Source organism: Salarias fasciatus, unplaced genomic scaffold (genome assembly GCF_902148845.1).
Source record: "Salarias fasciatus unplaced genomic scaffold, fSalaFa1.1, whole genome shotgun sequence".
Lineage (NCBI taxonomy): Eukaryota > Metazoa > Chordata > Actinopteri > Blenniiformes > Blenniidae > Salarias > Salarias fasciatus.
This window is the reverse complement of record NW_021941374.1, coordinates 1,460,091-1,528,925: the sequence shown is the minus strand read 5'-3', so window position 1 is coordinate 1,528,925 and position 68,835 is coordinate 1,460,091. Positions and strand designations below refer to the sequence as shown.

At 49.9% G+C, this 68,835-nt stretch overlaps 3 protein-coding genes and 10 non-coding genes across 17 annotated transcripts in view; 4 read left to right on the top strand and 9 right to left on the bottom strand.

Annotated features, from left to right (window-relative positions):
- Positions 1-7,984: 7,984 nt before the first annotated feature.
- trnad-guc (transfer RNA aspartic acid (anticodon GUC)) lies at positions 7,985-8,056 on the bottom strand. Its single transcript has one exon. It is a non-coding gene; the product is annotated as a tRNA-Asp (tRNA).
- Positions 8,057-8,180: 124 nt separating this feature from the next.
- Positions 8,181-8,251, top strand: trnag-gcc (transfer RNA glycine (anticodon GCC)). The gene has a single exon. It is a non-coding gene; the product is annotated as a tRNA-Gly (tRNA).
- A 12,890-nt stretch (positions 8,252-21,141) lies between these two features.
- Positions 21,142-21,212, bottom strand: trnag-gcc (transfer RNA glycine (anticodon GCC)). Its single transcript has one exon. It is a non-coding gene; the product is annotated as a tRNA-Gly (tRNA).
- A 124-nt stretch (positions 21,213-21,336) lies between these two features.
- trnad-guc (transfer RNA aspartic acid (anticodon GUC)) lies at positions 21,337-21,408 on the top strand. The gene has a single exon. It is a non-coding gene; the product is annotated as a tRNA-Asp (tRNA).
- A 246-nt stretch (positions 21,409-21,654) lies between these two features.
- On the bottom strand, positions 21,655-21,725 carry trnag-gcc (transfer RNA glycine (anticodon GCC)). The gene has a single exon. It is a non-coding gene; the product is annotated as a tRNA-Gly (tRNA).
- Positions 21,726-21,995: 270 nt separating this feature from the next.
- Positions 21,996-22,067, top strand: trnad-guc (transfer RNA aspartic acid (anticodon GUC)). The gene has a single exon. It is a non-coding gene; the product is annotated as a tRNA-Asp (tRNA).
- Positions 22,068-27,654: 5,587 nt separating this feature from the next.
- On the bottom strand, positions 27,655-27,727 carry trnam-cau (transfer RNA methionine (anticodon CAU)). The gene has a single exon. It is a non-coding gene; the product is annotated as a tRNA-Met (tRNA).
- Positions 27,728-27,891: 164 nt separating this feature from the next.
- trnag-gcc (transfer RNA glycine (anticodon GCC)) lies at positions 27,892-27,962 on the bottom strand. Its single transcript has one exon. It is a non-coding gene; the product is annotated as a tRNA-Gly (tRNA).
- Positions 27,963-28,198: 236 nt separating this feature from the next.
- Positions 28,199-28,271, bottom strand: trnak-cuu (transfer RNA lysine (anticodon CUU)). The gene has a single exon. It is a non-coding gene; the product is annotated as a tRNA-Lys (tRNA).
- A 2,185-nt stretch (positions 28,272-30,456) lies between these two features.
- trnam-cau (transfer RNA methionine (anticodon CAU)) lies at positions 30,457-30,529 on the bottom strand. The gene has a single exon. It is a non-coding gene; the product is annotated as a tRNA-Met (tRNA).
- A 7,973-nt stretch (positions 30,530-38,502) lies between these two features.
- On the bottom strand, positions 38,503-46,436 carry LOC115385053 (N-chimaerin-like). Of its 2 annotated transcripts, XM_030087134.1 has the most exons (16): positions 46,382-46,436; positions 46,010-46,084; positions 44,726-44,764; positions 44,590-44,645; positions 44,078-44,109; positions 43,887-44,000; positions 43,618-43,744; positions 43,389-43,547; positions 43,171-43,248; positions 42,849-42,933; positions 40,613-40,786; positions 40,450-40,527; positions 39,723-39,860; positions 39,539-39,644; positions 39,231-39,450; positions 38,503-39,197 (listed from the first exon to the last, which is right to left on the bottom strand). In XM_030087134.1, exons 2-15 carry the CDS (start codon positions 46,026-46,028, stop codon positions 39,279-39,281), a joined length of 1,377 nt encoding a protein of 458 aa, XP_029942994.1. In that variant the 5' UTR covers positions 46,029-46,084; positions 46,382-46,436; the 3' UTR covers positions 38,503-39,197; positions 39,231-39,278. The 2 variants fall into 2 exon arrangements, with proteins under 2 accessions (XP_029942994.1, XP_029942993.1); XM_030087133.1 differs by having other exon boundaries at positions 38,503-39,450.
- A 3,947-nt stretch (positions 46,437-50,383) lies between these two features.
- Positions 50,384-62,396, top strand: LOC115385056 (vascular endothelial growth factor C-like). The gene is made up of 8 exons (XM_030087136.1): positions 50,384-51,091; positions 56,783-57,014; positions 57,086-57,276; positions 57,377-57,504; positions 57,579-57,670; positions 57,750-57,926; positions 58,243-58,444; positions 60,866-62,396. The coding sequence occupies exons 1-8, from the start codon at positions 50,990-50,992 to the stop codon at positions 60,975-60,977; spliced, it is 1,236 nt and encodes a 411-aa protein (XP_029942996.1). The 5' UTR covers positions 50,384-50,989; the 3' UTR covers positions 60,978-62,396.
- Positions 62,397-62,542: 146 nt separating this feature from the next.
- Positions 62,543-68,835, bottom strand: part of LOC115385048 (uncharacterized) — a 13,000-nt gene continuing 6,707 nt past the window's right edge. The window contains exons 9-11 of one of the 4 annotated variants that reach the window (XM_030087124.1): positions 66,058-68,835; positions 64,458-65,994; positions 62,543-63,150 (exon numbers count right to left, since the gene is read on the bottom strand). The exon at positions 66,058-68,835 is cut by the window's right edge and continues 1,161 nt beyond it. In XM_030087124.1, coding sequence (XP_029942984.1) covers positions 63,146-63,150; positions 64,458-65,994; positions 66,058-68,835 — 4,320 coding nt within the window. In that variant the 3' untranslated portion in view covers positions 62,543-63,145. Of the gene's footprint in view, positions 63,151-64,457 lie in introns of all 4 variants that reach the window. The other 3 variants (XM_030087125.1, XM_030087126.1, XM_030087123.1) reach the window with 3 other exon arrangements.

The following is a 68,835-nucleotide window of genomic DNA, read 5'->3' as shown; positions in this document are numbered from 1 at the left end:
GTAATCTAACCCTAGTTTGCTGACTATTAGGGTTACGGTGATGAAAAATTGATATGTGTCTCCCTGGGGGGTGCCTGACAGGTGTGTTGTGGTGTCATTTCTCTAACCCTAGCAGAAAAATTTGACCTCGTGTATCAGCGTATAATCTACATGGTTGGATTGGGAGGCTGATGCCCCACTGAGTCTGGGGGATTTGCAAGCTCTCCCAGGGGTCAAAATTTAAACGTTGACCGATCGACACGAGGCTCACGTATGTTCATCGGGGGAGCCAGGGTATCCAGTGTGAGAAGTTTCAGCCCTGTGCGACCCTCCTGACCCTATCGGTCAAAGGTCAACGGGGTGACCTTTCCCATAAGGCCTTGAGCCAGGGAGCTCAAATTCGCTGTCATGCATCGGGGCTGGCAGCACATCCACGGTGTGCGATCTCAGCCCTCTAGGCCACCCGGAAGTCTTTCAGGAGAGCTGAAGGCACTCGTTTTCAAAAACGCCTTAACCGAACATATTTTGTGCGCCATTTTTGAAATACTTGAGCAAACGAGCTCAAAGTGGCATCAAAATGACCGTCTCTACACCCCGCTGATGTGTGCCGACAGTGGTGGTTGTAGCTGAAACGGAAATACCCGAAAAAAGCACGTTTCTGTATTTCGCCATTTCACGTTTTTATTTTTTAAAAATCAACGGTGATAGCCAGGGGGCTGAGACTTTCAGGGTGTCCTCGGGGTCCCATCCCACACCTGTGATAAAATTTTCAGCCCTCCGGGACATGTAGAAGTATGTGAAATAGGCAAATGCTAACGTTTTGTAGCTAAAATAGGAGCTAATTTCGCTATTTACATTAATAGCTCCCAAACGATGACAGCTAGCCGGCTCAAACTCGCACACAAGGTGTGTGGTGACCTTAGGCACCCATCGATATGGGGCAGCCCCGCCCACCGCGTGGAATTACTGCACAAAGTGGGCGGGAGCTGAAATTAGCCGTTAGCTGCTAACTCTAACTTCCAGCTTGAATAACTCCTAAACGATTAGGGTTAGGAGGATGGGGGTTGGAGGCATGACTCCCGGGGGGGTCCCTGACAGTTGTGTGGAAGGGGATCCCTCCAGCGCATAAGGAAGCCGCGTGGTTGTTGCATTTAGCATTAGCCGCCGCTAACGACTTCGGAGTTGAATAACTCTGGAAGGGGAGGGGCTAGGAGGGTGTGGCTTTAACAGCTGACTCCCTGGGGGGTCCCTGACCTGTCTGTGGGACCTCATCCCTCTGCTGCCCTCCTAGCCCCGCCCAATGACCTTTAACCACAGGAGCGCGTTTAATTGAATAACTCAGGAAGGGGAGGGGCTAGGAGGGTGTGGCTTGAACAGTTGACTTCCAGTGGGGTCCCCGACAGTTGTGTGCGATGGCATCCCGATCGGACCTTTGGATCTCCTTCAAATCATGTTTTTTCACTTTTTTCAGCGAAATCTCATTTCAGAGAGGATTGGGAGGCTGATGGCATAGTAACCCTAGAGGATCTGTAGTCTGTCATAGGGGGTGAAAATTAACGCTTTGCCCGATTGGCACGAAACGCGGGGAGGTTCATCGGGGGTGCTGGGAGAGCCGCTGTGTTGATTTTCAGCCCTCTGGGACCCTCCTAACCCTAGGGGTCAAAGGTCATCCAACCCTAGTTCGCCGACGATTAGGGTTACGGTTATGAAAATTTGATATGTGTCTCCCTGGGGGGTGCCTGACAGGTGTGTTGTGGTGTCATTTCTGTAACCCTAGCAGAAAAATTTGACCTCATGAATCAGCACATAATCTATATGGTGGGATCCGTGGGGATGAGCCTTGGGTGTCCTGAGGGTCGGTTGGGTCAATTTCCACCATGAAATTTGGGACCCTCGGGGACCGGCAGGACCCCCGCACACATACCTCATGTGAGGTCAGGGATCCCCTCATCACTCTAAGGGATTCCCCCAGAGGGTGAAAACAACGCATTGAGCTAGAGACAAAAAAACGCTAGATCCTGCATCGGGGCTTCCAGGGCATCCATCCTGTGAAGTTTCAGCTCTCTAGAATACTTTTTTCAAAAAAAATCCATCCGTTTTCACTTGCCCTGCAGAAGGCCCGAAATAAAGCATGAATCATAGCAAAATCCCTCAACGCTTTGACCGATCGGCACGAAACTCGGGAACCTGCATCAGGGGAGCCAGGGTATCCATTGTGAGAAGTTTCAGCCCTGAGCGACCTTCCTGACCCTATCGGTCAAAGGTCAACGGGGTGACCTTTCCCATAAGGCCTTGAGCCAGGGAGCTCAAATTCGGGGTCATGCATCGGGGCTGGCAGCACATCCAATCTGTGCGATTTCAGCCCTCTAGGCCACCCGGAAGTCTTTCGGGAGAGCTGAAGGCACTCGTTTTCAAAAACGCCTTAACCGAACATATTTTGTGCGCCATTTTTGAAATACTGGAGCAAACGAGCTCAAAGTGGCATCAAAATGACCGTCTCTACACCCCGCTGATGTGTGCCGGCTGCGGTGGTTGTAGCTGAAACGGAAATACCCGAAAAAAGCTACTTTCTGCATTTCGCGTTTTCACGTTTTTATTTTTTAAAAATCAACGGTAATAGCTGGAGGGCTGAGACTTTCAGGGTTGCCTCGGGGTCCCCTTCTGCACCTGTGGTAAAATTTTCAGCCTCCCGGGACATGTAGAAGTATGTTAAATAGGCAAATGCTAACGTTTTGCGGCTAAAAAACGAGCTAATTTAGCTATTTTCGTTAATAGCTCCCAAACGGTGATAGCTAGCCGGCTCAAACTCGCACACAGGGTGCGTGGTGACCTTAGGCACCCTTTGATATGGGGCAGCCCCGCCCACCGCGTAGAATTACTGCGCAAATTGAGAAGGAGCTTAAATTAGCCGTTAGCTGCTAACCCTAACTTTGAGCTTTAATAACTCCTAAACGATTAGGGTTAGGAGGATGGGATTTGGATGCATGACTCCCGGGAGGGTCCCTGATGGGTGTGTAAAAGGATATCCCTCCAGCGCGTGCACAAGCCGCGTGGTTAACGCGTTTGGCATTAGCCGGCGCTAACGACTTCGGAGTTGAATAACTCTGGAAGGGGAGGGGCTAGGAGGGTGTGGCTTTGTCAGGTGACCCCCAGGGGGGTCCCTGACCTGTTTGTGGAAGGTCATCCCTCTGCTGCCCTCCTAGCCCCGCCCAGTGACCTTTAACCTCCAGAGCGCGTTTAATTGAATAACTCTGGAGGGGGAGGGGCTAGGAGGGTGTGGCTTTGACAGGTGAGGCCCAGGGGGGTCCCCGACACCTGTGTGGAATGGCATCCCGATCGGACCTTTGGATCTCCTTCAAATCGTGTTTTTTCACTTTTTTCAGCGAAATCTCATTTCAGAGAGGATTGGGAGGCTGATGCCATAGTAACCCTAGAGGATCTGTAGTCTGTCATAGGGGGTGAAAATTAACGAATTGACCGATTGGCACCAAACTCGGGGAGGTTGATCGGGGGGGCCAGGCCTTCCGCTGTGTGAAGTTTCAGCCCTCTGGGACCAACTTGACCCTAGGGGTCAAAGGTCATCGAGCCCTAGTTCGCAAACGATTAGGGTTAGGGTTATGCAAATTTGATATGCGTCTCCCCGGGGGGTCCCTGACAGGTCTGTTGAGGTTTCATATCTCTAACCCTAGCGTAAAAATTTGACCTCACGAATCAGCGCATAGTCTATATGGATGGATTGGGAGGCTGATGAGGAGCATTTTCAGCCCTCTGGGAACCTCGTAACCCTAGCGGTCAACGGTAATCTAACCCTAATTCCATCAACATTAGGGTTAGGGTTATGGGAGTTGGATATGTGTTGATACGCGATGAGCCTTGGGTGTCCTGAGGGTCGGTTCGGTCAATTTCCACCGTGAAATTTCGGACCTCTCGGGGACCGGCAACAACCCCATACACGTATTTCTTGGGCTGCTGACTGTCTGTTTTGGGTGTTTTTGGGCTCATCCTAGCATGTGGAGCTAACATGGCTAAGGATTCCAGATTCGGTCAACCAATGACCGCTTCTGGAATCAGCTATAACTCAGCTCAGGAAGGAGCTACAGTGGTAAGATTGGTGTCAAATTAAAGCTTAGGACCTCAGCAATGCAATGGTGGTGGTTTCAAGTGTCTAAATGCAACTTTTTAAAAAACGATGTCACATTCTGGAAGGCAATTCCAGATTTCGTCAACCAATGACCAAATCTGGAATCAGCTATAACTTTGCCCGGGAAGGAGCTAGAGGGCTGGGATTGACTTCAGATGATAGCTGAGAGCCTCAGCAGTGCAATGGTGGTGGTTTCAAGTGTTTAACTCCACATTTAAGGGTCAAGGACTTATTCTGGAAGGGGATTCCAGATTTGGTCAACCAATGACCGCTTCTGGAATCTGCTCTAACTCGGCCCAGGAAAGAGCTGGAGGGCTGGGAGTGACATCAGATGACAGCTGGAGGGTCCCTGACAGGTGTGTTGTGATGTCATCTCTCTACACCATGAATAAAAATTTGACCTCATGAATCAGCCCATAGTCTATGTGGTTGATCGGTGGGGATGAGCCTTGGGTGTCCTGAGGGTCAGTTTTGTCAATTTCCACCATGAAATTTTTGACCTCTCGGGGACCGGCAACAACCCCATACACGTATTTCTTGGGCTGGTGACTGTCTGTTTTGGGTGTTTTTGGGCTGATCCAGGCACTCAGAGCTTCCGAGACGCAATCTGGAAGGGGATTCCAGATTCCAGATTGGGATTCCAGATTCCAGATTCCAGATTCCAGATTCGGTCAAGCAATGATAACTCCGCCCAGGAAGGAGCTAGAGGACTGGGCTGGGCTTCAGATGACAGCTGAGGGCCTCAGCAGTGCAATGGTGGTGGTTTCACGTGTCTACCTGCAATCTTAAGGGTCAAAAACGCAATCTGGAAGGGGATTCCAGATTCGGTCAAGCAATGATAACTCCTCTCAGGAAGGAGCTAGAGGGCTGAGATTGGCATCAAATGAAAGCTTAGGGCCTCAGCAGTGCAATGGTTGTAGTTTCAAGTGTCTACCTGCACTTTTTAAAAATCGATGTCACATTCTGGAAGGGGATTCCAGATTAGGTCAACCAATGACCAAATCTGGAATCTGCTCTAACTCTGCCCAGGAAGTAGCTAGAGGACTGGGATTGGCTTCTACTGACAGCTGGGGAGGTCCCTGACAGGTGTGGTGGGGTATCATCTCTCTACCCCCTGGATAAAAATTTGACCTCATGAATCAGCCCATAGTCTATGTGGTTGGATCGGTGGGGATGAGCCTTGGGTGTCCTGAGGGTCAGTCGGGTCAATTTCCACCATGAAATTTGGGACCCCTCGGGGACTGGCAACGACCCCGCACACGTGTCTCTCGGGGCGGTGACTGTCTGTTTTGGGTGTTTTTGGGCTGATCCAAACACTTTGAGCTTCAAAGACGCAATCTGGAAGGGGATTCCAGATTCCAGATTGGGATTCCAGATTCCAGATTCCAGATTCCAGATTCCAGGTTGGGATTCCAGATTCCAGATTCCAGATTCCAGATTCCAGGTTGGGATTCCAGATTCCAGATTCCAGATTCCAGATTGGAATGGGATTCCAGATGCGGTCAAGCAATGATAACTCCGCCCAGGAAGTAGCTAGAGGACTGGGATTGGCTTCCACTGACAGCTGGGGAGGTCCCTGACAGGTGTGGTGGGGTGTCATCTCTCCAGGACCTCTAGAAATGTTTGACTTCACCAATCGGCCCCCGCTCTCTAGCGTTGATCCGGGCTGATGAGCTTTCTTTGTCCTCAGGGTCGGTCGGGTCAATTTCCAACGTGAAATTTTGGACCCCTCGGGGACCGGCGGGACCCCCACCCACGCGTTTGTGGGGGTGTGACTGTCTGTTTTGTGTGTTTTGGGGCTCGTCCCAACATTTTTGGCATTTCGGGTGAAAATCCCACATGGCCGGGTTCTCTGATTTATTTAGAGTCATTTTGGTGAAAAACATGGGTTAGCCACTTGAAAACTGAATTTTAAAATGGTTTTCTAACTTTTGATGGCTCTCTAGCGCTCAAAACATAGTGGTCAAAATCCGGAATTGAGATTCCGGAATTGAAAAAACCGGAAACGGAATTTTCAGTTCTGGATTCCAGATTCCAGATTCCAGATTCCAGAATTGCAAATTCCGGATCCGGATTCTTCCGTTCTGGAATTCCAGATTCCTATCAAATCGACGGTGTCCCCTAACCCTAACCCTTGGGAAGGGGTTTCAGTCTATCATGTGCAAACATCCACACATCCAAACAGTGAACTCTCATCCATTCAGCTCTGTGTAACTCTGTGTGTATATCATTTTGTTTCTCACATTTCTCTGTTATATATTAGTGTTAGTGGGTGTTCACTGACATCTATCTTCTTAGCAATCCCCTCAAGGCTGACGATTGAAAAGATTTGGTTGCCACTGCTAAAGGATCTTGTGAGCTTGGAAGAGGAGGGTTTGCATGTCCCAGCATTAGGGGATTAGTCAAAGGAGTAGTGTTCTGTGTTGTGGCAGATCACCTTGGGCCCACTCCATGGGGGATCTGTTGAAAACTTCTCCGGCTCTAATGTGTGCAGATTCTGTCTCGGTGAGCGCTCAGGTGGTTTCAGGTGGTAGAAGAGAGAACAGGTGCATTTCAAGCCAGAAGCAAAGAAGAAGATGAAACGCATGACTGTACAGGAGAATCCTGTTCCAACACATGCCTAAGGAGTACAGAAACAGTGTGTGCTTCCAGAAAACCTGAAGCATTTCAGTGTTTTGTCAGACTATCCACCTGATAAGTCACATGATCTATTTGAGGGCACAGTCCCACGGGAACTGAAGAGGGAAGGGAAAAAATAAAACAATTGTTTTAAAGAGAACCTATTCATTTTATTGCTTTGTCACAGATTTTAAAGGGCCTGCTTAACTTTTCTTATTTGCTAAAACCTTTTTTTAAAGGTCTGATATGTTCAAATGCTCAAGTGCTCTTGCAAATTAAAAAAGAGAATTCCACAAAAGCAGATGCTGAATTGTCTTTCTTGAAAAGCAATACATGAACCAAAGCAAAAAAATATATATTAAATGAGGGGGTAAAAATACAAAGAGAAAGTCTAATTGCAGCAACATATTATTTTAAATGATTTTGACTTAAAAAGATTATGTGCATTAGTAATAAAATTCATTAGACAACATGTCTAGTTAACACTTGTCTCTAAGTGTTTTCGTATACCAGAGAATATGATTGTTTCACACCGTGATCGGAAAACTACAAATAAAGTGGTTGACCCAAGGTCCAACAGTCCACATCATGGAGCATGGAGCAACACGAGAGCAGAACCCAGAAAGGAACTGGCAACAACAGCAGAGGAGCCAAGAACCAGGTACTGGTCCACAGGGCGACTGAACAAGACTGTAAGAGCAGAAACACCAACCTGAGCTCTGCCTGGACTGATTACAGAAAGCCTCTGACTCAGTGCTGCACACGGATACTGGAATGCCTTAAACTGTTCTGAAACTGTAGACCAAGCCGAGCAACAGTCAGCCCCAGCTTCTGACTGACACCCGGGCCCCAGATCCACTCCCCCAGCCCCGGATCCGCTCCCCCAGCCCCGGATCCGCTCCCCCAGCCCCGGATCCGCTCCTCCAGCCCACGACAAGGACACTCAGAGGTGTACTTTGAACTGTATTGTGTCTAGAACAAATGGAGGAGGAGTGAACTCTGGCAAGAGCCTTGTCCCATTCTTCATCGGACAGCAGGAATCCCAAGCCGTTTTCTCACTTTTCTCTAACATGTGAGAGAGAGCAACTACAGCTATGAGAACAAATGACAGATATTCTGCTCTTATCCTGCATACTAACTTTTAATAGGGATTTTTTTCCATTTGATTATTAAAATGAAAACTTTAGTAAATACAAATCTGAGAAGTTCCTCTGTGTGAAAACACAAACAGCAGAAAAAGATTTCCTCCCCGTCGGGGAATCGAACCCCGGTCTCCCGCGTGACAGGCGGGGATACTCACCACTATACTAACGAGGAGATGCTGTGCCAGGCCCTCATTGGCTGGCTTCTGAACCAGGAAGTGCTCCACAGCCGTGCGGCCTGTTGGCTGCTCTGAGTCGTAGTGGAGCCGCCCTCCTGGTGGGAACCTGCCCCTCACACAGCATTGGTGGTTCAGTGGTAGAATTCTCGCCTGCCACGCGGGAGGCCCGGGTTCGATTCCCGGCCAATGCAAACATCCTTTTCTTGACCGTGTGAGTGGAGGCTAAGACAGTGGTGAGGTGTGACAGAGGAGCTCATCAGGGATCCGCTCTGAGCCCCTTCTTGTTCGCTACGGTGATGGACGGGGTGATCCTTTTCCTCCTGATCAGCTAGAAGCTTGATTCCATTTGAAGGACGCCACTCCTCCATCATGTTATCGTTGGACTGAAGACATTCTGTCAAACTTAAAGCTGGAAAAGATCAGATCTACTCTCAAAGATCACATCGAAACCAGTGGCAGAGGAGACATGGACTCCCTGATCCACCTCACCAGGACATCCAGCAGGGACATGGGGACGTCTCTGGGACTAGATCAGTGTGGACGGATGGTATCAAGCAGAGGGACGATGATCACTACTGAAGGGTTGAACTACCTGAAGACAACATCAGAGATGTGGAAGTATGGAGTGAAATTAATGCCAAAACCTCTCCAACACAAAAAACGTGTTTTATTCACAGCCGATGATTCACACACAAACTCAGTGTGTTTTGCAAAAGCAAAATGTCATTCACAACTAATGCACTTAGGTTTGTCCATCAAAAAAACGTTCCACAAATTAAAAAAAATATATATATCTGCACTTACATTAAAATATTCTTTAAGTGCAAAATAAAATCTTTCAAGATTAATTTTTTTTTCCGAGTACAAAAAACAATTCTGAGGGTTGGAGAAAAAAATCTGCAGGTTGGAGAAAAAATTCCGCGGGTTGGAGAAACTTTTCTGCGGGTTGGAGAAACTATTGGCTCCCCAGCGTCACGTGACTTTTGGCAGTGATTTTGCACCTTCCTGATTCGCATCCGCAGGACTTAGGATTTATTCACAACTGCCAGTGTTGTGTAATTTGCATGCCACAACAGGAGGTGGCGCTGTTGATGCCGTTTAACGCATAGCACCACACCATCGCCAGGACCACAACCGAGTGAGTCAGTCGCCCCAGAACAACGCGCCCTGAGCAGCCAAAAGGTGAGTTTGTGGTCATTGTTGATGAAAAATTAAATTATCTTCGTGGGTACATGTCATTTTTGTCACTGCCGGAGCTCACCCATGTTGTGGTGTCCGTGGTGTTAGCTGGTTGCTGGCGTTAGCCACGCTAGCTCAGGGCAGTAGTGGCAAAGCAAACACTCTTTCCTCCACTTCCACTTCCCTCTACTGTTGAATTTATATCATAATTGTCCTCACTCATAGGAGATTGACTTTGAGAGTACATTGTAACTGACCTCATGTTAAAAGTCATAATGGGCAAGTGTGTCTTTCAAGAGAGCTGCTGATGAAGTGAATGAACCTCATCCAGACTGAAGCTGTCATCACATCTCAACACACGGAGGTGAAAGCTGCGGAAAGATTCCAACGGAGAAAAAGGCTACACCTGAACCTCACACACCTGATGTGTATCAAGCTCCACAACAGAGCGACATGGTGGAGAGTGAGCAGTGTGTCAGTTGTAAACGAATGAATGGTGAAATTAAGTCCATGTGTGCTGAGATGAACCGCTTGTTTTGTTTATCTTGATTATATGTGGCCAACTTCTGTTTTTCTGTAAATAAAATTGATGGCTAACAGTCTTCCTCTGCTTCATTCTAATATTTATCCTGAACATTTCATTCTGTCAGGACAGGTAAACCTCCTCAGCTGTTACTGCTCATATGGTGACAAAAACCAGCCTCTGCTTTAATAAGTTAATAAGACTATGGTGAAATTAAATATTGTAGCTCAGTAGCTATTTATGAAACTGCATTTTAATGGGAAATCCTCTGTGAGACTGTGCCATTTACCCATGCTGCAATAATGTCACCATTTCTGGTTTCAAAGTCTTCTGTTTATTACCAACCTTCTTGTGTAGTGCAACACACTGTTAGTTACAGTTACAGTTCAAATAAGATGCAAAAGTCTTTGTGCAAACAAATATCACTGCAACTGTATAAAGTACGATTAGATTGTGCATAAACAAATAACACTGCAAATAAAATGAAGGAAAACATTGTGCACCTTGCAGTCCACCGGGTCCACACAACTAAGTCACAAAACTTAGCAGCTGTCACAAAGATGTGAGTCTGTCTGGCTGTAGTGTTTCTGTGTCTGGCTGTAGTATTACTGTCTTCTTCAAGACAAAAAGCCATCACTGAATCCAGACAAAAGTTTGTGCCCTGACAACCTGTAGCGCCGCTCTGCTGCGATGCTTTGATGGACATTTCACTTCCAGGCAGCCTTTTCCACAACAGGAGCGGTAAGTGAGCCCAACCGGGTCTGAACCGGGTCCAGCTGGTCTCCATACAGTCCGTCGCCTTTCTGTTTTGGTCCATTTCTCCTTGTGTTTAATTCTGTCTGAAGCACAGTACACGATCATTTACTGTAAACACTGTAAACGTGAACGCGCACAGCGCCACCTCCTGTTGTGGCATGCAAATTACACAACACTGGCAGTTGTGAATAAATCCTAAATCCTGCGGATGCGAATCAGGAAGGTGCAAAATCACTGCCAAAAGTCACGTGACGCTGGGGAGCCAATAGTTTCTCCAACCCGCAGAAAAGTTTCTCCAACCCGCGGAATTTTTTCTCCAACCCGCGGATTTTTTTCTCCAACCTGCAGAATTGTTTTTTGCACTCGGAAAAAAAAATTAATCTTGAAAGATTTTATTTTGCATTTAAAGAATATTTTAATGTAAGTGCAGATATATATTTTTTTAATTTGTGGAACGTTTTTTTGATGGACAAACCTAAGTGCATTAGTTGTGAATGACATTTTGCTTTTGCAAAACACACTGTGTTTGTGTGTGAATCATCGGCTGTGAATAAAACACGTTTTTTGTGTTGGAGAGGTTTTGGCATTAATTTCACTCCATATGGAAGAAGCTACAGATACCTGGGACACCACAGGATGAAGCCGCCCGGAGGTCAGGAGGTCACCGTGCCGCTCTGACGAGTGATGCCGGCTCATGTGGCTCATCATGGAGCTGGTGGCGCCGCCGCAGTATTTGAGCCTGGCGTCGCAACTTGTGCAGCGGACAAAGTTACCCGCCTGCTGGAAGCAGTCCCACACGGAGCTACGTCTGCGGCTGGTGTGCGCCGTCTCCTCCTGTTTAATTAACTAATAATGACCCCCAGGCGTTCAAACGAAGCTGGCGTTTATTTGAGACAGGCTTATATTTGACAAAATGAGTTGGACCGGAGGCAGGTTGACACCCGGCTACTTATCGGTCATTTACTGCGAAATAGAGGTGCAACAACGCTAATGATAATAATAATGATGATGATAAACCATTCAGTTTATAAATAAACTAAAGACAGCAGGAATCACACGTTCTAAGTCTATTTTATTTTTCCCCTTTAGAAAGTGCAGTGAAAAACAATGACAAGATCGACCGTGCTGCAGGTGGAAGCTGGTGGGTCACTTCTCGCACAGCTGGAAGGCCAGGGCTGCTCTTGAAGATGCCCAAAAGGACCTCAATCTGCCTTCACATTCCCTCATAACAGAATGCCAAACAAGATGGGGCTCCAGACAGATGATGATCAGCAGGATCCTAGAGCAACAGAAGGCTTTAGCTCCGGTCCTGTGTGAGGATAAGAAGGCGCGACATCTGACACAGATGTCCTGGAATCTGTCAGTAAGTCACTGGGCCCACGGCTTGACTTCACTGATGCCCTTTCAGGTGAAGACTACGTCAGTGTCTCCTGTGTCAAGACAGTTCTTCACCTCTTCAACACAGAACTGCTGCAAGGGCAAGATGAAGACACGGATCTGACCAAGATGTTGAAAAAAGAGATGTTGGACTACATCAATGAGAAATATGAAGATGAAGCGACTCAGGAGCTGCTGGATATTGCATCCTGTTTGGACCCCCGGTTCCAGATGGACTTCATCGATGCAGACAGAAAGCCTGAAGTCAAGGCCAGAGTGACCACGGAGCTGATGGAGAGCCAGGCCCAGGAGGCACCAAGCTGCAGCACTGAGGAGGATCCCACCGCTGCTGACCCTCCCCAAGCACAGTACAGATGCTCATATTTTGATTTTTCATATTTGATATTTTTGTTTAAAGATGTTTACAACTGTGCTGCTGTTTCACAGATGATTTAATATTGAAATATATATTGCATTATATTGCAAACCCCCCCCAAAAAAAATCGCAATGTCAGTTTTTTTTCCCAATATCTTGCAGCCCTAGTTCAAACTGACACAAAGGATGTTTCTGCTATTTCTAAAAAAATTTAAATATAAGCCTCTCTCTCATACATGCCTCCTTCCATTAAAAGCCTGATGCCAGCTACACTCGAGACGAATAAAAGCCCCGGCTGCTATAAGAGGATTTACAGTATATGCTTTTGTTCTGTCCTCATGCTGCCATAGAGGATGCCAAACAATATTTCACTGTACTGTTGCCTAACAAGTTTTTATAGTGACAATAAAGATCTATCTAGCTATCCAATATCAAGACTTGGAACCTCCTCACAATGCAGGAGGGTTCCACCCCAAATCCAGCGTCCTGAGGCTGGACGAAGAGCAATGAGGGAGGCCGAGGACTGGTGAGGGTCAAAGGTCAAAGCCACCATCCAGGAGGAAACATCATCCCTCCAAGAACACATCCAGAACATGACCCAACGAGAACCTGCTCAGTGAACGCCTCAGACAGTGGAACCCCGAGAGAACCAGGAGCCAGAGGAGGATCATGGGAAGACAAACCCCTACAGGGCATGTTCCACTGACTGAGTGAAGAAGTGACTGACACAGAAAGACCATGAGAGAACACAGAGAGAACTAGAGAGAACAGACCAGTGGCTGGAAAAGGCAGGACTGAAAGACAGAACAGAGGCTCTGATCATGGCTGAACAAGAACTGGCCCTAAACACCAGATCAGCTATTTCAAAGTTGACGCTCAATTGACATTAAAGGGTAACTCCAGTTTTTTGACACCTGGACCTTATTTCTAGGTGTGTGCATGCTCATATACTCACTCAGACAAACATCGTGCAGCTCGGAGTCCTTCAGAAGTTATTTAGATCCAACCAATATAGCGCGGGCCACGGCAAGGGAGCTTCAGTGCGGGACGTAATCTCTGCAAAATCGCTCATTTCGGCTATATTTTTTCATCCATAATCATAAAGTGTTATCATAAAGTCAGCTCGTCTACCGTCTTCAGGTGGGTCAGCTGACAGTTTTCGATAACTTAGCCACAATTAGCTCGGATGGGAACGCTGGAGCTCCTCTCCCGAACAGAAAGGCACTGACTCGGCCTTGCTGTCATGGCGCACGGACGTCTGACTCGCCGGGAGGCTGCATAAAGTCAGCTCAGCTACCGCCACGGTCGGACAGCCAGGGGCGGCTGGCGCGTGGGTCCGATCGCCCGCCTGCGGAGCCCGACCGGGCCTGGAGGCTGGGCCGCTCGGTCGGGCGAACCGTCCACCACGGCGGCGGCGCTGGGCCCCATGCAGCACGGGGGGGCCCGTGGCGGCCCCGGGTTGCCTTTCGATCCGGGGTTGGATGCTCAAAGCTCTGCTCTGCTCTGATAGGATCTGCTGCGCTTCGCTCTTCTCTGACACCATGCTAACTTAGCCACAATTAGCTCGGATGCTGGAGCCTCTCCCGTCGGCCGCGCTGCGGCCCGCGCACAGCGCTCCTCGCCCGGCCTGGAGACCTCCAGAGACTCTCGGTGAGGAGAGACTTCCAGGAGTGCCCCGCAGCCCACGCGCAGTGCACCTCCGCTGGGCTAACTTAGCCACAATTAGCTCGGATGGGAACGTCGCGGAGCTGCTCTCCCCAGCAGAAAGGCACTTTGAGTCTGCCTCGGCTGTCACGGCGCCCGGGTGTCCGACTCGCCGGGAGGCTGCAGCGCCCCACCCGGCATGGCAGCGACTCAGAGTGCCTTTCTGCTGTTGAGAGGAGCTCCAACGTTCCCATCCGAGCTAATTGTGGCTAAGTAAGCAAAAACTGTCAGCTGACCCACCTGAAGACGGTAGACGAGCTGACTTTATGATAACACTGGCGATGGATGAAAAAATAAAGCCGAAATGAGCGATTTTGCAGAGATTATGTCCCGCACTGAAGCTCCCCTGCCACGGCCCGCGCTAAATCGGTTGGATCTAAATAACTTCTGAAGGACTCCGAGCTGCACGATGTTTGTCTGAGTGAGTATATGAGCATGACACACCTAGAAATAAGGTCCAGGTGTCAAAAAACCGGAGATGCCCTTTAATGTGATGAGTGAGTGAGTGGCCCTGTCCCAAGATGGCCGCCATGTGACGACGTTAGTCCCCACTGGGTTACAACGCGCATGAGCCATGTAGGGTTTGTATATATATCTATGTTGGCATCCAGTTTACAGGTGCATTGCTGCCAGCCTGCCACCTACCGGACCGGAGTGTAATGTCAGCTGAGAAATCTGCCCAAATGTTTTCCAGCACCGTAACCGTCTATGTGCTCTCACACAAACATTTTTAGCTGCTGCCAACAGATCGATGCATTTCTCTTTTTTCTATATTCTTTTTCTTTCCTTTTTTTGTTTTTGTTTTTTGTTTTTTAGAAAATATAACAATGATAGAAGTCTTGGAAACATGAATATTTTTCCATACAATAGCTTCAATTTTCCATACTTTTCCAGATCTGGAAAATTCTAAAATCAAATTCCATACTTTTCCATACTTTCCATACTGCGTAGGAACCCTGCAGAGGAGCACCGCCTCTACTCTCACCAACTGTTCTCTGACACTTCCACAGGCGGAGCGACCAGTTCCTTCAGCCTGAACCAGGATCTCCGGCCTTTAGCCATAAGCACAAGGCATCACTGGAGTAGAACCAAACAAAGCACCAGTCAGCCCCAGCGTCTGACTGCCACCCGGACCAGGATCCACTCCTCCAGTACAGCGTCTGACTGCCACCCGGACCAGGATCCACTCCTCCAGTACAGCGTCTGACTGCCACCCGGGCCAGGATCCACTCCTCCAGCCCAGCGTCTGACTGCCACCCGGACCAGGATCCACTCCTCCAGCCCAGCGTCTGACTGCCACCCGGGCCAGGATCCACTCCTCCAGTACAGCGTCTGACTGCCACCCGGGCCAGGATCCACTCCTCCAGCCCAGCGTCTGACTGCCACCCGGACCAGGATCCACTCCTCCAGCCCAGCGTCTGACTGCCACCCGGGCCAGGATCCACTCCTCCAGCCCAGCGTCTGACTGCCACCCGGGCCAGGATCCACTCCTCCAGCCCAGCGTCTGACTGCCACCCGGACCAGGATCCACTCCTCCAGCCCAGCGTCTGACTGCCACCCGGGCCAGGATCCACTCCTCCAGCCCAGCGTCTGACTGCCACCCGGACCAGGATCCACTCCTCCAGCCCAGCGTCTGACTGCCACCCGGACCAGGATCCACTCCTCCAGCCCAGCGTCTGACTGCCACCCGGACCAGGATCCACTCCTCCAGCCCAGCGTCTGACTGCCACCCGGACCAGGATCCACTCCTCCAGCCCAGCGTCTGACTGCCACCCGGACCAGGATCCACTCCTCCAGCCCATAACAAGGACACCATGGAAGAACCAAGGACGGGTCTTCAACCCTTCAACCCCTCCACCTTCTCTTCAGCACAGCAACAGACAACACTAGCAGGGACCTGCTAACCGGAGACAAAGAGCAGCCACCTGGCTCGCACCGAGCAGCTGGCTACTCCAGAGTGACTCTTCCTCCAAAGACAATGGAACGTGGGAACTATCTGGGCTTTAGCATTAACAGGTTTTGCCAAGCGTAGAACTGTTAACTTTCATGATGGGTGGATTTAGCTGAGATTGTTTTCTGGGTTTGATGAACTGAGAATAAGTTAACAGCAGGGTTTCCCTCAGTGCTTTGTAGGCCTGGTGAGTCGCCAGGCTTTTCTTGCCCCCCCCTAGGCTAAACGTCGCTTGTCAATGTATGTGCCGTATTGGCCCAAATATAAGACGATATTTTTTTACAGAAATGGTATTCTCAAAAACGGGGTGGTGCTATAATGGAGGACTGGATGGAGCCAGAGTCCCGGTGAGCTGTACTGCCTCTGCTCCATGCAGTGGCTCCGCCCCCCGTTAGGGGGAGCTAGTGAGCTGGACAGAGTGTCAGCCTGCAGCAGTGAGAGAAGAAGACTGAGCAGTGTGGCTGCTGGTGGTTTTTCTCAGGTTCATTTCAAACAGCGCATCGAAAATATCTGCCTGTAAGTACTCAAGTATACTTAGCTGATGTTCAGGATGGCGGTGGAACTGATACTTGTGAGTTTGTCAGTTTGTTTTGAAGTTTCAACGCAGATGCTAATTCCATTAGCATGTCAATGGCGTTTCCATTAATAGTTAGCATTGAGCTAGCAGCTTTGATTTTAAATACTGACTGGTTTAGTTTTCAGACAGTGATGTATGTTGTGGTCCATCTTGTGTATTTGTTCACTTCTATGTTTATCTGGTTTGTTTCAGTTTTACAGCCTTCAGGAGAAAGTAATAAAAGCTCAGAGCAGCTGAAACCTGCTGCTTTCTCTCTGAAGAACTGTTCTCTACAGGCCAGACTGAACCCAGCATTCAGGAGGGCTGAATTATTAATGTTCATGAAGTTGAATAGAACTTGAGTTTGATGATTATAAAGTTATTTACATCATTAATGCATTAATTAACGTGAGCTGGGGTTAGACCGTCGTGAGACAGGTTAGTTTTACCCTACCAATGATGTGTTGTTGCAATAGTAATTCTTAGGTTATTGAACCTTTGAGGCTACTTAAAGGTGTAATACAGGATTTTCCCGAAAAGATGAAGCCAAACGTCTGTCACTCGCTTTTTGAAAAACGCGCATGCGCCAGACCATCCTGCCTGCTCGACGGCTTCTCCAGAGGAAACGCCTATCAATGTCGGAAGCGTGTGAGCGCGACCACATCTTCCCCGGGCGTGCACGGCTCTGTTTACAGTTTCTGCGATCGGCCCTCTTTGATTTTATTGTGTCCTCTTTATGTGTTCTTTGGACATTAGGAAGTGAAGGACACAAGATGGCTGTCCCAAGACACAGCCATTTCACCTCGTCAGAGGAATCTGGCAGCTCTTGCTGAAGAAGCAGAGATGAAGGACCCTGTAGCAGAGTCCTGCACTGGGTCGGTACCCCCAAAAACAGCTGATTTGCAGGTGGTTTTTAAAAACTTTTTTTTTTCTCGGGTTCGGATCTGGGTGGGAAAAATAGCTTGCGGGTCGGGTCGCGGGTTGTAGATTGACTCATGAGAATCAATATAAAATAATAAATAAAATAAAATAAAAACGTAAGTTGGAAGCTCTTTGTAAAGTTGCGACTGCAGCTTGCACCGCGTCTCCTCTGCATCCATTTCCGGTTGACCAAATCAACAAAAATGGCGGCGGATGTGAGAGCGAAGCTGCAGAGCAAAGAGTACAAGCAAACATACACACAGCCACAACACAAATTAGCTGAAAATTCATCCTCGAGAGCTGAGTATAAAGTTTGGGAGCGTTTTGGCGTAATCAGAGATGAGGAAAATAATCAAGTTGCTGGGTTCACTGCCTGTAAAAAGTGCAGTAAAGTTACTCTGTGTTTTCTTTGGATTAAATGTTAGAGTATCCACTGATAATCCTTTAGGAGTGTAGCATAACTGCTCTACCGCGAGGGCGCAGTGTTTCCATCTGTCTCTGTTCTGAGCTGAAAAGGAATCTCACAGCTCCAGGTATCTTTGACCAATCAGAAGAGCCCATGAGGCTCTAACCGTGACTGGTCGAGGGGCGTTCATGGCACGTTGTTGTGGGAGGGGCTTAACTTGCGTAAGGGCGTGATGTCATTGTCCTAGGCTTTACTTCTTATTGTCTCATGCTAGCTGTTGCCAAAGCTGTCCGTCCCTGGGAGAGGGATCCCTCCATACTGTGGTTCTCCCCAAGATTTCTTCTTTTCCCACTGGGTTTTTGGAGTTTTTTCTTGCTGGATGTGAGGGTCGAAGGCGGTGGTTGCTTCATTCTGTCTCGTTACTGTGAATATTGACATATTACCATTATGCTTATTCACTGTTTTTACTTTTACCGACCAATGTAACATCTTGAAGCCCTCTGAGGCAGCTGATGTTGGGATACTGGGCTATACAAAAATAAATTGATTGATTGATTGATTGATTGTCAGAGAAAACAGGACAGGATTGGCTGTGCTGGGTTTCAAATCGCCATCTTAGATGGGTCAAATCGCCATCTTGCTTAGGTAAACCTAAGCAAGATGGCGGAGATGCCGAATCCTGCCTACAGCACCTTTAATATAACACGGCAGAGTCAGATTTACAACACAACCAATACTTTATACCACTTAAAAAATGAGTAAAGGGACATTACAATGTCTAAATCAGATTATTTTGCTTGCCAAAAACTGAAATCACTTTCTGGCAAAAATCAAGTTTTGGCACAACACCGGTATACGCATGCGCCAGAGCGCCACAGCAAACAAGAGATGACGGTAAAAGTGACGGCAGATGGCGCTCCAGCCTGATCGCTCCACTCAAAGACACCGAGAGAGTGGAAAACTCTTGGACAGAGAGCGCAGACTCTGTCTGGAGGGAGGCCAAGGTCTGCGACAGAAATGAAAGTACCTAATCGCTCCGGCGCCGCCCCCGCGATGCAGAAACAGAAAAAAAGGCTTAATATTAAATGACAACGTACTGACAATGTATGTGCTTAATGCGCTTAATCTCTAAATTATCTGTAATAAAGGAGCAGATAAACAGTCTGTAGATAAAACATAATATTCAGTGTAACGCGGTTTTGTGCCACATGTGTAAATGAGCACAAAGATACACAAACTCCCCTACTATACAACACGAAGGCAGCTGGAATTAATCAGTGGCTGAAGGAGTCGTCTGCAGCGCCGTCAGTGATATCTGTAATATAATGCCAGCTGCAGGAAGACGCACGGCTCTGTGGAGAGCTCCGCTCCAGCTGCAGCTAAGAAAAAAAAAACAATACTATTGATCGGTCAAAGTTCCTGTTCTCAGTTAACCACGTGCATCCCTAATCAAGCCAGCAGTCATCCAAGCCCTGAGAAGATTCAACATTAAGGAGTTCTTCTCCAAACTGGTGTACGTTACAGACAGGGGTTCAAACATAGTGGCAGCCCTTCGCTCAGTCACAAGACTCAGCTGTGCTGCACACGTGCATAACACTGTACCGACGAGGGGTGCTGCGGTTCTCGGTTTTTAACCGAACCATTCGGTACGACATACACGGATCAATACGCTTATAAACCACGGTCTGTCGTTGCACAATTAATTTCTTACAGCTGGCCACCGACTTGCAGAGCAGATCTGCAGCCACTGTGTCTGCCTGCCTGCAGAAGCAAGCACTCTGCTAGAGAAATCCCCGCCCTGCGAGAAGCCGTCCAATCACTGGCTCTCCCACTCCCCCTCCCGCCTGTGTGTACTCCCACTCCTCCACTGATGACCAAACATTTTCCTCTCTGAAGGGGAAATGTAACTCCTCCGACCATTCGCACTTGAAGCAGTTGAAGCACTTACTAAAGTTTTCTTTCTCATGTCTGAATTCTTGCTTGTGTTGTACGTCGCTTTGGACAAAAGCGTCTGCCAAATGAAATTGTAGAATTGTAGAAATGCCTCAAAATCCTGCTCGACAAGTACGAGGTCCACCTCCTGCATGAGCTGGCCATGTTTCTGCATCCACAGCTGAAAAGTCTTAACCTTCTTGCAGATGAACACGAGGTGGCAACAGTGCACCACGAAGTGCCACGCCTTCTTAAAGGTGAGAATTAGCCAACACAATGTATTTTTCACAGTGTATTTATGTATGTGTGCATACTGGTAGCCTAACTTGTATATATTATGTATGTATCACTTTGGATTTTCATGTTTTTTTTCCATTTGCCTTTCTTTTGTGGTTAGTATTATAAAGTTGCATAACCATAATGTATTGCTCAAGCGTGGATCGCCTGAACACTGTGCCACTGCTTGTGTCCCACCGCCTGAGAAGAAACCTGAGCAAGGATGGAGGCATTATCTGATGTCGAAGATTCTGCTTCCAGCGATGATTCCAGCACTCGGGATGAAGTGACCAAACACATCAACTTCAAGACAAAGGTGGTGGATAATTTCAACATTCTCAACTGGTGAAGGAGCATGCATCAGTCTTCCTAGATTTGGCGCACATCGCTCCTTCAATCTTGTTAATTCCGGCTTCAAGTGCAGCAAGTGAGCGAGACTTTTCCACAGCTGGATTTGTGATCCAGAGCGCAGAAGACAGTTGAAACCAGGGACAGTGGATGACGTTCTTTTTCTGCATAGCCGTTTAAAGAGACACTGAGTCGCAAGTTTGCTACAAAGCGGCAAGGATGTTGACCGCAACACTGCATTAGTTTGTTCACTCAGGCTCTGGAAGAGTTCTTTGAAAAGCCCAGACGGACTGCTGGTCATGGCTGGTCTTACCTCAGTTTTGTAGACTGTTCCTTTCATTTCAGCTGAAACTCTTCTATCACACATCACACCTGACACTTCTCTCCAGCCGTTCCAGCCTGCCTGTACTCGCTTCTTCACCTCTTTTCCACACTCTCCACTGTTCTGGACTGTTGACCCTAAGTACTTTTAAAATCCTCTTCCTCCTGTAACCTCACTTTTCCCTCTCATTCACACAGCTGCAGCTAACCTTCATTCCTCTCCTCTCCTCTCGCTTCTCCTCCACCTGCTCCCTGCTCTCACTACAGATCACAGTGTCATCTGCAAACATCGTAGTCCATGGAGACTCCTGTCCAGCCTCGTCTGTCACCCCGTCCACCACCGTAGCAAACAAGAAGGGGCTCAGAGGTGATCCCTGGTGAACTCCCCTGTCCCAGCTGCAGCACACCTCACCACTGTCTTAGCCTCCACTCACACGGTCAAGAAAAGGATGTGTTGCATTGGCCGGGAATCGAACCCGGGCCTCCCGCGTGGCAGGCGAGAATTCTACCACTGAACCACCAATGCTGTGTGAGGGGCAGGTTCCCACCAGGAGGGCGGCTCCACTACGACTCAGAGCAGCCAACAGGCCGCACGGCTGTGGAGCACTTCCTGGTTCAGAAGCCAGCCAATGAGGGCCTGGCACAGCATCTCCTCGTTAGTATAGTGGTGAGTATCCCCGCCTGTCACGCGGGAGACCGGGGTTCGATTCCCCGACGGGGAGGACATCCTTTTTCTGCTGTTTGTGTTTTCACACAGAGGAACTTCTCAGATTTGTATTTACTAAAGTTTTGATTTTAATAATCAAATGAACAATAAAAAACATGAAATCATGCCGACTGTGAAGCCTGATGTTTGTTTGACATGTAGAGAACATTTTGGAGAGGTACGAAAACGACGAGTCCATAATGTAAATCTGCACGTTATTGTCTTTGTGAAAATCCAAACCTAATGTACAAAAAAACTCTGCTGCATTGGCCGGGAATCGAACCCGGGCCTCCCGCGTGGCAGGCGAGAATTCTACCACTGAACCACCAATGCTCACATGTCAAGGCATTGCCATTACAGCGAGCGACGCGAGCAACGCTACACCGACAACGCCCTCCCCCATTGTGTGTGTGTGTGTGTGTGTGTGCTTGTTACACATGCACTGTGCAGCTTCTCTCCGGCTGTGAGAGACCCTCAGACACAGGCTGGACTCAACCAAGACGGACACACACACCAAGCCTGTGGACATTCCGAGTGTGTGTGTGTGTGTGTGTGTGTGTGCGTGTCGGGTCATGAGCCACAACAAAAGACAGCCTGAACATCTCCTCGTTAGTATAGTGGTGAGTATCCCCGCCTGTCACGCGGGAGACCGGGGTTCGATTCCCCGACGGGGAGGGATTTCCTTTTCATCCTCCAAACATTGAACCTATGTGAACCCTACCAAAGTGGAAAAGTATTTATATTGCCATTTAAGAGGAAAAGAATCACTTATCACATTATCAGCAAAGTACCACATACAGTAAACGTACCAATATACTACCATTTAGAGTGAGCAAGCATCACGAGAGTGCCATGTAGAGTGAAAAGGTATCACTACAGTACCATTTACAGAGTAAAAGTGTCACTGTAGTACCATCCATAGTGAAAAAGTATCGCTATAGTATCTAGAGTACCATTTATAGAGTAGAAGTATCGCTATAGTATCATTTATAGAGTAGAAGTATCACCATAGTACCATGCATCGTGAACAAGTATCAGTATAGCACCATCCACTGGGGATGGGGCTGTCTGATCCAGTATCGGTATGGGGTTCCGATACCAAAGAACTTCCCGGATTGTAAATGTCTGATCCATGGGCCATGTCTGCTCTACTGGTTTCCGTTGAACTGATTTCACAGTGATTCCCAAACTCTCATTTACTCCAAACTAGTCTCACAACAGCACATGTTTGTTTGTATCCGAGAGCTAATGATTCATGGTCAATGAAGCTTCATTTTCGTCTTCTGCCTCTTCCTGTGTCGACTACTGTCGCTATGTGACGGACAATAAAGTTTCTTTGACTCTTCAAGCTGCACCCTGCAGCAGTGTGGACAGTGAGCGGCTATTCAGCACTGCAGCCAACATCCTGATGCTGAGAGCAGGCTTTCAGCCAGGCTGAGATGCTGAGATGCTCCTCTTCGTTAGAGAATCTGCCACTGATGTTTGAAAAGGCAGAAGCATTTGTAACAAGTAACAAGTTGCCTTTTGAGACATAGCTGCATACATTCGTACATATCATACTTACCTGTACAGATGAGTTCATTACAGCCTAAATCAAAAAAATCATAAAACATAAAATCAACAAAAACGATAATAATATTAAAGCAAACAGAGCTCTGGTATCGGAATAGTATTGGTATCAGCAGATATTCAAATTCAGGTATTGGGATCGGATCGGAAGTGAAAAATGTGGATCTGTTCATCCCTACCATCCACAGTGCAAAAGTATGACTATAGTACCATTTATAGTGAAAAAGTGTGACTATAGCATGAGCCATACTGAAAAGTATCACTATAAAACCATCTACAGTGAAAAAGTATCACTAGAGTACCACTCATAGTGAAAAGGTATCACTATAGTATCATTTATAGTGAAAAAGTATCACTGTAGTTCCATTTATAGAGTAAAAGTATCACTATAGTACCATTTCTAGTGAAAAAGTATCACTATAGTTCCATTTACAGAGTAAAAGTATCACTGGAGTACCATTTCTAGAGTAAAAGTATCATTGTGTGGATCCTCCCAGACAGACTCAGTAGGATTGCTTACAGTAAAGTACTCATGACAGCACAGTACTACTTTACTCTGTACTCACGGTGTAGAGCACTGACTGCTGCAGTTCACTGTCAGGGCCGCTCAGGCCTGGAACCGCTGTCTTTACTGTCTGCTGCCACTAGGTGGAGCCCCAGGCTTTAACACAGCGGCTGGAGGAGGCAGCAAAGGCTGCTGGAACACTGCTGGAGCAGACAGCAGGCCAGAACCAGGCCAGAGCCAGGCCAGAGCTAGGCCAGAACCAGGCCAGAGCTAGGCCAGAACCAGGCCAGAGCCAGGCCAGAACCAGGCCAGAACCAGGCCTGAACCAGGCCAGAGCTAGGCCAGAACCAGGCCAGAGCTAGGCCAGAACCAGGCCAGAGCCAGGCCAGAACCAGGCCAGAACCAGGCCTGAACCAGGCCAGAGCTAGGCCAGAACCAGGCCAGAGCCAGGCCAGAACCAGGCCAGAGCCAGGCCAGAACCAGGCCAGAACCAGGCCTGAACCAGGCCAGAACCAGGCCAGAGCTAGGCCAGAACCAGGCCAGAGCCAGGCCAGAACCAGGCCAGAACCAGGCCTGAACCAGGCCAGAGCTAGGCCAGAACCAGGCCAGAGCCAGGCCAGAACCAGGCCAGAGCCAGGCCAGAACCAGGCCAGAACCAGGCCTGAACCAGGCCAGAGCCAGGCCAGAACCAGGCCAGAACCAGGCCGGAACCAGACCAGAACCAGGCCGGAACCAGGCCAGAGCCACGCCAGAAGGCCAGAACCAGGCCAGAGCCAGGCCAGAACCAGGCCAGAGCCAGGCCAGAACCAGGCCAGAGCTAGGCCAGAACCAGGCCAGAGCCAGGCCAGAACCAGGCCAGAACCAGGCCTGAACCAGGCCAGAGCCAGGCCAGAACCAGGCCAGAACCAGGCCGGAACCAGACCAGAACCAGGCCGGAACCAGGCCAGAGCCAGGCCAGAACCAGGCCAGAACCAGGCCAGAGCCAGGCCAGAAGGCCAGAACCAGGCCAGAACCAGGATAGAGCCAGGCCGGAACCAGGACAGAACCAGGCCGGAACCAGACCAGAACCAGGCCGGAACCAGACCAGAACCTCTCTCTTGGCCTGAAGTCACTACTCTGGGCCCACAGCTCCCACTGATTGGCTGCACAACAGCAGACAGCCAGTGAATCAAGGCGCCTCCTCCAGATGCAGGTCCAAGTAAAGTCAGCAACTGATGGCGGAAGGTCAGACTACAGAAAGTGTCTCACAGAAAAGTTACAGTTACAGTCCTGAAGGTATTACCGCCTCCCTATCAGAGGTTGTATGATCTTGTAGTCAGTAGTAATTATTACTGCACTGTGCCTGATTTTAAAAGACCAGCTTTCCACTTTCACATGCTACAAATCATTTACTGGTAGACCTGTCTGCATTACACTGCACAACATCAAGACCTGCACTTAAAGGTGTAATACAACATTTTGATTTCCGGGTGGATCACCTAAATAACTGGTGGGTCTGTTTGTCAATCATTCTGACGAGCTGCTTTCGTAAGGCGGTTCTCCGTGCTTGCGCCCAATCAGCTTCTCCCTTTTGCGCATTCAGAGTGTTTCTGTAGCCGGTGAGCTTCTGAGCTAGTACTGACCGATGGCGAGTCTGACATAATGAAACTGTAACTGTTTCGGAAAAAAAAGCTTTATTTATGAGCGAGGCGGATCGCAGAAACTGTAAACAGAGCCGTGCACGCCGGAGAAGAGGAGATCGCGCTCGTACACTTCCGTGTTTCCTGGGAGAAGCAGGAGAGCCGGGCGGATGGTCTGGAGCATGGCGTTGTTCAAAAAGTGAGTAACAGACGTGGGACTTCGTCTTTTCGAGAAAATCGTGTATTAGACCTTTAAAAAAGTACATTTAAATACCAAATTGACTAGGCATTACAATAAAAGTTGTTTTACTGGAAAAAAATGAGACTGATTAATGAAATTACAAATTACTTTAATGGAAAGAAGTCTGAAAAACTAATAATGCTATTTGATGTTTGCACTTAACCAGGATGGATCAGATTCACCTGAGAAAGAAAACCAGACACCATTAACTGTTGGTCACAGCTCGACTAGACTCTAAGTACTGTATAAGGAGTTCCATCAAATGGACAATTATACGTTACAGCATTTGTGTAAATTATTTTTTTCCACTACCGTATTTAAATAATTGAGACCAACTCCAGATTTTCCAAAGGTGTTTTGCTGTAATACATTAGTTTCATTTCATTTCAGTTTCATACATTTCACTCTTTCTTTGTGTCCCTCTTTCTCTAAATCCTCATTACAGATGGAAGGATCAAAGAGGAGGACAAGTGCTGTATGGGATTATTTCACTCCTCCAATCGCAGGAAAAAACAGTCTGCAGTACCTGCAAGGAACATGTCGGCCTGGGAGGAGGAACAAATCCTAAAACCTTCGATACTTCAAACTTGTGGTCCCATCTTAGGATCCATCATAGTGACTTGTAAGCAACTGCACAGCTGCAGCTGGGAAACGCAACTTCACCTCAGGCAGGAACAGCAAATTTATCTCAACCTAAAACACAGGACCTGTTTCAAAAACAAAGACAGTGGCCAAATCCAGATCAACCATCTAAACTGACTGACTTGTTTGAGTATTTCCAACCAAGATTTGCACTGTTCTGTGTCTATTCTACAAAATTCAAGGTGTTTTTTAATCACAGATTTACAGTGTAAAAAAACAAAGAAATGTCATACTGTATTCAGTCAAACCCCAGGTGTGTTATTCGAAATTTTGATGCCAAAATGTTCACTTTTACTGCAGATGAATATCGGTTCAACATGTCTGTTGTCGGTTTCCAGAAGTACCGATAATCGGCATCGGGCCTAAAAAAGCCACATCGGTCGATCCTCAGTAAGGAGCCAGCTGGTCTCACTAGAGACAAACCCTCCAGCTTCTGTAGAACAGTATTCCACAGCTGCTTCCCAGTGACACCACTTCACCCTTCATTTAGACTAAACACATGAAATATCTCGTCCACCCCCGGTGCCTTGAGACCGAGGAGCTGACCAACCACCTCGGTGACTTCACCTCGGTGGTTGGTCGGATTTCCCCTGCTTTCCCCTCCTGAGGCACCGGACGGTTTGCCAGACCGGTAGTCTTCCTCCATGGCCTCCTGAACTCCTCCCAGACCCGAGTTTTTGCCTCCACAACCACTCGGGCTGCAGTTCTCTTGGCCTGCTGGTTCCTGTCAGCTGCTTCTGGAGTCTCCAGGACTCCTTCTTCAGCTGAACAGCAGCCCTTACTTCCGGTCTCCACCACCGGGTTCGGGGGTTGCCGCCACAACAGGCACCGGAGACCTTACGACCACAGCTCCGAGCAGCTGCTTCAACAATGGAGGTGGAGAACATGGTCCCCTGGGACTCAATGTCCCCAGCCTCCCTCAGGACATGAGAGAAGCTCTCCCGGAGGTGGGAGTTGAAAACCCTGCTGACAGAGGGTTCCACCAGACGTTCCCAGCAGACCCTCACAACACGTTTGGGTCTGCCAAGTCTGTCCGGTTTCCTCCTCCGCCAGCGAATCCAACTCACCACCAGGTGGTGATCGGTCCACAGCTCTGCTCCTCTCTTCACCCGAGTGTCCAAGACAGGAGGTCAGAGGTCAGATGACACGACAACAAAGTCGATCATCGACCTCCAACCTAGGGTGTCCTGGTGCCAAGTGCACTTATGGACCCCCCTGTGCTCGAACATGGTGTTCGTTATGGACAAACTGTGACTAGCACAGAAGTCCAATAACAGAACACCACTCGGGTTCAGATCAGGGAGGCTGTGCGATCCAGTCACCCCCTCCAGGTCTCACTGTCACTGCCCACGTGGGCGTTGAAGTCCCCCAGTAGAACAATGGAGTCCCCAGTCGGAGCACTGTCCAGCACCCCTCCCAGGGACTCCAAGAAGGCTGGATACTCTGCACTGCTGTTCGGCCCGTAAGCCGAGACAGCAGCAGAAGATCTGGCCTTGTTGAATAAAACAGCATGAGGAGCTCCTGCAGCAGCAATCAGCTGATCGATCAGCTGAGCAGAGGGACATGAACACAGCCGACATGGACAGAATGTTATCTCAGTAAATATTGGTGTCCCCTCATCCTAACCCAACTGAAACCCAAAAGTTTTCCAGAGAGCCATAAAATAAAACTGGGAACTAAAACATGTGCCCCGTGTGAGGCTCGAACTCACGACCTTCAGATTATGAGACTGACGCGCTGCCTACTGCGCCAACGAGGCCTGGGAGCCAGCCCAGACCGCAGCCTGGAAGAGGGACACCGATCCACAGGACTGTTCAAAGGTTTTAAGATACCTGACGCCTCAGAACTGAATGCAAAGCATTGTTATCATGTCTCTGCCTGGAACAACCAATGGTAACGAGGAAAAAAATGAAAAAGCTCAGTTGCATTGGCCGGGAATCGAACCCGGGCCTCCCGCGTGGCAGGCGAGAATTCTACCACTGAACCACCAATGCTCACATGACAGGCCATGTGACCATTTCTCCACATCTGCCTCACAGTGGGAGAACAACAGGCACACTGACTGGCTTTCCTTTGTACAGATGGGGGTGTTGGGGTGTGTGTGTGTGTGTGTGTGTGTGTGTCAGACCAATCGTACACACAAACAATGTGAGAAAAAGACACACTATCCACAAAGTGGGTAAATTTGAATTGAAGCCCGACTGACAAAAGAGAAAGGCTAAAAAGCTAGCGCCCAACGTGGGGCTCGAACCCACGACCCTGAGATTAAGAGTCTCATGCTCTACCGACTGAGCTAGCCGGGCTGGATGCACAGCAGATCATCTCTACTTTTAACAGTCCACTCACTCTGTGTTGCTGGAGAGACAGCTTGGACAGTCTCTGTCTTCCACAGTCGGCCCCAAAGCATTTGTGCCCCAGTCAGGATGCCTCAGCGTGAGCACCCTGTTCAGGGGGCCCTGGGCATCAGCACGCCGCTCAAGAGCTCCTCGGCACTAGCACTGTTAAGACAGTTAGCACCATCCAGGAGCTCGTCGGCATTACCACTGCTAGCACTGTTAGCACTGTTAAGACAGCGCTGTCCAGGAGCTCCTCGGCATTAGCACTGCTAGCACTGTTAGCACAGTTAGCGCCATCCATTAGCTCCTCGGCATTAGCACTGTTAGCACTGTTAAGACAGCGTTGTCCGGGAGCTCCTCGGCATTAGCACTGCTAGCACTGTTAGCACAGTTAGCGCCACCCGTTAGCTCCTCGGCATTAGCCCTGCTGTCACTGTTAGCACTGTTAGCGCCATCCGGGATCTCCTCGGCATTAGCACTTCTAGCGCCATCCGTTAGCTCCTCGGCATTAGCACTGTTAGCATCATCCGGGATCTCCTCGGCATTAGCACTGCTAGCACTGTTAGCACTGTTAAGACAGCAATGTCCAGGAGCTCCTCGGCATTAGCACTGCTAGCACTGTTAGCACAGTTGGCGCCACCCGTTAGCTCCTCGGCATTAGCCCTGCTGTCACTGTTAGCACTGTTAGCGCCATCCGGGATCTCCTCGGCATTAGCACTTCTAGCGCCATCCGTTAGCTCCTCGGCATTAGCACTGTTAGCATCATCCGGGATCTCCTCGGCATTAGCACTGCTAGCACTGTTAGCACCATCCGTTAGCTCCTCGGCATTAGCACTGCTAGCACTGTTAGCACGATCCGTTAGCTCCTCGGCATTAGCACTGTTAGCACAGTTAGCACCATCCGTTAGCTCCTCGGCATTAGCACTGCTAGCACTGTTAGCACTGTTAGCGCCATCCATTAGCTCCTCTGCATTAGCACTGTTAGCACAGTTAGCGCCATCCAGGGGCTCCTCAGCATTAGCACTGCTAGCACTGTTAGCAGAGTTAGCGCCATCTGGGATCTTCTCGGCATTAGCACTGCTAGCACTGTTAGCACAGTTAGCCCCATCCGGGATCTCCTCGGCATTAGCACTGCTAGCACTGTTAGCACTAATAGCGCCATCCGTTAGCTCCTTGGCATTAGCACTGTTAGCACAGTTAGCGCCATCTGGGAGCTCCTCGGCATTAGCACTGCTAGCACTGTTAGCACAGTTAGCGCCATCTGGGATCTCCTCGGCATTAGCACTGCTAGCACTGTTAGCACAGTTAGCATCAGCCGTTAGCTCCTCGGCAATAGCACTGCTAGAACTGTTAGCACAGTTAGCACCATCCAGGAGCTCCTCGGCATTAGCACTGCTAGCACTGTTAGCACAGTTAGCGCCATCCGGGATCTCCTCGGCATTAGCACTGCTAGCACTGTTAGCACAGTTAGCACCATCTGTTAGCTCCTTGGCATTAGGACTGCTAGAACTGTTAGCAGAGTTAGCGCCATCCAGGAGCTCCTCAGCATTAGCACTGCTAGCACTGTTAGCACAGTTAGCAGCATCCGTTAGCTCCTCGGCATTAGCACTGCTAGAACTGTTAGCACAGTTAGCACCATCTGTTAGCTCCTTGGCATTAGGACTGCTAGAACTGTTAGCAGAGTTAGCGCCATCCAGGAGCTCCTCAGCATTAGCACTGCTAGCACTGTTAGCACAGTTAGCAGCATCCGTTAGCTCCTCGGCATTAGCACTGCTAGAACTGTTAGCACTGTTATTGCCATCCATTAGCTCCTCGGCATTAGCACTGTTAGCACTGTTAGCGCCATCCATTAGCTCCTCGGCATTAGCACTGCTAGCACTGTTAGCACAGTTTGTGCCGTTCTCCGGGAGATCCCTGCCGTGGGCTCCGTCCAGGCAGGGTTCCTCCTGCTCCGCCCTGACAGCCACTCCAGCTCATCTCGGTCCAGTGATGATCACAGCACCAACCAACAGTCACCCAGGCAGGCTGTGAAGTCTGTCACCAGCACCAACAGGACCAAAAAACAGTCGCTCAGAGAGGCTGTAATGAACCGTCACCAGCACCAACAGCACCAAAACGTATGAAGCAGAAACTCTGCAAAACTCAAAACATGTGCCCCGTGTGAGGCTCGAACTCACGACCTTCAGATTATGAGACTGACGCGCTGCCTACTGCGCCAACGAGGCCTGCTTCCTGCCCCACCCGGAAGCTCTTTTACACAGCCTCAGTCTGCTACACCCTTCTGACAGTCAGACCTCCACCCGCAGCTGCAGCAGCAGCTGGAGCAGCTGGAGCAGCAGTAGTCGTAGCAGTAGTAGTAGTAGTATTAGTAGTAGTAGTAGTAGTAGTAGTAGCAGCAGCAGCAGCAGCAGCAGCAGGGTGAAAACACCACCTCACTCCAGCAGAGGGGGTTTAACAGACCAGCAACACAGCTAAAACTGAACAAAAACTCAGGTCCTCATCAGAGTGGGAGGTTTCCCAGGGAGCCTGAACGCATCCCAGCATGCCCTGGTCTTGGAGTGAAGTGTTGAGCAGCAGCCTCCAGCACCGCTGGTAACATCTGCTTCAAGGACATGGCGAGAGAGGCAAATGTGTCTACAAGCCTTATGGGTAGTGGGTACATCAACATTGTTTCATGGAACATTACTGGCTGCAGTACTCCTGCTAAAAGGCGAAAGACACTCACATATCTTACATCTAAGGATACAGACGTTGCTTCATAAAAGAAACTCATTTTAAAAATTAAGGTGAAGCTTTGAAATTAAAACGTGACCGGGTGGGGAAGGTATTTCATAATTCTGTATCCAGTAAGAGCTGTGGAGTTGCTATTCTCATTAACAAAAGGCTCAGTTTCATACTTTCAGTAGAATCAAAGGACCATGATGGACGCAGCCTGTGCCTGGAAGCAAAAACTAATGGAGTAAAAGTTGCTAAGCTTACTCATGAATAGAGTTTTTTCCAACTTCTAGTTCACTGGTTGATAGGGTTATAGACAGAAATATAGCAATAACAGATCACGCACTGGTGGAGCTACATCCAGATCTGAATGCTGATAAAAACAAAGCTGGAAGATGGAGAATGAACACAAGTTTAGTACAGGATGAGCCATTTGCCAAAACGCATGTTTTCAGAGTTAAATACTGGTTCAGCAGAGAGACTGGCTGCAGGGTGGGAGGCTCTTAAAGCATTTGTTAGAGGAAAACCTATTCCTCACAGTTCATGGAAAGAAGAGGAAAACCGCAGAAAGTTACAATCTTTAGAAAAAGGAAATAATTGACTAAGAAAAAAATCCTGGCAGAACGGTTTGATGAGGAACAATTTGGTCAAATCTGTCAATTAAAATTGATTTACATGAAATGGACAACAAAAAAAACAGAATAAGCCTTGTTTAGGCTTAAAACTATTTACTGAGAAAATGGAGAGAAGACTGGATGATCATTAGCGAGACAGTTAAAGTCACAATTAATACAATTACAACAATTAGAGAAAATAAAGACTTACTTACATCACCTGCTGACATCAACAGGGGTTTTAAAAGCTTCTATGAGGAACTATAATCATCTTCAAATACAACTAACGGGGAGGATCTGGCCTGTTTTTTTAAAAAGATTACACTGCCACAGGTTCCTCGGACAGATAAAGATAACTTGGATATCCCCACATCAAATATAGAAGTAAAAACCGCTGTTACGGCTCTGAGACCTGGGAAGTCACCAGCTGTGGACGGCTTCCCAGCTGAATTCTTAAGAATATTGGATGTGCTTTGCCCAGTGCTTACAAAGGTTCTGCAGGAAGCATGTGAGTATGGACCGTTACCACACAGCTTTAATGGAGCCATCAGTTTCTCCAAGTAATATGGAGAAACGGGGCATATTACATTTAACGTCATGGGGGAAAATAAATACCATTAGGATGGTTATTGCCCCACAAATTAACTATCTCACTGGAATGATCCCCCAATGCATCCCTCCACTACTGCTACTCAGATATAACAACATGATGAAACGCTTCTGGGTGGAGAGAAACCCAGAGTTTGTTTAGATAAACTCTATCACCAAAGAAATATGGGGGGTTATCTTGCCAAACATCTCTTTTTATAGTCATTCTTTGAATGGTGAAACTCATGAACACTGGAGTGGAAGGAAGACGGATTTGGACTGGATTCTGATTGGACAGGAGAAACCCACTGAGACTCTCTCACAAATGGTTCAACAAAAGGACCCAGTTTTAACCCACTCAAGGAAAATTTGGCAGGACATGCATAAAAACTGTAGAGTCTCATGTAACACCCAGAAATCGGCTCCTATTTGGCGTAACGCTAAAATAAAAATAGGTAAACAAACCATTTACTGAACCCAGTGGTTGAAAAAAGGTATTAGAACATCAGATGAGCTGCATGAGGAGGGTCACTCTGTCTCTTATCAATCATTAGTCGATAAATTTAAACTAGAAAGAAGGGCCCATTTCTGGAAATATTTACAGCTCAGACATTGCAGTAAAAACAAGATCTTTATAAACAATGATGCTAATATAGTTGAACAGTTCTTAAAAATACCACCAACACCTCAAACAGCCTCCACGTGGTACGAGCTACGTCCCTGAAGACCAGCAGAGGGTGTGATCATTTACAGAGGACATGGGAGAAAGATCTTGGAGGGGGATTCTTTCTAACACTAAAGGATATGTTAGAGAAGCTCGGAGCAAATTTATTCAATATAAAACAATACGAAGATATTACTGCACTCCGACTACACTTAATAAAGATGATGAGATGATAAGATGACCGGTGCTGGAAATGTAAGGCAGAACGCAGCATGTGTTTACACACTGTGTGGAAATGTCCTCGGGTCGGGTTTTATGAAAACATGCTGATGAGACTGGTGGAAATGAGGCTGCTCACAAACAATGGGAGAGTTTAGAGGTTTTGTGTTGTAAGGAGCTGAACAGTGAATACTGTTGTGAATATGAGCATATGGAGAATGTGCCACGCCTGCTGAACAGCCACTATGTTAGACCCTCTCAGCTCCTCTACAGAAGCTTAGTGATGGACACTGCCTGCTGGAAAACCTGCCTTTTTATGTTAGTTATGTAGTTCTATGGGTTGTCTGTTTTGTTCTTTTCTTTTTTTTTTGGGGGGGGGGGGGTCCTTTCTGTTTTTTTTGTTTTGTTGTGAATGTTTGTTCTTGTTCTTGTTTGGGGAAAAAAATGAAATTTCCAATAAAGAAAATGAGAATTATAAAAAAGCAGTGTCCATGCTGGAAGTGAACGATGGAGGAACACCAGCTGTAGCAGGGAGATTCAGAGGTGACTGCCTGGAGGGGGAACGAGTACAGATGGAGTCTGAGGCCTCCACTGCAGGCGGAATGAAGACACTCTGCTCTGCTCTGCTGCTCTGGGATGAGGGAAGCCTTAACACTGTCAGAGTGGATCCAGGTCCACAGGCCCCCCCCCCCCTCCCCCACCCCCACCCCCTCCCTCCCCCACCTGCTCTCATCGCTTCACTTTCACTCTTGCGGCTCATTTAAAAACCTTCAGAAAATAAAATAAACCGCACGCTCGACATGAATTCTGTCAGAAACAGAAAATTCTGCTTTTCTCCGTGTTTCCATCGAGCCGTGAATGAGCCACACAAAGCCAGGATGCTCTGCTGGAAAAATCTCTACACCCTGCACAGAACCGACGGTTAATACGGCAATGAGACCAGGTGGAGAGTTCAGAGGAGAGCCGAGCTTCCTTTACGTTTCTTTTAGAGCTTTTCATCAATTTATACCACTTTTTATCACTTTTTATCACTTTGCAGCAGCTTCTTTTTTATTTACCACCGAAGCTTAAACAAAACGTTGTCATGAGGCGGTGACAAAACACTCTTTACATTCAAACATCTCCCTTCAGCCTCTAGAGTGAGAACTTTAAACCTTCTGCAGGTTTAAATCCCAGCTCCATCAAACTGCAGCGCCGCGCGACGAGTGGAGAAAGAGACATTCTGACTTACCTCGACCTTTCTTGACCTTCCTGGACACTCCCCGACCCTCCCGGGCCGTCCCGGACCGTCCCGGACCGTCCCCGACCCTCCCGGGCCGTCCCGGACCGTCCCGGACTCAGAACCCCGCTGCAGACCGGGAATCCTCCGCGCGGCTCCGACTCTTTGATCCCCCAGATGGAAACAGTCCGCACGAGGAGCCTCACACCTGCAGCCACGAGCCCGGAGACCCCGGAGCCAGGGGCCAGGGGCCACGCCGTCAATTAACAGGCAGCCAATAGGAAGCCAGCCGCGGGTCACGTGGTGAAGCACGCGTCCATCACGTTCTGAAGCGATTGACATTTCTTTGTGAGATATTTATTAGTCAATCATACAGAGATGATAATAAAATGGAAATGAAAGTAACTGCAAATAAATGAAACAAAACAAACCATTAAATTAAAGAAAAAAATTATAATAAAGATACAGGGAACTTAAACAAGGGTCTAAAGTATCTTAGCTATAAGTGAACAAAACCTTTGAGCACGGGCATTTTGAACTTTTTTTAATGCATGTGTATAGCAGAGACATTTCATTTATGAAAGCCTTCATATCTGGGGGGATTTTGCATAGTGAATTTATGTATATAATACTTTGTTATTATAATTATGTTGTTCACAAGATAATCAATGTTCTTGCTCTTTGTAATTATTCCTGCTTGGATTATTCTTAAAGAAAAGAAATCTATATTTATGGATTTAGAACTCCACCAATTGTGTAAAGATTGCCAGAGATTTTGAATTACGTGACAGGAACAGAATAAGTGCTCTGTTGTTTCTAAACTGGTGGCCCATACACTAACGGTCAAAAGTTTTTAGAACAACCCAATTTTTCCAGTGTTTTTACTGAAAATGATGCCGTTTAATGTCTCATTGCACTCAGACGTCAAGGTATAGTACAAATAAGCAATTGGAGTCAAAAAAGAAATTATGGAATCAATTTATAGACCAAAATGTATTCTCTTGGCAGATACAACAGCTGAACACACACGTGGCATTCTTTTTACAACAGAAATCAGACATTCTTCAGAACGTTCTTCCCATGTCTGTTGCAGAAGTTCCCATTAATGTGTGGCCCTTGTGGGCTGCTTTGCTTTCACTCTTCTGTCCATTTCATCCCAAACCAGCTCAGTAGGGTTTAAGTCTGGAGACTGTGCTGGCCACTCCATGTTTTCAAGTTTACCAGCTTCTTCTTTTTCTCAAGATAGTTCTGGCGTAGCCTGGACTTCTGTTCTGGGTCATTATCTTTCTGTCAGATGAAACCCTGACCAAGTAGACCCATCCCAGAGGGTACTGCATGGCGCTGCAGGATGCTGTGGGAGCCGTTCTGGTTCAGGGTGCCTCTGACTCTGAACAAGTCACCAACCCTGGATCCAGCAGAACAACCCCAGACCATCACACTTCCTCCTCCATGTTTGACAGTTGAAGCCACACACTGTGGAAGCATCCTTTACCAACCCTACGCCGTACAATCATCCTGCTGATGAACCCAAGAGTTCACGTTTTGATTCATCAGTCCATAAGACCTTTTTCCAGTCTTCAGTAGTCCAGTGGCAGTGTTTCTTGGCCCAGACAAGCCTCTTTGTCTTATTCTGACGTCTTACCAATGGTTTTCTTGCTGCAGCTCGTCCAGTCAAACCCGCAGCTCCAAGTCTTCTCTTCACAGCTGAAACAGAGACTTGTACCATGACTGAAAAGGATTTTATCTCCCCATTTTTGAGTCTAAAACTTCACATTTGTTGTATCAGAATGTGTTTCTTGAAGAAATACACAATTAGAATTTTGCCCTTTACAAAATAAGAAAACAGCTTTGCGCTTGATAGAGTCTTTAAGTCACTTTCTTTTTTGCCTTTGATTCTCAGACACCAACTTCTTAGTTTAGTTTAGTTTATTTGTTTCTTTCGTTTAAAACAACACAAAAACAAAAAAAAACAAAAAAAAGATGAAAATACATCAATGTCATCAGTCTAGACACCAAACAAATTAAAGAAGAAAAGGAGCAGAAAGAAGAACAATCTTATATCTGCCCCTTTATGTACAGTATTTGAACTAATACAAATTAACAATACTCAAAAACTCATATTCATTCAATCAAAACATTTTTTCAGCTGCAAAACTTAGTTTTCATTTTCATATTTATCCAACGTGGATTTTTTATGTTTCTTAAATGTCACTCTTTGATTTCCTGTTTCAGAGCATTCCATAAGTTCACTCCTTTTACCACGATGTTTCTTCCTTTGATTTTGGTTCTGAATCTGGGTTTTTTGAACACGTCTATTCCTTTAAGATTATATATACTGGTTCTTATTTCGAATATATTCTGAAGGTTCACAGGCAATAAATTCCACTTTGCCTTATACATTATTTTTAGGATGCTTAAATCAACAATATCAGGAAATTTCAAAACTTTCAGTTTAATGGGTTAGACGGCTCTTGATAGTGACTATTTGTTATTATCCTTATAGCCCTTTTTTGTAGAATGACAATTGTCTGTAAATAAGTTTTGCATGTCGTACCCCACACTTCAACACAATACATGAGATAAGGTAAAATCATAGTGTTATACAATGTTAACAAAGCACAACTGTTCAGAAAAAACTTAACTCTGTGTAACACAGAAATGGCTTTCCCAATTTTCCCTTTGGTGTAATTAATGTGAGATTTCCACTTTAGATTGTCGTCAGTCATCACTCCTAAGAATTTAGTTTCTGTTACACAATGAATTTCAACTCCATCTATTTCGAGTTTTACTTTCACTTTTTCCTTTTTATTATTAAACAACATAAAATTTGTTTTTTTGGCATTTAGGATTAATCCGTTTAAATCAAACCAGTGTTTTATTACTTTCAATTCTTCATTCACTACTTTTGTGACTTCTTGTATGCTTTTACCTGAATGAAATAATGTGGTATCGTCTGCAAATAGAATTTTCCCAAGGTTGGACACTTTACCAAAATCATTCATGTACAAAATGACAAAATACAAAATTCTATATCTGTCTTGGTCCAGCTCACATCTCTTCATTTTCTCATTTTCTTTTTTAAGCGTTTCTGTTTGTTTTTCCACTTCTTTAACTTTCTTCTTGCAGTCCATAATCTCCGCCGAGTTGAGCTGCACCGCTTTAGCAGTCTCACCTCGCATGGCGCTCTGCTGTTGCATCTGGGAGGAAATGTCTTCCATGCGTTTGTCCAGACGGTTTCCCAGCGAGTCAATAGCAAGCAGAATGGACTCCATCCATGTATTTACAGAGTTTGCTGACATACCTTTTCTTCTTTTCTCCGCTCGGGCTTTTTCTGGGGTGTTCGGTGGTGTGACGCCGTTTCTGTCTCGCTTGTTGGAAGCAGCATCGCTGTGTTCCCTGCTTCTTCACTTTGTTTGAAGGAGAGGGTTTTGACAGCTTGTTTTCCTCTAAATACCAGGAGTTAAACAGTCTGAAAGTGGAGTCTTTAAGGTTCAAAATAAATTGCGTCAGGATTTCATTAGCGGAGGGACGTGACCGCTCAGCACGCCATCTCCCCGGAACTCCCTGAAGCCATGGACAGTGGTCTCTATCGATAAATCCTGACTTTATCAAAGAAAGTTCAATGGCTGACATTTCCTTTAATGACATCTCCACTAACTCACAGAACATAATGCTATTTATCTAGAACCTCAACATCTCTACTAACACACACAGCATCATATATATCTAGAACCTCACGTCTCTTCAGTCAGAGGCCCAAACTGCTTTAGAACAGATGTTACGTTTGTGTTTTTTCTAACTTACATGTAGTCATTTGAAAGCAGAACCAGAACCACGTTCTCCACGGTGGAACATTTGACAACTGCCAGCAGCTCAGTGGAACACACTCCTGAGTAGGTTCTCTGTTCCCATCCAGGAGAACACGGTGGAGGACTCCAGATATCTGGGGTCTACACAGAACAACAGACTGGACTGGGCTAAGAACACTCAGGTCCCCCACAGGAAGAACCAAACACTTCTGTTTCCAGAGGACGCCGAGGTTCTCCAACATCTGTCACCGTTCATTAGATCCATGAGTCTATGTGGAAGTTCTAGGAGTCTGAACTGAGGTTCTAGGAGTTCTGTTCCGTTATGCAGTGTAGAAAGAGACAGAAGCAGGACCACGGACTCATCTTTAATAATTTAATCCATCATGCATAAACATAGAAAATACTTTACAGCAGAGACAGTAAAAAACAGAAGGAGGCTGGGTTAGTTCAACCAGTTAGTACACGTTAGCTAGCTAGCTAGTTAGTCAACTGAACAGGAAGGCTGGACCTGGTCTCACGGGACCTCCAGCTTCTTTATCCACCACAGACCCCCCCGACACAAGTGGGGGGGCCCCACCTCCTCTAGAACACTGCTGAGACCAGGTGACCCGGGGGTCAGACCAGGTGACCCGGAGGTCAGACCAGGTGACCCGGGGGTCAGATCAGGTAACCCAGAGGTCAGACCAGGTGACCCAGAGGTCAGACCAGGTGACCCGGAGGTCAGACCAGGTGACCCAGAGGTCAGACCAGGTGACCCGGAGGTCAGACCAGGTGACCCGGAGGTCAGACCAGGTGACCCGGAGGTCAGACCAGGTGACCCGGGGGTCAGACCAGGTGACCCGGAGGTCAGACCAGGTGACCCAGAGGTCAGACCAGGTGACCCAGAGGTCAGACCAGGTAACCCGGAGGTCAGACCAGGTGACCCGGAGGTCAGACCAGGTGACCCGGGGGTCAGACCAGGTGACCTGGAGGTCAGGTGATGGGGCGTGAAAGGGTTCATGATGAGACCAGAACCGTCCACTAGGGAGAACAGGGTCTGTTTCCATGGAGACAGAGGACAGCAGCTGCAGTGTTTCCATGGAGACAGAGGACAGCAGCAGCTGCAGCAGGTCCAGACCCCCCTCCTCCAGGGTTCGGCTGGGTTCCTCAGAAGAGCACGTCCTCGTTGGTGATGAGCGCCTCCACCACCAGCCGCTGGTAGCGGATGTCGTTGAGCGCCGTCATGGCGTCCAGGTCGGGCGCCCTCATCAGCGTGGGCCCGAACACGATGCCCAGGTTCTCCGCCGACATGAGGTTCTCCTTCTCACAGCGCGTGACCCTGCAGGGGGTTCAGGGGGGGTCAGAGGGGGATCAGAGGGGGGTCGGGGGGGCTCAGAGGGGTTCCTCCGGGTTAGGGTCAGGGTTACCTCTTGAGGTGAGCCATGAGGTAGCGCAGCGTCTCGCAGTGGGCCGGGGGGAGGAGCTTCAGGGCCTCGTGCAGCGACTCCAGGCGCTTCTCCGGGTCCCCGATCTCTGAGGACAGACGGCACAGCGGGGGTGAGGAGGGACGGCGGGGGGGACGGGGACGGGGACGGTGGGGGGGACACCTACTGCCGGCCTCCATGAAGCGGGGGTAGGCGTCGTACGTGATGAGGGGGATGGGCAGCTCTCTGAAGTACAGCTTCAGGGCTCCGGTGATGATGTTCAGGTCCTCATACACACTGGACGAGATGTCCGCCTTCTCTCCGTCTGGGGAGGGGGGGGGGGGACAGGGGACGGGGGACAGAGGACAGGACCAGGAACATGAGAAAACAGACGTTAAACAGCGGACCAACTTGTTAACAACTCCCCATCTTTGTGAAAACAGCAGAGCAATTGAACCTTTTCAAAACCCTCCATCCAGTCCAGGGTGGACTGGTGGTACTAGGTAGAGCTGTGAACTAGTCCTGAGTCCAGGGCTCTCCTGGTTAGTGGTAGAGATGTAAACTAGTCCAGGGATATCCTGGTTAGTTGCAGAGTGGTGAACAGGTCCTGGTTCTTCTGGTTAAAGGCAGAACAGTGGTTAGTGGCAGAGTAATGAACTAGTCCTGGTTAGGAGCAGAGTGGTGAACTAGTCCTGGTTAGGGGCAGAGTGTTGAATTAGTCCTGGTTAGCAGCAGAGTGGTGAACTAGTCCTGGTTAGGGGCAGAGTGGTGAACTAGTCCTGGTTAGCAGCAGAGTGGTAAACTAGTCCTGGTTAGTGGCAGACAGGTGAACTAGTCCTGGTTAGTGGCAGACAGGTGAACTAGTCCTGGTTAGCGGCAGAGAGGTGAACTAGTCCTGGCCGTCTCAGACTGACCTCTGTCGAAGGCCAGCTTGACGTCCTCGATCAGCTCGCTGAAGCCAGAGATCCTGTAGAGTCCCTCTGACTGCAGACCTGCAGGACACAGAGACAGACAGCGGGTTGGACAGAGGGTCCAGAAGGAGCAGACCCCCCCTCCGTCCCCCCGGCCCCCCCTCACCGCGGGCCTCGATCTCCTGGATGCACATGTCCACCACCATGGGCCTCTTGGTGTTGTGGGCCTTGACCAGCGTGGTCAGGTCACAGCTGTACACCTTCTTCACGTGCCGCAGGTCCGGCTGGCAGTCGTTAGGGACGACCTTGGAGCACTGCTTGTGGACGTTCAGGCCGCAGTCTGGGGGGACAACAGAGGGCATGATGGGAAATGTGGAGGAGGACGCAGCAGACTATCAGAGAGCATCACAATCATTCACACTACACCGTGCTTATGAAGCGGAAATAACTTCCATGGTGTCACAGGAGTCTGTTTCCATGGCGACGGCGCACACAGAAAACACTCCGCCTCTGGACAAACACCGTAATCCACAAGATTTCAAAACGCCCTGTCTCTATGGAAACGAGGTAAATGTAACTTTCTGAAAACGCCCTGTCTCCATGGAAACGAGGTAAATGTAACTTTCTGAAAACGCCCTGTCTCCATGGAAACGAGGTAAATGTAACTTTCTGAAAACGCCCTGTCTCCATGGAAACGAGGTAAATGTAACTTTCTGAAAATGCCCTGTTTCCATGGAAACGGGGTAAATGTAACTTTCTGAAAACACCCTGTCTCTATGGAAACGAGGTAAATGTAACTTTCTGAAAACGCCCTGTCTCCATGGAAACGAGGTAAATGTAACTTTCTGAAAATGCCCTGTTTCCATGGAAACGGGGTAAATGTAACTTTCTGAAAACGCCCTGTCTCTATGGAAACGAGGTAAATGTAACTTTCTGAAAACGCCCTGTCTCCATGGAAACGAGGTAAATGTAACTTTCTGAAAATGCCCTGTTTCCATGGAAACGGGGTAAATGTAACTTTCTGAAAACGCCCTGTCTCTATGGAAACGAGGTAAATGTAACTTTCTGAAAACGCCCTGTCTCCATGGAAACGAGGTAAATGTAACTTTCTGAAAACGCCCTGTCTCCATGGAAACGAGGTAAATGTAACTTTCTGAAAACGCCCTGTCTCCATGGAAACGAGGTAAATGTAACTTTCTGAAAACGCCCTGTCTCTATGGAAACGAGGTAAATGTAACTTTCTGAAAACGCCCTGTCTCCATGGAAACGAGGTAAATGTAACTTTATGAAAACGCCCTGTTTCCATGGAAACGGGGTAAATGTAACTTTCTGAAAACGCCTTGTCTCCATGGAAACGAGGTAAATGTAACTTTCTGAAAACGCCCTGTTTCCATGGAAACGGGGTAAATGTAACTTTCTGAAAACGCCCTGTTTCCATGGAAACGAGGTAAATGTAACTTTCTGAAAACGCCCTGTTTCCATGGAAACGGGGTAAATGTAACTTTCTGAAAACGCCTTGTCTCCATGGAAACGAGGTAAATGTAACTTTCTGAAAACGCCCTGTTTCCATGGAAACGGGGTAAATGTAACTTTCTGAAAACGCCTTGTCTCCATGGAAACGGGGTAAATGTAACTTTCTGAAAACACCCTGTCTCCATGGAAACGGGGTAAATGTAACTTTCTGAAAACGCCCTGTCTCCATGGAAACGGGGTAAATGTAACTTTCTGAAAACGCCCTGTCTCCATGGAAACGGGGTAAATGTAACTTTCTGAAAACGCCCTGTCTCCATGGAAACGGGGTAAATGTAACTTTATGAAAACGCCCTGTCTCCATGGAAACGGGGTAAATGAGACTTTCTGAAAATATCCTGTCTCCATGGAAATGGGGTGAATGTAACTTTCTGAAAACGCCCTGTCTCCATGGAAACGGGGTAAATGTAACTTTATGAAAACGCCCTGTCTCCATGGAAACGAGGTAAATGTAACTTTCTGAAAACGCCCTGTTTCCATGGAAACGGGGTAAATGTAACTTTCTGAAAACGCCCTGTTTCCATGGAAACGAGGTAAATGTAACTTTCTGAAAATGCCCTGTTTCCATGGAAACGGGGTAAATGTAACTTTCTGAAAATATCCTGTCTCCATGGAAATGGGGTGAAATATATTTTTGAAAATTCTTCAGTAATGTTTCAAAGGAAACAGAGTAAAACAACTTTTTCAAAATGCTCCATCTCCACAGAAAGACAGGAAAATGCTACTTTTCCAAAACACTGCATCTCCATGGAAACAGGGGGGACATGCATCTTTATGAAAAAGCTCAGTCTCCTTGGAAGCAAGGGAAAACTTTGTGAAACCTGCTGCCCATGCAGACCCCAGCTGTCCCAGCAGGGGGCAGTCCGGCTCACCTGCACACTTGACTCCCTGAGCGATCAGCCCCCACATGAAGTTGGCACAGTACTCACACCAGTGAGGGCCTCTGAAGGTGTGCACCTGGAACACACACACACACACACACACACACACACACACACACACACACACACACACACACACACACACACACACACACACACACACACACACACACACACACACACACACACACACACAGCAGGGGAATGATGTGTGTTTCTTCCAGCTCTACTCCTTCTGCAGCTAATTTGAATAAGACTAGCAGCTGAATCGGCTCTTCTTCTCACACACACACACACACACACACACCCTCACCTTGAAGTTGTGCACCTTCTCGTACTTGGGCATGAGGTCGCTCTCCCTCAGCGTGGCTCTCCTCACCAGAGACGTGAGCTGTGAAAGGACGGAGGCTGTGATTGGCTGCCATTGTTAGTTTTGAAAACAGTTCAGCTCAGTCTCTGTGAAAACGCAGAAAGGCAGCTTGAGGACAGCCCTGTCCGTGTGTCTCTCTCAGTGTGTGTGGTCGTCCTCACCCTGTCCTCCGTCCCCCCCCGGCCCGGCGCTGCGTCCGTCCCGTCGGTGCCCCGGCCCCCCCGGGGCAGCAGGCTGCTGGGGGGCTCCTGGTTCAGGGTGGTGTAGCCAACGTGTTCATAGATGGGGTTGATGGTCATCTTGGCGATGTACTCCGCTGCCTGCAACCAGAACACGGTTACCATGGAGACGGGCTGAGGGGGTTGGGGGGGAGGCTCCGCCGGTGGACACCTTGGTCTCGATGTACAGCGTGATGAGGCCGTCCGTCACCAGGTCGTGGATGGACTCGAACCGCTTCTCCCCCACAAAGTGCTTCCCATCGTGGTACAGACGGAAGTTCCTGGTCTGGTTCCCAAACCTGGACAGGGGACAGCGTTATGTGTTGCACATGGAACGGTTGTTCTAGGTTTTATTTTGAAAGGAGCTACATAGAGGGTCCAAGTGGGACGACTGCCCCCCCCGCGGCAGCCCCTGGTGGAGGGGCGGGGCGCAGCAGCTACCTGAGAGCCAGGGTGTAGGTGCCGGGCTGCCTCTGGCTCTCCCTGATGAGGTAGCTGCCTTCGGCCTGGCTCAGCAGCTGGTCGGCGTCTTCCCTGGAGATCATGCCGTGGTACCTGGACACACACTCTGGGTTAGCGGGGGAGGGGCGGGGCGGGGCGCCGGGAGCTAACGCACACTTCAGCCCACTCACTCTCTGCCGTAGTACTTGGGTCTGTTCTCCACCTGCAGACAGAACACAGGGTGGTTCATGAAGGCTCATCTCCTGAAAACACCACGCATCTACAGAGAGCGGCGTTTATCGAACAGTTACATGTACTGTCGTTTCCATGGAGACAGGGCCTTTGAAGAAGTTGTCAGCAAGATTTTTGTTTTCACTTGTAAACACTGCTGTAAGCACAATGTTTACAACACAGTATTGTAAACACTGTGTTGTTAAACACTGTGGTGTAAACAGTGTTGCAAACATTGTGGTGTAAACATTGTGTTGTAAACATTGTGGTATAAACAGTGTGGTTTAAATAGTGTGGTGCAAACACAGTGTTGCAAGAAGTGTTTACAGCAGTATTGTAAACGTAGTAAACAATATGGTGTAAACATTGTGTTGTAAACACTGCGGCATAAACACAGTGTTGTAAACATTGTGGTGTAAACACTGTGTTGTAAAACTCTTTGATGTCAGAATTCAAAGTGCGACAGTCTCACCTCACAGGTGCAGGTGAGTCTGCGTGGATGCGGCGCCTCCTGCTGGAGCTGGTACACTGTGACACAGATTACCGACAGAATCACATTAAAGCTTCACCACAAGGCGTGAGGAGACAGTCAGACCTCCTGTACTCACAGTAAGACTTCCACACAGGCGGCCGGTACTCATCATGATCTGAGGACACAAACACAACACAGGCTTTACCCCCGAGTGGACCACCTGGACCTGTTCATCCTGGGTAACCCAGACACAACAATACACAGCAAATACAGTAAGACAAGACACAACAACACCTACTGGAGACAGACGACATGGTTTCTTCAGAGCCGATACTGATGTGTAATATCAGTCGTTGGAGGCTGATAAATGATACTTACAGCCGATACTCATTTGCAGTAAAATAGAAAATATTGGTGTCAACATTTTGAATAGTGAAAATGAGTACAAAGCCTCTCGGGCTTCTGTGGCTGCTTCCTGTTTGTGTTTCATAGGCTGACAGAGTTTTACATTACTGTTCGTCTTTTTCTGAGTGAGCGAAATCTATGCCTCTTCGTCTTGAAATAATCAGCGTTTTTGTTTTATATTTACTCAGTGAAATGTTTCTGAGTTTAATGTGTTCCAGCAAGTTCCACGACTGTTGTGCTAACTGTTAGCATGTCAATGGGTTTTCCTATACAAGTTAGCATTAAGCTACGGGACTTTGTTTCATAATGCATTACTGTGTTTTACGGCATCTCGTCCGTGAGGAAAGCACTGTGCTGCAGGCACTGTGCTGATTGGCTGTTAGCCCTGTGGGCGGGGCAATGCAGGAGGCAGAGCATGCTCCAGACAGATAGAAGCAAAATAATCCCGTTTCACATTGATCTCTGATCAGCTGTCAGATTAATAAAGGGCCGATGCTGACCACTATTTAATGCATCATGATTTCATTGTATCTATTAAAACACTGGCGGGGAAAAAGCTTCTGTCTGTCACATAAGAACTCCAGGTTAGTGTTTCGTTGCCATGACGACTCCACCCTCAAGCCGGTTCTCTGCATGATGGAAAAGAACCAGGGCCGGGGCCCAAGAGAACCGAGTGGAGCAGGACCAGGGACCAGTGGAACAGAGCCACGACGGCAAGACACAATGATACACAACAACACACAACAACAGCCTGACAAAACACAAACAATAACAGAGAAATACACTGAAGAACACACAAATAACACATAGATGCATGCAACAACACACAAATAACACATAAAAACACACAATCAAATACAAATAAGACAGGAAAAGGATAAAACACAAAGAGCATAACACACAACTTACAAACAGCAGAAATACACACAAAGACACAGTGAAAAGAGAAAAGTGAGAGGAGCACACAGGAAGCCAGATGAAGCAGCGATAAGAGATAACAGAGCTCCCCGCTCACCAAACACATTCAGAGCCATCTCGCTTCAGGGCTGATGAGAGAGAGCAGCAGATCCAGACCTCCTCCCTTCACACCCTGGAACACACACACACACACACACACACACACACACACACACACACACACTGCTGATGAATCCTCACCGCTTCAGTGCAATAGCCTCAGTCCCGTTCAGACAACAGAGGATGTTAAGCTAGCGCTAGCGGCCGGCGGGAATCACTGCGCCGCACTAAACCCCGCCGCGGCGGAGCCGCTCCCGGCCCGGGGGGGGGGGAGGACCCCCCAGGAGGGAGACCCGGGGCCGGGACCGGACCGCTGTGGACAAGAACCCGCTCAGACAGCGAGCAGCCGCGGGACAAAACCACAACTCACATCACGTCCAGGACCACTCCGACACAGGGCGCCATCTTAGCTGGTCACGTGACCAGGCTCGCCCTCTCGGCGGGTCGCCATGGCAACAGACTACGGTGAGGGGGCGGGGTCAGAAGTACGTCACACTTGTGAACGTCACACACACAATACATGAAAAACACTAAACACCAAAAATAATGCACAGTAATGCAAAATAAAATCAAAACACAAAAAAACACGCACAATCATGCACATTATCATCGCAAACACTAAAAAAAAATCCAAAATAAAGTATAATAACTTGAAAAACGCACAAAATATACAACAATTTAAAATACACATCATGCATAACAACATAAAAAATACAGACAAAACCAAAATAACACACAATAATGCCTGACAACATTAGAAAAAAACAAACTAATACAGAATAAAATATGATATAAAAAACACAAAATAATATGAATACACTCCCAATAACCCATGAATAAGGCACAATGACACACAACAACATAAACATGAGAGAAAAACACAAATAACACATAAATAAAATGCAAAAAGGAATATAACTTAATAACATATAAAGCAAAAACATACAATGAAAAAAAGAACAATTAAAAGAACAAGTAAACATATAATACCACATAAGCAACATACATGAACAAACAAATAACACAAAATATACAAATATTACACAATAATACACTAATAAATAACCATTAGCAAACAATAACTAAACTAAACAATACAACAGAATGTATTGATAAAATATATGATAAAATGAAAATTACACTGACAAAGTAAAATAGCGCCTAGATTATGTGAAATATCACACATCAACCCACAATAATACATAAGCAACACACAATAATGTACAATAATGCACAGAAAAACACACAATGGAGACAGAAACAACACTGAGAAATGAGAGAGGTGAAACTGCTGGCCTGCAGTGAGCGTGTGAAGCAGCAGGGGGCGCCAGTGGGTCAGGATCCAGCTCCTCCACCCTCCTCTGGGACTCCGGAGGAGGAGGAGGGGTTCCTCCCAGGGACAGGGATCACGCCATGGCCGCGGTAATGAAAGGCCTTGCTACCTCAGGCCGTCATCAGGCTCAATCCTCAAAGCGTTTAATGATGTGGTGCCAGGAGAACGACACACAACACACACCTAATCCCCGCTATGCCGCTGTTTGGTTGACAACAGTCTCCATGACGACATGTCAGACTCCTCCCAGCAGCTGTCTCCATGACGACACGTCAGACTCCTCCCAGCAGTGGTCTCCATGACGACACATCAGACTCCTCCCAGCAGTGGTCTCCATGACGACACGTCAGACTCCTCCCAGCAGTGGTCTCCATGACGACACGTCAGACTCCTCCCATTCTGTGGAAAGACGTTGTTGGGACGTGTTTACACGGTCCTGTCCTCCCTGGACCTGGTGCAGTCCTCTCTGGACCTGGTCCTGTCCTCCTTGGACCTGGTGCAGTCCTCTCTGGACCTGGTCCTGTCCTCCCTGGACCTGGTGCAGTCCTCTCTGGACCTGGTCCTGTCCTCCCTGGACCTGGTGCTGTCCTTTCTGGACCTGGTCCTGTCCTCCCTGGACCTGGTGCAGTCCTCTCTGGACCTGGTCCTGTCCTCCCTGGACCTGGTGCTGTCCTTTCTGGACCTGGTCCTGTCCTCTCTGGACCTGGTGCAGTCCTCTCTGGACCTGGTCCTGTCCTCCCTGGACCTGGTGCAGTCCTCTCTGGACCTGGTCCTGTCCTCCCTGGACCTGGTGCAGTCCTCTCTGGACCTGGTCCTGTCCTCCCTGGACCTGGTGCTGTCCTTTCTGGACCTGGTCCTGTCCTCTCTGGACCTGGTGCTGTCCTCCCTGGACCTGGTGCTGTCCTCTCTGGACCTGGTGCTGTCCTCCCTGGTTGCCATGGTGACACTCTCTGGGTAATTATATGTAGGTGAATCTCCTCTGAGCCGAGCCTTGATCTCCTGAGTCTCTCCTGGATCCTCTGGCTTCAGAGGATCTGCGGCGGCCCCCCAGGGTCAAAGCACAGGACACCAGACCACCACAGGACACCACAGGACACTAGACCACCACAGGACACTACAGGACACCAGACCACCACAGGACACCAGACCACCAGAGAACTACTGAAATCACAACATGTGGGTTAACATTTAGACCTGGTTTACTGGAAAGACTGGTTTCCTAAAGGCTGAGTCTGGATCTGAGTCAGAGGAGAACCCTGCAGAACCAGACTCGGAAGAGAACCCTGCAGAACCAGACTCAGAGGAGAACCCTGCAGAACTGGACTCAGAGGAGACTTTATAGAACCAGACTCAGAGGTTCTCAGCTTCTCGGGTTCTCAGGTTCTCGGCTTCTCGGGTTCTCAGGTTCTCGGCTTCTCGGGTTCTCAGGTTCTCGGCTTCTCGGGTTCTCAGGTTCTCGGATTCTCGGGTTCTCAGGTTCTCGGCTTCTCAGGTTCTCAGCTTCTCGGGTTCTCAGGTTCTCGGGTTCTCGGGTTCTCAGGTTCTCGGGTTCTCGGGTTCTCGGGTTCTCGGGTTCTCGGTGCGATCATGGTGAGAACAGGGACTGCGGTGGAGTCAGCTGGGTTCTCTGCTCTGAGACGTTCTTCCCTCTGAACTCTCTCTGTGACACCAAGAAAGACATGACTGGAATGTTGGCTCAGCACACACACACACGCACACACACACACACACACAGCCAACTGCAAGCAGACACATGCCGCTGTGTGTGTGTGTGTGTGTGTGTGTGTGTGTGTGTGTGTGTGTGTGTGTGTGTGTGTGTGTGTGTGTGTGTGTGGTATCTCTAATCCTGGAGAAGGCTGCCAGTGACGGATGTTTCCCAGACACACCTCTTCTGTCTTCCTTTCTCTTTCTGATCTTTCCTCCGTCTGTCTCTTCCACTGTGAGACTGCCTGTCTCTCTGTCTATCTGACTGTCCCTCTGACTGTCTGTCTCTCTAGCTATCTGTCCCTCTGTCCTCCTGTCCCTCTGACCGTCTCTCTGTCCATCCCGTGAAGTAACAGTTGCTTCTCTTCCTCTGTCAGAGGACACTTCATCATTTAGACAAAGATTATGAACTTCTGTCTTCCTCTCCTCCTCCTCCTCCTCCTCTTCCTCAGTCACATGACACTGATTTGGGTGAAATCACTTCAGAGTTTTCGTTTCCTGGCCGTTTGTGTTTCCATGGTAACGTTTGAGGGGAAAACAACCTTGCTGCATTTCCAAGTCATAAAGTTTTACTGTTGTGCTGTAATAAAGCCAAAAGGGTTTCCCATGGTTTTTGCTGTTTTGAAGAGTTCGAGATGATGTCCGTTTCCATGGAAACCACAGAGAACGCTGAATACGGAGATGTTCTTGTTGTTCCACTAGTTGGTGCTGTTCTGTAATGAAGCCAGAGAACAGTACACTGAATTTGAACAGTGGTAGAACATGGACCAGGACCAGAACCAGGACCAGGACCAGGACCAGGACCAGGACCAGGACCAGGACAATGTGGACCGGCAGTCCTGACTCTCTGGAGGAGCACTGTGGCCTCGTCTCTCTACTGAGCAGTCGCAGCTCTTTCAACATCTGCTGCACATCCCAGTTGGAACGCTTAGCAAAAGTTGCGTTTCCACCTGTTGCTAGGGAAACGGAGCTGGAGAATGTTCACAAAGTTCTAACATGAGAGCCCTTCCCAAAAAAACATGTGACCACGGTGTTGTGCAAATAGTAAGAGAGGTTCCTGACCAGAGGACGAAGGGACGCTTTTCATCTGACTGTCCTCAGAGACGCTGGAGACAGGGGGGACGCAGTGCAGACGGTACTAGCAGCTCATAACCCTCCCCGGGAGGGAAGAAGAACAGAGGCCTGAGCTGACGGGGAACCGGCAGAGGGAGAGTTTTCCCACAGCCAGGCGGGGGAATCAGCTGGAACGCACCACCCGTCCCTCCCTGGCTCCGCCCACAGCTCTCCGGCCTCCGTTCTGGGGTTTTTTTCCTCTTCATTCACTCCAGCGGGACGTCTCCCAGCAGACGTCACTCTTGCTGTTTGGACAAGAACTCAGTTCCAAACGGCGCTCTGGGAATTCCCTGTGGGCGCAGACCTCCTCTCCGTCTCTGATGTCTTCTGTGGACGTCACGGCCCTACAGAAGCGCCCGGACAGAGACGAGACGCTCTTGGCCCCGAAGCTCTTCAGATAAGCGAGGCAGGGAGCAGCTGCCGGAGCAGCCCTGACAGAGAGAGGAAGTGCTCCGAGTGAAGGGCGAGCAGATAAAGGAGGCAGTGGCGAAGGCCAGGAGGACCAGCCGAGACAACACCGCCGTCTGAGAGACACCTGACTCCAGGGACAGAATGGACGAGCGGCCCGATTCCAGGCCGGGATTCCTGTGAGGAGAACCAGGACCAGCAGGGAGTCCCACACCAGGAGGGGGGGGGGTCTCCCCATCATGCTGGATTCGGCCGGTTTCCCAAAGCCCAGCGGTCTGCTCCAGAAGAGCCACTTGGTCCCCGGGTAGAATGACGAGGCCAGCCCACCGGAATCCGCCTTATCTGTGACCGGAGACAGTCTCCCCCTCAGCTCGGACCCCTCCACCTGCCGTCTGGAACCCCCCCCCCCACCTCCTCACTATGTGGATTCCAGCCGTCCTCCTATGGATGCTTAAAATCTGCAATCTGTGCTCAGGACAAGACTACCCAGACTACTACCAGCCTGGAAACATGGGCACCCAGGTAAGACCCCCCACACTCACTGGGCGTCTCTCCAACTGTTTAAGGTTGACTGAACAGCCCTCCACAGTCCTCTCCGGTACGATCATGAGACCAGGCTTCGTCTGTAAAGCAACAGTCAGGGAGAACACCTCCACAGTCCTCTCCAGTATGATCATGTGACCAGGCTTCAGCTGCGGTCGTCCACCTTTAACCTACCGGTAGTGACTCTTCACATTGAGCATCGGCCAGTGACGGTACCTATATTGTGATTGTTATATTGTAAATACAGGATAAAGAAAAAACTTTGAAAATCTTCTGTCAGTCTGTCAGAGTTCAGTTTTGGACTCAGCAGGGTTTCTCCCGTGACTCACCTCAGAGACTGTGGTGTTGCTCAGACATCATTCAGGGTTCATGTGGTTGGTCTCTTGCAGTGTGTCGGGCCACAGAAGAACTATGTTGCTTTAAACCGCTCCCTGGTACTAAAAAAGATCGAGTACCACGGCTCTGAGAAACTTCAAGGCTCAGATCTGGAACCAAGCCTGGCAGCACCTGATCACAGATGATCATCACAGTGTGCACAGTGCAGATCCAGCAAGTCAAGGTCCAGGTACCTGAGGTACCAGATAACTGAGCTCCAGATAACTGAGGTACCAGATAACTGACGTTCCAGATAACTGAGCTCCAGATAACTGAGGTCCAGACAACTGAGCTCCAGACAATTGAGGTCCAGATAACTGAGCTCCAGATAACTGAGCTCCAGATAACTGAGCTCCAGATAGCTGAGGTCCAGATAACTGAGGTACCAGATAACTGATGTACCAGATAACTGAGCTCCAGATTACTGAGTTCCAGATAACTGAGGTACCAGCTAACTGAGGTACCAGATAACTGAGGTACCAGATAACTGAGCTCCAGATAACTGAGGTACCAGCTAACTGAGGTACCAGATAACTGAGGTACCAGCTAACTGAGGTACCAGGTAGCTGAGCTCCAGAGAACTGAGGTACCAGATAACCGAGGTCCAGATAACTGAGCTCCAGATAACTGAGCTCCAGATAACTGACGTCCACATAACTGAGTCCCAAATAACTGAGGTCCAGATAACTGAGCTACCAGATAACTGAGGTACCAGATAACTGAGGTCTAGATAACTGAGGTACCAGATAACTGAGGTCCAGATAACTGAGGTCCACATAACTGAGGTCCCAAATAGCTGAAGTCCAGATAACTGAGGTCCAGATAACTGAGGTACCAGATAACTGAGGTCCAGATAATTGAGGTACCAGATAACTGAGGTACCAGATAACTGAGGTCCAGATAACTGAGGTCCAGATATCTGAGGTACCAAATAACTGAGGTCCAGATAACTGAGCTACCAGACAACTGAGGTCCAGATAACTGAGGTCCAGATAACTGAGTTACCAGAAAACTGAGGTCCAGATAACTGAGCTCCAGATAACTGAGGTACCAGGTAACCGAGGTCCAGATAACTGAGCTCCAGATAACTGAGGTACCAGATAACTGAGGTACCAGATAACCGAGGTCCAGATAACTGAGCTCCAGATAACTGAGGTACCAGATAACCGAGGTCCAGATAACTGAGCTCCAGATAACTGAGCTCCAGATAACTGAGGTACCAGATAACTGAGCTCCAGATAACTGAGCTCCAGATAACTGAGGTACCAGATAACCGAGGTCCAGATAACTGAGCTCCAGATAACTGAGGTACCAGATAACCGAGGTCCAGATAACTGAGGTCCAGATAACTGAGGTACCAGATAACTGAGGTACCAGACAACTGAGGTCCAGATAACTGACGTCCACATAACTGAGTCCCAAATAACTGAGGTCCAGATAACTGTACTACCAGATAACTGAGGTACCAGATAACTGAGGTCCAGATAACTGAGGTACCAGATAACTGAGGTCCAGATAGCTGAGGTACCAGATAACTGAGGTCCAGATAATTGAGGTACCAAATAACTGAGGTCCAGATAACTGAGGTCCAGATAACTGAGGTCCAGATAACTAAGGTACCAGATAACTGAGGTACCAGATAACTGAGGTGCAGATAACTGAGGTCCAGATAACTGAGGTCCAGATAACTAAGGTACCAGATAACTGAGCTCCAAATAACTGCGCTACCAAATAACTGAGGTCCAGATAACTGAGGTTCAGATTACTGATGTGCCAGATAACTGAGGCCCAGATAACTGGGTTCTAGATCAGGTTCAGGACTAAACAGGGTTCCTCAACATACAGGTGCAAAGATTAATTTCCTCCAAATCAAATGAAGAAATTAGAAGTTAGACCTTCGAGACTCTTTGTGGTTCTCTAGCTGACTGTTCTTCTTCTGTAGCTGATTTTAGATGTAGTTTCCTTTATCTTCAGGTAAGAGAACGGTAAGGAGACCACGGTCTGGAGTTAAGATACGTTCTCCTCAAACACATCTTGAAATACACTTTTACAGTTGATCTTAAATCCAGAGGACTGAGACATCTCCGCTAGATTTTAAGGCTCTGCAGTGAAACCATGACATTTTCAGATGTAGAACGTTCCATCAGAGACACATGAGGACCACAGTTCACTGAGATGCTTGTGGTTTGACTCCCAGCAGATCTAGGTACATGGGGATGTTCTTTAAGGTACTTTCTAGAACGGGTTGAATGAAGACGTGAGTCGTAAGTGGTGTCATTCCGGTCTGAGGATTCAGCTCCGCTTCTTTGGAAAAGTGCTTTTGTTTTTCCTGGTTAGTCACTTCCTGGTTCAGCTGCCAGTTTCTAACTCGTCGAACCTGCTGAGTCACTATGTGGCCAGGTTGAACCGTTAGAGAACCGTTAGAGAACCGTTAGAGAACCGTTCCTTCCTTGTGATCGGGGGTGAGTGGGAGGACGTGCTGAGCAACCTGGAGGAGAGAAGATGAAGACGCTCCACTGAACCTTCATGAGAAGAACCTGCTCAGGATGAAGACTCGTTCTCAAGCTCTGCAACAAGTCTGAACTGGAGCAAGATGGACGGATGCCTCTGCAGGGAGGGGAAGCAAGACCTGCTTCTGAGAGAGACCTGGAACTGAGTCAGACCTGGAAGTGAGTGAGACCTGGTTCTGAATGGGGCCTGGTTCTGAATAAGACCTGGTTCTGGATGAGACCTGCTTCTGAAACTTACATAGAAACATCCCAAATCTGTGAAACCGGAGAAAACACAACTTGTTGAAAAGGGGGAAAATAAAACTTTTTGAAAATGATCTGTCTCTGTGGAAACCGGTCTTTAGAAACCTTCTGTTTCCATGGAAACAGGTCTTTAGAAACCCTCTGTCTTCATGGAAACAGCTCTTTAGAAACCCCCTGTCTCCATGGAAACGGGTCTTTAGAAACCATCTGTCTCCATGGAAACAGGTCTTTATAAACCCTCTGTCTCCATGGAAACAGGTCTTTAGAAACCCTCTGTCTCCATGGAAACAGCAGGATGATGTGTAAGGACACCTGAACAAGTTGATGGCCTTGAGAGCAAGAAAGAAGTGCTGAGGAAGGGAAATGCTTTCGAAATAAAACTCACTTTCATTCTTTAAACATGGTAAAATAAGAACGGCTCAGGACGACGTTCAAGGCCTGGATGGTTCTAAAGTCCAGCTCTTCACCAAAATAAAAGCCCAAGGCCGGCCGGGAAACACATGGGTGTGTGCGTGTGATTGTGTGTTTGTGTGTGTGTGAAGGCGGACACACCCCGTCTTCAGGCTCCCTGAGCAATGACTTCATTTCATGACGGAGCGTCAGGTCAGGAGGGGTCAAGGTCATCAGAGGTCATGATGAGAGACTCAGCTGGGTGTCAGGAGTCTGCTCAGGGGACAGTTATGAAAACACAACCTCTAGAAAATCCTCCGACTCCACAGGCAGTGGAGAAAACAACACTTTTTGGAAACAGTAGGACTCAGTCTCAAGTAGACCATGAAAACGCTGCTCCCGGTCCTGGTCCACATCCTGGTCCTGGTCCTGGTCCTGGTTCACATCCTGGTCTGTTGATCTACTGAAAAGAGATGGAGACAGAGGAGACATGGTGGAGAGTCCAGATGACAGCAGTCCTCAGAGTGAGTCTCTTGGAGGACCGGGGGTCCTGGTCCTGCAGCAGACCGTCCTGATGGAGGAGCTCCAGCCTTCAGAGACCGTGTGTGAGGAGCCTGCTGGTGTTGAGTTACCCCGAGCAGCAGTTTGGACCTGGAGACATTCTTTCAGCATTCATCTCAGCGATCAGTTTCAGCGGAGACAGGAGGGTGAAACCGTATCTGCAGGACCGCCCCCCTCTGGCCCGGGCCTGAGTCCAGAGCTCTGCAGTCTCTGCTGGATCCAGCACCGCTCTGAGGGAAAACACTCACACAGTGCTTTGTTTCATCGAAGACAGGAGACTTCCTGTTCCTGGAAAGTGGCCAGCCATGTGAGGGGTCAAAGGTCGGGGTCTCTGACTTCATTCAGTTTCCAGCTCAGAGGGTTTTCTGCTCTAAACCTTAGAGGAGTTTTACACACCTGCTGCTGTCCCAGAGGACCTGGGGGACGGGGACCCCCACTTTGACCCCTGACCCTGACCCTGATCCTGACCCTGAGCTCTAACCCTGTCCTGAGCATTGACCTCTGACCCTGTGCCTCAACAAGAGCTGATTCGTCAGTCGTCCACCAATCCGATGAGCGGTTGCTGCTGCTGTTGTTGGTGTTACAGTTGTTGTTGTTGTTGTTGTTGTTGTTGTTGGTGGTGGTGGTGGTGGTGTTCATGTTGTTGTTGTTGTTGTTGCAGTTGTTGTTGTTGTTGGTGGTGGTGGTGATGGTGTTCATGTTGTTGTTGTTGTTGCTGTTGCAGTTGTTGTTGTTGTTGGTGGTGGTGGTGTTCATGTTGTTGTTGTTGGTGGTGGTTTTGGTGGTGTTTATGTTGTTGTTGTTGTTGTTGTTGGTGGTGGTGTTCATGTTGTTGTTGTTGTTGCAGTTGTTGTTGTTGTTGGTGGTGGTGTTCATGTTGTTGTTGTTGGTGGTGTTCATGTTGTTGTTGTTGTTGTAGTTGTTGTTGTTGGTGGTGGTGTTCATGTTGTTGTTGTTGTTACAGTTGTTGGTGGTGGTGTTCATGTTGTTGTTGTTGTTGTAGTTGTTGTTGTTGGTGGTGTTCATGTTGTTGTTGTTGTTGTAGTTGTTGTTGGTGGTGGTGTTCATGTTGTTGTTGTTGTTGTTGTTGGTGGTGGTGTTCATGTTGTTGTTGTAGTTGTTGTTGTTGTTGACCTGTGTTGTAGCTGCGCTCGAAGTGAGGTCATGATATAAACGCTGGGAACCGTTCTGAGGTGTCATTGTCCAGAACCAGAGCCTGACCCCAGCTGACCCCGGCTGACCCCGGCTGACCCCAGCTGACACCAGCTGACCCTGGCTGACCCCGGCTGACCCCGGCTGACCCCAGCTGACCCCGGCTGACCCCGGCTGACCCCGGCTGACCCCAGCTGACCCCGGCTGACCCCGGTTGACCCCAGCTGACCCCGGCTGACCCCGGCTGACCCCGGCTGACCCCAGCTGACCCCTGGCTGAACACTGACACTGGTCACTCTGCTTTCACAGAACAGGAAGTAGAAACCCTTTGGACTGAAGGAGGCACAACAATAAAAACATTCCCATCGCACAAAGCCTGACCCCCTGACCCCCCCGACCCCCCTGACCCCTGGTCTGACCCCGTCCTGTCCCTCTGCAGGTCCCGGAGGTGTCAGACGGGTCCAGCCTGGACTCGGTGGTCAGTGTGGACCAGCTGCTGCAGCTGCTGTACCCAGAGTACAGCCGCATGCAGCAGTGCCTGAGGAGGAGGTCTCTGCAGCGCCCCCCCTCCTCCCCCCCCTCGGCCGGCCCGTTACTCCACTCCAGCAGCCAGGACCTGTGGGGGCCGTTCCGGGGGGAGGCTCTGTACAAAATGGACGGGACGCTGGAAGGTAAGAACCACCGCTGACCTCCAGAACCGGCACCGTGGCGATGCCAAACTGACGCTCCCGCCTGTCCGCAGTCATCCTGGAGGAGATCCAGAGGACGTCCTGCCAGCCCAGGGAGGCGTGCGTGGAGGTGGCCAAGGAGTACCCAGAATCCACCAGTCACTTCTACCTGCCGCGCTGCGTGGCGCTGCACCGCTGCGGCGGCTGCTGCAGCAACGAGGCCCTGTACTGCGCCAACAGCAGCTACAGCCTGGTCAACAAGACGGTAGGAACAGTTTCCATGGCAACGTTTGGAAAGCCGCTTACTTCTGTGTAATTTGGCACCAGCATCAACACGCTGACTTGAGCCCTGTTCTCCACTGCAGGTGATGCAGCTGACCCCCAGGATGGAGCGCTCCGTCTCCACCATGGCCTTCGTCAACCACACCTCCTGCGAGTGCCTGTCCCGGCGGCCGCTGCACTCCGTCATCAGGCGGGCGGCGGCGCGGCGCCCGTGAGTTCTCGGGGGGCCGGCGGTGAGCGGCGCTCTGGGGGTCCATGCACTGACGCTGCCGTTTGTCCCGGCAGGTGTTCCCCTCCGGAGGCGGCCTGCTCCCCAGGCGCCGTGTGGGACCCGCTGGACTGCGCCTGCGTCTCGGCGGACGCCACGAGGGGAACAGGTGGTTCTAACGGAACGCCGTGATCCGGGGGGCAGCCGGAGTTCAGCCCCACTCGTGACGCTTGACCTGTGTCTTCCAGGGACGCCGTACCTGGACCTGGACCAGGACCAGAACCAGGACCTCTACCAGGACCTGGACCTGCTGGCTCTGTGCGGGCCCAACAGGGTTCTGGACGAGTCCAGCTGCGAGTGTGTGTGTGAGAACGGGCTGACGGAGGCCAGCTGCGAGCCAGGCTGGAAGCTGGACCAGAACACATGTAAGGACAGTGTCATGACAACACACCGGGTCCCTTTACACAACTGCAGTTTACACAGTTTTCAAAACGCTGCATGTCCAAATGAAGTGAAGGAAAAAACAACTTTTTGTAAATATTCAGTCTGTTTCCATGGAAGTGGGGTAAAATGCAACTCTTTGAAAAGGAGAAGAGCAGCTCTTCCCAGACAGTGAGGGAGGAGCGGGCCTGAGCTGCAGACTGAGCGCTGCAGTGGAGCGGGGAGTTTAGGGAAACGAGTCCAAACAGGAGTGTAGTGTTGAGTTTCAGTGTCCTCCCCCTCCCCCCCTCCTCCCCCCAGGTGAATGCCAGTGCGAGGGACAGGCCGAGGGGACGGCGTGTCCCGCCGGCCAGCGGTGGGACGGCGAGCTGTGCGGCTGTGTGTGTGCCGCCGACTGTCCCGGGAACCAGCCCTTGAACCCCGACACCTGCCTGTGCCAGTGCAGAGAGAGTCCACAGTCCTGCCTGAGGCAGGGCAAGAGGTTCAACCCCAGCACCTGCAGGTAGGCCAGCACCAAACACTGCACCACTACAGCGGGGGCCTGGCCCCGCCTCCTGAGGCCCATGCCCCGCCCCTTCAGCTCATACCCCTCCTCCTGGACCAGAGGCCCTGCCTCCTAGATCTAAAGCTACGCCCCCATCGGCCCAGGCTCCACCCCTAGAGCTAAAGCCATGCCTCCTTAGCTTATGCCCCGCCTCCTGGACCTCAGGCCCCACCCCCTGCAGCTCAGAATTGCCTCCTGGAGCTAAAGCCCCTCCTCTTGGAGCTCAGATCCTGCTCCCTTCACCCTCAGCCTCAGTTTCAGCCTCATCCTCAACCTCAGCCTCATCCTCAACCTCACCTCCACCTCAGCCTCAGCTTCACCCTCAGCCTCAACCTCATCCTCAACCTCATCCTCATCCTCAGCCTCAGCCTCATCCTCATCCTCAACCTCACCTCCACCTCAGCCTCAGCCTCAGCTTCACCCTCAGCCTCAACCTCAGCTTCAGCCTCAGCCTCAACCTCATCCTCAACCTCATCCTCATCCTCAGTCTCACCCTCAGACTAAGTCTCAGCTTCACCCTCAGCCTCACCTTCACCCTCCGGACCTGGATTGTCTGGATGGACCTGGGTTCTCTGGGAGGACCCAGGTTGTCCGGATGGACCTGGGTTGTCCGGATGGACCTGGGTTGTCCGGATGGACCTGGGTTCTCTGGGAGGATCCAGGTTTTCCAGATGGACCTGGGTTCTCCGGATGGACCTGGGTTCTCCGGGTGTGGCTCTCTGGATGAGGACAGAGGGAACCAGGCTTCAGGAGATGGGTCTGGATGGACAGGACAGGGAGAACAGCAGGAAGCGTTCTCCGCCTGGCCTTTTATGGACATAGGTCCATGTTTTTGCTGAGTGCGGTGGTTCCCACAGCCAGGGACCGGCCTCCAGACCCCAGAGGCCTGCAGAGAACCTGAGGACAGCTGGACAGCAGGCTGAGGGAACTGGAGGGACCCTCACTCAGTCCTCCTGCTGGGACAGCTACAGGACCACAACCAGGGCAGTGGTCTGTTCTAGAGCAGGGACAGGACCAGAACCAGGGCAGTGGTCTGTTCTAGAGCAGGGACAGGACCAGAACCAGGTCGGTGGTCTGTTCTAGAGCAGGGACAGGACCACAACCAGGGCAGTGGTCTGTTCTAGAGCAGGGACAGGACCACAACCAGGGCAGTGGTCTGTTCCAGACCTGGGGGACAGGACCAGAACCAGAGCAGTGGTCTGTTCCAGACCTGGGACAGGACCAGAACCAGAGCAGTGGTCTGTTCTAGAGCAGGGACAGGACCAGAACCAGGGCAGTGGTCTGTTCCAGACCCAGTACAGGACCAGAACCAGAGCAGTGGTCTGTTCCAGACCTGGGACAGGACCAGAACCAGAGCAGTGGTCTGTTCTAGAGCAGGGACAGGACCAGAACCAGGGCAGTGGTCTGTTCCAGACCTGGGACAGGACCACAACCAGGGCAGTGGTCTGTTCCAGACAAGGGACAGGACCAGAACCAGGGCAGTGGTCTGTTCCAGACCCAGGACAGGACCAGTGGTTCTCTGTCTCATCATGGATCCAGGACTCAGAACCAGGCCTTCTCCATTCTACGATATCTTAAAGGTAGAGATTTGTTAGCAAAGGTCCAGAAAGACCTGGGCCTGGGACCAGAGTGGGGTCCAACGGGTCCAGTGGGCTGTGGTCTCTCAGGGTCAAGCGGGTCCAGGTCTCTCAGGTTCCAGCGGGTCCAGGTCTCTCAGGGTCCAGCGGGTCCAGGTCTCTCAGGGTCCAGCGGGTCCAGGTCTTTCAGGGTCCAGTGGGTCCAGCGGGTCCAGGTCTCTCAGGGTCCAGCGGGTCCAGGTCTCTCAGGGTCCAGCGGGTCCAGGTCTCTCAGGGTCCAGCGGGTCCAGGTCTCTCAGGGTCCAGCGGGTCCAGCAGGCCCTGGTCTCTCAGGGTCCAGCAGGCCCTGATCTCTCAGGGTCCAGTGGGTCCAGCGGGTCCAGGTCTCTCAGGGTCCAGCGGGTCCAGGTCTCTCAGGGTCCAGCGGGTCCAGGTCTCTCAGGGTCCAGCGGGTCCAGGTCTCTCAGGGTCCAGTAGTCAGTGTGGGGTTCTCGTTCCTCAGCCCAGCAGCTGGTCCAGGCGGCTCTAGAGAGCAGGGGGAGCGGTCCTGCAGGAGGCAGCTCTCCTCTCTCATCTTCCTGGACCGGGGTTCGTCCACAAGGGACGGGAAGACTCTGAACAGTGGGGGGTCCCCCGTCCCCCGTGTCCCGCCTCTCCACCAGCCCTCTGACTGTCTCTGTCTCCGTCTGTCCAGCTGCTACACTGACTGTCTCTGTCTCCGTCTGTCCAGCTGCTACACTGACTTTCTCTGTCTCCGTCTGTCCAGCTGCTACACTGACTGTCTCTGTCTCTGTCTGTCCAGCTGCTACCGGCTGCCCTGCAGGAAGCCCCGCAGGACGTGCCAGGCCGGGTTCTACTACAGCCACCAGGTGTGCCAGTGCATCCCGGACTACATGAGGCCGGACTGGAAGTGACGGGGGGTGTCCTCCCCGGGGGACACCTCGGCCAGAGGACCACTATTTACAAAGACCAGACTTTCAAAGAAAACTCAACCAATGAGGGACCAGAGGTTCCCAGGAGGGACTGCAGGGAACCAGGAGCCGCCCCCCAGCAGACAACAAGGATGGACATCCTGCTGCTGCCAGGGCCCAGGGGACCACGTCTCCAGAGCCGGGACCCTGCCCCGGACAGTGGAGTGATGATGGCAGAGCAGCAGGAAGCTGATCTCCTGCTGAATAAAGAAGGGAACACACGGAGCTTCCTAACAACCACGTGGTTCTGCCGCAGCGCAGGTTCTGGATTCTTCCGAGGCAGACGATCAAAGAGTGCAGCTCGGAGTGAATCCACTCATTAAGTCTTCCAGTCTGGACTTGTCTCTGCAGCCAACAGCAACACTCTGCTGCTGAGCTGCTAATGCGCCTATTTATACTGTTTCAGCTCATATTTAAAACCAGTCCATCCAGGAGACCAGGACGTCCTGGACCAGTCCTTCCAGGAGACCAGGACGTCCTGGACCAGTCCATCCAGGAGACCAGGACGTCCTGGACCAGTCCATCCAGGAGACCAGGACGTCCTGGACCAGTCCTTCCAGGAGACCAGGACGTCCTGGACCAGTCCTTCCAGGAGACCAGGACGTCCTGGACCAGTCCATCCAGGAGACCAGGACGTCCTGGACCAGTCCTTCCAGGAGACCAGGACGTCCTGGACCAGTCCTTCCAGGAGACCAGGACGTCCTGGACCAGTCCATCCAGGAGACCAGGACGTCCTGGACCAGTCCTTCCAGGAGACCAGGACGTCCTGGACCAGTCCTTCCAGGAGACCAGGACGTCCTGGACCAGTCCTTCCAGGAGACCAGGACGTCCTGGACCAGTCCAATCAGCTCTTTGTCAATTGGGACTTTTCACAGATTGTTTGAGTCATGAAACCAGGGAACAATACTCTAAATACTGACAATGGGAGAACATGGGCCAGGACCAGGACCATGGGACCCTGGTCTGGGAGTCCTGACACTCTGGAGAGAACATCACTGTCCATCCACTGATCATCTATTTAAAACATGCCTTTTGTTCCTACTGAATCAGAGCGTCTTTGAAAAGCTGTTCTCAGTTCTGCGTCGACACCGAGAGCTATTTATGATAGTTCTCACGTTTCTTTTGCATTCTCCAGCAGACAGAGTCAAAACATTTTCAAAAAGTTGTCTCAAAGTTGCATTTTGCCCATTTCCATGGAGCCGGAGCGATTTGGCGAGGTTAAATTCCCAGCTTGTAAACGGGGCCTGAGGTCAGCGTTAAGCCAGTGTCGCTAAATCAATAAAGGCATCTTGTGTAATAATAACGACAATAAAACAGATTCTCTGTTTTAACTCAAAATGAAGCTCTAAAGAAAATAAACGGTGGCTCCAAACTGTCCTGCAGTCAGGGTCTTGTTGGGTTTTCCTCCAGGCATGTCTTGGTGTTGCGCTGGACTGGAACAGGTCAAAGGTCAGACAGCTGAGGACAGTCTGACTAAACCACGAATGAAGAAACACACACTCAGTGACTCCATTTGAAATTACTTTAATTTTTCTCATCAAGAACAAAATATAAACCCTGCTTCAACACCCCCCTTATAGAATAATAATTATCAGAATAATAATAGGCCATCGGAACTCTTCAATATTTACAAAAGATAGAAAACGAGAGATAAATAAATAGAAGCTCCCAGTAACAGTTTGACAATGAGGCGGAACGTCGGCCATGTTGGGCTGAGTTATTGCTGAGTGGAGGAACGCTGACCTCTACTGGTGGGAGAGGAAACTGCAGGGGGAGAGCAGGGCGAGCCGCTGGACTCCAGGAAGTTAAACCAGGTGAACGTGAAGTCCTCGCTTTCAGTGTGAGGTGAGAGGCAGGAAGCAGAGTGCAAAGAGCGAGCGACGCGAAACCTTTATGGCTTACTGACGAGGAGGCGGGGCTCTGTGGCTGCCGGCCCCATCCAGTCAGCGCCGAGCCCGCCACGGCAGGGGGGCAGGGGGGGCAGGGGGGCCGCCACATCAGGCACTTCAGGACCAGCCTCTTCTTCCTCCTCAGGCACATGCAGCGGCCGGGGACGGCGGGGACGATGGGGACGGCGTCTCCTCTCCCACGGTCCCACACACCAGCCTCCGTCAGTCTGCAACACAACCCCACACCTGTTCACACACTGCCTTCCAGACCAAACACCCGGCTTCACGTTTCCATGGCAACGCTCTGAAAGCCACGTTTGCCTGGCGGTACGCCGCAACGACTTATGGCCATGACACACCGGAACGGAGCCGCTGTGGAACACTACACCACACACAGGAGCTGCAAGCGTAGATATATGCTACTAGCATTAGCCTCACTGTAGCAAACAGCTGGATTTCCTCTGGAAGCTACAATGAGGCTAATGCTAATACATCTATGCTAGCAGCTCCTGCACCTGGCGGGAGTCTCCACAGAGCATCCGTTCCGGATCTGTAATGCTGCTGGTGTAGGGTGACCACCTGCTAATGAGTCCAATGGGGGGACAGGGGTATGATTCTGAGGGACAACGTGGGACGGCGCCCCCACCCGGCGGGCACACTCACTCACTGATACTGGTATACCAAGTTCCAGCAGATCCCACTTTACATGGTGTATTAATGTTGATTCTCGTTGCTCTGCTCCCCTGACAGATGTAAAGCTGCTGTCTGCTCACAACAGGCCTCCTTTGTTAATGAGCCCTGAGCTTTCAGTGTGTTTTGTTTTTCCCAGGTTATTTTACCTATTTACTCCAAATCACCTGTGAATCCCATTACTGTAGTGTCTCTTTCAAACACAGCTCTTTGTTTTAGCTTTAAATATTGAAAACATTTTATATTAATATTTGTAAGAGAGATAGCTCAATATCTCCCCGTTCATTTGACCTGTTGACTGAAAATCAGCATCAGCACCAGCTTTCCTTCATTGACTTTGTTGTTCAGTTTTGTTTTTTATCAACAGTATTCATCTGTATTCTATTAATTATGAATAAGGTGAGTGTGATCAGCGGCACTTTTGCAACCCTCTCGTTTTCACTTTTACCGTAATGCATAGAATATGTGGCACCGCTAAACAACGTGTCGGCTCACTTGGCTGTGTCTGGCTTGACCACAGTTCTTCACTTAGGTGTGTGGCGAGTGCGGAGAGCAAGCTTTTTTTTTTTTTAGAGCAAGCATTGATTATGCGGGACACTGTCTCAATTTGCGGGACGCGAGAAATGGGCTTGAAACGCTGTACGCATGCGCACGCGCTACGCGGGACGGGTGGACACTCAATTTCAAGTGAACACGGACCGTTTCAGAAAAGATTTGAACGACGTCTGTTTACACGGAAACATGAATAGCTTCAGTGAAGTTTCATGTTCCCATGGCAACGTTCTGGAACACGCTGCTTACACAGAAACCTATGGACGGCGGGGCGGGTCGGGGGAGAACTCACCGTCGTTGTCGGAGTCGAACCCGAAGAAGGCGGAGCACTTGTTGAGCGTGCGGTGCCCCTGGAGCTCCTGGTCGCAGTGGAAGGTGGAGAAGCAGGTGGGACAGCGGTGTCTCTGCAGGGGGCCGGGGCAGGCCTGGGGCTCGGGGGGGCCGGGGGACGGCTCCTTCCTGCGTCTGGGCATGGCGGTGTACCTCTCGTCCAGGTACACGGTGGGGGGCAGGCGCAGGTAGGGCTTCTTGCTGTACCTCTCCAGGGTCTCCTTACACACTGAGAAGTTGCCGCCGTTGGACGCCCGTCTCCTGACCACCGCGGCGGGCGGAGGAGGCCATTCTGGCGGCGAGCTCTGCTCCGCCCCCTGGAGAGCGAGGGGGAGGCGTTCAGCCTCGGGTGGTGCTCGGGCGTCTTTGCGTGGCTTCTTGGCGGCGACTCCATCGTCCGGATCCGGGACCTGACTCTTCCTCCTGTTCTTCACAGCTTTAGACTTGATGGACTGTCCTCCCTCTGCAGGGGGACGGGACACTCCGTCCTGCTTCACTTCACATTTTGACGGGACAGAGGCTTTGCAGGGCCGTTTCTCCCTGGCAGGTTTCTTATCGGCAGTCTTGTTCTTCTTTCCATCTGAAGGATTTTCATTTTTACTCCGGGGCTTCTTGGGCTTGTCCTGGGACTGCAGAGTCTGGGATTTCTGACTGTTTGGTGGAACACCAGGCTTCTGGGGCTTCTTGGGTTTCTGTGTGGCAGGAGGGACAGGAAGCTTCTGGGCTTCGTCTTCAGACTGTAGACTCGGGGTAGTTGGGGGGATAGGAACCTTCTTGGGTTTTTTGGGTTTGTGTGAGGCTGGTCGGACAGGAAGCTTCTTGGGTTTTTTGTCGGACTGTAGACTCGGGATAGTTGGGGGGACAGGAAGCTTCTTGGGTTTTTTGTCGGACTGTAGACTCGGGATAGTTGGGGGGACAGGAAGCTTCTTGGGTTTTTTGTCGGACTGTAGACTCGGGGTACTTGGGGGGACAGGAAGCTTCTTGGGTTTTTTGTCGGACTGTAGACTCGGGGTAGTTGAGGGGACAGGAAGCTTCTTGGGTTTTTTGGGTTTCTGTGAGGCTGGTCGGACAGGAAGCTTCTTGGGCTTCTGTGTGGTTGGGGGGACAGGACGTTTCTTAGGTTTTTGATCAGACTGTAGACTCTGGGGTTTCTCTGGGGTTGTAAGAGGAAGTGTCTTGGGTTTGTCTTCAGATTGTAGACTCTGGTGATCCTCTGTTGTGGTTGGTGGTACAGGATGGTTGATGAGTTCGTCTTCAGACTGAAGCCTCTGGGTAGTCAGGGAGACAGGAAGTTCATTGTGTTTGTTCTCAGATTTCAGACTCTGGTTACACTCTGTGATTGGGGGAACAGAAAGAGTCTCGGGTTTGTCGAGAGACTGTAGATTCTGGTTATTCTGAGTGATGGTTGGTGGTACCAGATGGTTTATGAGTTTATCTTCAGATTCCAGACTCTGGGGTTCCTCTATGGACAGTGAAACAGGAAGTGTGTTGTGTTTGTCCTCAGATTCCAGATTCTGGTTATTCTCTATGGATGGTGGGACAGGAAGCGTCTCCAGTTTGTCCTCAGATTCCAGACTCTGGTTATTCTCTATGGATGGTGGGACAGGAAGCGTCTCCAGTTTGTCCTCAGATTCCAGACTCTGGGCTTCCTTTATAGTAGCTGGTAGGACGGGAAGTTTCTTGGGTCTTTTGTCAGATTCCAGACTCCGGGGTTCCTCTATGGACGATGGGACAGGAAGCGCCTCCAGTTTGTCCTCAGATTCCAGACTCTGGGGTTCCTCTATGGACAGTGGCACAGGCAGTGTCTTGAGTTTGTCCTCAGATTCCAAACTCTGGGGTTCCTCTATGGATAGTGGGACAGGAAGTGTCTTGAGTTTGTCCTCAGATTTCGGACTCTGGTTATTCTCTATGGATGGTGGGACAGGAAGTGTCTTGAGTTTGTCCTCAGATTCCAGACTCTGGGGTTCCTCTGCGGTGGCTGGTAGGACAGCTGGTTTGGAGTCCCCTGGTTCTGTCTGTCTCGCCTCCTCATTGGACCCTTCTCCACCAGCCCCTGCTGTGGACTGGGGCTGGAGGACAGCAGAAGTGGTCTTGACAGGTCTTTCCAGTGTTGATGAGACTTGATGGTTTTTGTGGACCTTCCCAATGGCACCTTTGTGAGTCTTGGTGTGCGATTTCCTCCTAGTGGCGTTCTGCTTTGGCGTTTTGTGCTGTGGAGCGCTGACAGATGGCTGTGAACCGCCAGACGACCCCAGGTCCTCTTCAAGGTGACTCCTTTTGACAGGTGGCCTCAGTCTGGACTCACCTGCTGGAGTCTGTGAGGGTCTTCCTGGAACCCGGATCTGCCTTCTGGTCCCATCGTCCTGCTCCTGGCTGCTGGGAGGAGGCGGCTGAGGACAGCCCTTCTTGCTCTTGAGTGTGACGGTTTCCCTGAGACCAGCAGTGTTCTCGTCTCTCCTGGTCTTCGGGGGACGGCCTCTCCTCCTGGGACCTTTGTCCACGCTCACTTGCTGTTTGGTCAACTTGTGCCTGACCTTCCTGCAGCGCTTCATGAGTGATGAGACGACTCTGTGGACTTTGGGAGGCGAGCTGGCTGCTTTTCTCAATCGCAGCCTCAGCAGCGGGGCGGCCGTGTCCGCCGAGGCGTGCTTGTTGGACAGGTTCTTCAACACGTTGGAGTCCGCGCTCTGGTGGTGTTTCGGGGCTCGGGCACCAGCCTTGTGTTTGGGTGGGTGGTGCTGGGCCTGTTCGGGACTCGGCGGGTTCTCGGCGCCGCCCCCGTCGGTGTCCCTGCTCTTGCGGGCGTAGTGCTCGCGCTCGTGCAGGTTGAGCGCCCAGAGGCAGATGAAGAGGCGCGAGCAGCCGGGGAGGCAGCACGCCGCCTGCAGCGGGCTGTGCTTCCGGGTGTGCCTCCTCATCTCCATGCCGGTCTTGAAGCGGGCGGCGCAGCCCTGGTGGAGGCAGGGGTGCCGGGGGGTGAGCCGGTGCCTCTCCACGTGGTGGCGGAAGTGCTCGAAGCTCCACAGCACCCTCATGCAGATGGTGCACTTCCCGTTGCCCTTGCTGAAGGCCAGCTTCAGGGGCTCCGGGTGGCCGGGGTGCTCCTCCAGGGCGTGGTACAGCAGGGCCACCCGGCTCTTGGACAGGTCCGCGGACCAGGAGCACCCGTCCACCTGGCAGTGCACTTTCTCCTCTGGAGCTACAGCCTTCTCTTCCGCGGCTTTTCGGTTGGGTTTGGTGTTTGTCTTGGGGACCTGAGGAGACGGGGAAGTCCTCTCCTGGTCTTCTGAGGACCTGTTGGGTTTCGGTGCCACATCTTTGTGTTTGCGCAGCTTGTGATCTGGAGCTCCGTCGCTCTGTGTTTCCTGAGAGGTTTTGGCTTTCAAGTTGTGTTTTAATCTCTTCAACTCCTTCCCTCGGCCTGTGTGCCCGTTCAACTTGAGAACGGTGGGTTTGGGAGCAGCCTGCTTTTCATCTGCCGGCTTGCTGTTGGATCTCAACATTCTCGATCGGAGCCGGTTAGAATCCGGCGAACAGCGCGGTCTGGAGGGTTTCGGGCAGACGGCGGACTTCCTGGGCCTCCCTGACGACGTGTTTTTGGGCTGAGCTTTGGCGGAGGTATCTTTGGTGCTGGCCTTGACTCTGCTCCCGGGCGAGTCTTTCAGCCTCTTCAGCTTCTCGATGTGGTCCGACAGGTGCATCATGGCCAGGAGGTCGTCCCTGAAGGCCAGCCCGCAGAACATGCACTCGTCCCGCCGGTAGTGGAACATGGCGTGCTCCACCACGCGCCGGCCCTTGAAGTCCTTGTTGCAGAAGGTGCAGCAGTAATCCAGTTTGGACTCCTCCGTCTCCGGCTCGCTGTCCACCGGCTCTTCGTCCTCGGGGACGCGTGGACCGGAATCCCGGGTGCTGCCTGGTTCACCTACCAGAGAAACCTCATGAAGCGAGGGCGAGCAGCTGGAGGTAGATGGCACTTTGTGAGGACTGGTAGGCTCTTCGGAGGCACCGTTCCCTGAATCCTGATGTTGGTTGTGGTCCGGGTCTGTGGAAAACTGCTCGGAGAGAAGCTGTGGAACCATTTCTGTTCCCGGCATGAGGGCAGAGAAGTCCTCCTGGTCTGTGGCCGGACAGGAAGTGTCTATTGAGTCTTGTTGTGAAGGGATCTGGGAGGGGTGGGTTTCTGTCGTGGGTAGGGATGACTGTGGCCTCTGCTCCTCGTCTCCACCTTCAGGAGCTGCTTCCTCCCGGTCTGCAGTGTCTGTGACTTTATCTAGAACGGGGGGGTTCTCCTCTGCTGCTGAGCTGGGTGGGGCCTGCTGTTCTCCGGCTTTACAGACTCT

Coding starts and splice junctions, on each gene's coding strand:
- LOC115385056 (XM_030087136.1), top strand. CDS start 50,990: ATGTGGATTCCAGCCGTCCTCCTATGGATGCTTAAAATCTGCAATCTG. Junction 51,092..56,782: donor CTGGAAACATGGGCACCCAG/GTAAGACCCCCC, acceptor GTCCCTCTGCAG/GTCCCGGAGGTGTCAGACGG. Junction 57,277..57,376: donor ACAGCCTGGTCAACAAGACG/GTAGGAACAGTT, acceptor TCTCCACTGCAG/GTGATGCAGCTGACCCCCAG.
- LOC115385053 (XM_030087133.1), bottom strand. Junction 44,110..44,589: donor GACTCACCTGCACCTGTGAG/GTGAGACTGTCG, acceptor TTCTGTCTGCAG/GTGGAGAACAGACCCAAGTA. Junction 43,548..43,617: donor CGCTGTACATCGAGACCAAG/GTGTCCACCGGC, acceptor TTCTGGTTGCAG/GCAGCGGAGTACATCGCCAA.